Here is a 72,089-nt window from a genome sequence, read left to right as displayed (position 1 = left end):
AGTTTTCCAACCAGTATCCTAAAGTTTGGGTCTTTTAATGTGCATGGATGTGGTACAGATGATAGTAAAAGGGAAGAGATAGGCAGTATGTTTGTGAGAAGAAAGATGGATGTGCTGGCTTTGAGTAAAACTAAAATGACAGGAAGGGGCGAGTGTGAGTTTGGGAGTGTAGCTGGGAGGTACTCAGGTGTCAAGAGTGGACAAGAGAGAGAAGGGGTGGCTATACTAGCAAGTGAAGAGATAAGTAAGCATGTTGTGGAGTGGAAGGAGGTTTCATCAAGGATGATGTGGATGAAGGTGAAGCTGGGAAGGTAGATGTAGGTTTTTGTAAGTGCGTATGGGCCTGGTAGTGAGAAGAGCATAGAGGAAAGAGGATTTTTGAGTCGATATAAATGAGTGCATAGAGGGATTAGGGAGAAATGTCAATGTAGTTTTATTGGAAAACATTAATGCTATGGTAGGAAATGAACCAATAGACACAGTGATTGGGAAGTATGGAGTTCCAGGTAAATATCATAGTGGAGAATTGATGGTGATGTGTCTTGAGAATTGATAATAGCAAATACAGTGTTTAGGAAGAAAGTCAAGCATAAGTACACATGGGAGAGGGTGGTGGATGGAAGGCTGGCAGATAGAGCATTAATGGACTATATAGTGGTGACCAGGAGTGTGGTAGGAAGAGTTAAGGATGTACATGTCCTGAGGGAAGAGAGTGGGGGAATATCAGATCATTTTCTGGTGGAAGGTAAATTGAGAGTGGAGAATAGGTGGAGAAAGAGGAAAAGGGCAGAAGGTAGGGAGGTACTTGGAGTGAACTGCTTAAATGAAAGAAAAGAAGGAGTATGAGAAGAAGCTGAGAGAGGAATGGGAGGGAGTAAAGGATAGAGTAGAACTAGGAGTGGAGGAGGAATGGGGATGGTTCAAGGAGGGAGTCATAAGGTGTGCAAAGATGGTGTGTGGAACAAGGAGGGCGGGAGGAAATAGAAGGAAGGGTAGTGAGAGGTGGGATGAGGAAGCAAAGAAGGGTGTAAAAGAGAAGAAACAGGCATTCATAGATTGGCTACAAATTAGGACGAGGGGATTGTATGAGAGGTATAAAGTAAAGAGAAGGGAAGTTAAGCATAAGAAAAGAAAGCAAAGAGGAGAGTAGATGTGAAATGGGGTAAGAGTAAGATAGAAAATTTTGAAAGCAATAAAAAGATGTTTGGGAAGGAAATTAAAAGAGGAAGAGGAGGCGAATCAAGTAGAGAAGAAAAGGTAAGAGGTGCAGATGGAGAGATGATAATGGAAGAGAAGGCAGTATGAGGAAGGTGGGCAGAGTATTTTAGGGAGTTGCTAAATGCGAAGAATAGGGAGGGAAGGGTAGTTGCGGTGGGAAGCGGTAAGAAAATGAGAGTGATGAGTGAGGAAAATGAAGGAGAAATAGGGAAGGATGAAGTGAAAGCAGCTGGTAAGATGATGAGAGCAGGTAAGGCACCTGGGTTGGATGGATGTTATACAGAATGTCTGAAGAAAGGAGGTACAGTTATAGTGGACTGGCTGGTGAGGTTATCTAATGTTTAAGAGAGGGTAGAGTGCCTGTATTGTTCCACTTTACAAGGGATATGGGGACAAGTGCGGGTGTAGTAGTTTCAGAGGGATCAGCTTGTTGAGTGTAATTGGGAAGGCTTATGGAAGGGTCTAGATTGAGAGGATTAGGAGAGGAACAGAGGGAGTAATTGGTGAGGAACAGTGTGGGTTTAGGACAGGTAGGGGTTGTGCAGATCAGATTTTTGTGGTAAGACATATATGTAAAAAAACAATAGGAAAAGGTAAGGATGTTTTTTGCGCTTTTATGGATCTGAAAAAAGTCTTACGACAGGGTGGACACAATGGCGGCGCCAGGGGGGAGCTTGGGGGGTGCTTTAGCCCCCCCAAAAAAAGTGGCTAGCCCCCCATTAGCCCCCCCCCAACTGAAATGAGCAAATTGAAAATTTAAAACACTCATTAAAATAATTTTATTAAGTGGAATTTTTAATTGCCAGGATTTGTCAGCCATCAGTGCTAGCCCAACCATTAACCCCCTCCTCTTCTGAAATGAGGATAATATATGTGTATTATCATAGTACTATTAGCCCCCCCAAAAATTTGCTCAGCCCCCCCTTAGCCTCCCCAACTAAAAATTCCTGGCGCCGCCGCTGGGTAGACAGGAAGGCCCTGTGGGAGGTACTGTAGATATATGGGATAGGAGGAAAGCTGTTAAGAGCAGTCATGAGTTTTTATGACAGTAGTAGAGCTTGTGTTAGGATTAGAAATGGAGTGATTGAATGGTTTGAGGTATAGGTGGGATTTCCTCAGGGATGTGTTATGTCACCCTGGCTGTTCAATCTTTACATGGATGGGGTGGTGCAAGAGGTGCATCCAAGGGTAGTGGGTCAGGGGTTGGAGATGGTTAAAGAAAATGGAGAAAAGTGGGAGATGAGCCATTTGTTGTTTGCTGACGACACTGTGCTTGTGGCAGGATCAGAGGAGGGATTGAGGAAGTTAGTGACAGAGTTTGAGAAGGTGTGTGAGAGAAGGAAGCTGAAATTAAATGTGGGCAAAAGTAAGGTGACGAGATGTACAAGGGGAGAGAGTGACAGCAGGCTCGAAGTGAGAATTAAGGGTGAGAGACTGGAAGAAGTGGATAGTTTAAGATACCTGGGTGCAAATGTGGAAGGAAAGGGAGGAGTGGGGGTGGAGGTAGAATGTACATTGAGAGAAGTGAGTAAATGCCTTGGTGGATTAAAAAGTATAATGAGAAATAGATGTCTGGGAATGGATGCTAAGAGGAGGTTATATGAAGGAGTGATTGTGCCAACAGCACTGTACAGAGCAGAAACATGGAACATAAGAGAGGAAGTGAGAAGGAGTTTGAATGTGTTTGAGATGAAATGTCTGAGAAGTATGATAGGGGTTACTAGGCTAGATAGAGTGAGAAATGAGGTGGTGAGGAGAACAGGGGTGGAAAGGAAGCTGGGAGGTAGGGTTGATGAAAGAGTATTAGGATGGTTTGGACACTTGGAAAGAATGAGTGAAGAAAGATTAGTAAAAGAAGTGTGGAAGGCAGAGGTGGAAGGAGTGAATATGAAAGGGCATCCTAGGATGAGAAGGATGGATGGGGTGAAAGGGGCATTACAAAAGAGAAGAATGTCTGTGGAGGAAGGATGGGAGAGGATAGAAGATAGGGGTGAATGGAGAAGGGTTGTGTGTGGATGATGCTGTGATGCATGAGGGGGAGTGGGTGGGGGATGGGGGGTGAGGAAGTATGTATGAGAAAAAATTTGACGCAGCCTGAAGGGATTTCTCCCCGTCTTCTCCTTTTCTGCATGAGGGGACGGAGAGAGGGGGTTGCCGAATTTATGAAGCAGCCTTGCTGTGGATGTGCTGTGTCTTGCGACACTGCTTCTGATCCAGGGCAGTGGACAGGATGCAGGGATGACCCGTCATCCAGGAGGTGCCAAGATGAGAGGGAGGGTGGAGGGGAGTGGAATATATAGGAAATGGAATGGGTGGGAGTGGTTTCTATGCATTTTTCTTTTTGGCTACCCTCCATGTAAGGGGGAAAAAGCCTTTGTTATATGTATGTATGTACCACCAGAAGCTTATAGATAAAAATACAAATTGTTGATTTTTTCATATCTCTGTGTGAGAAGTAAATTACTTGTAATCAATGTATCCTAACCTGTCTCTACCTACACTTAGGATATGTTGGATTCACCGCTCCCTTCCATCAAATACTAAAACGAGGCGAACAATTGGGATTATTCTTATTCAGTAAAAACATCCAGTACAAATGAGTTCTAAGTAACTTGTGTGAATCTATGTGCCTTGCAGCAATCTTACGCATAAATCAACAAAATATTTATGTTTTTAGGTTATGGGGTACTATACTATTTCGAGAACATTTTGATACAAAGTATATTACTTGCTAATATTTTAGAAGTATGATGAAAATATACAAATATATAGAGGCATTAACCAGAGTACAGCAAGTTTAGAGAACAAACAATTTGCACCAAAAAAGCTTAAAGGAAGAAGAAGAAAATGGATGGTTGAAAAAATGATGAAATTATGTAACATAGAAACTAGAAAAAACAGAGACTGGTAAAGTGAAAATTAACAGAGAATTAAGAAGTCACTTACTTCTCTCAATCTACATTCTACCTCCAATTCCACTCCTCCCTTTCCCACCACACTTGCACCCAAGTATGAGAATAATAATAATAAAATTAGATGATGAAGGATACAATGACACAGATAACTGGAAATGAGAAATATTGGTAATATTTTCACAGAGGTGTACACCCACTCAACTATCAATGATATCAGAAATCAATGTTCGTTTGATCTTTGTTAACCCTTTATTGGTCTCCATTTGTCAGGGAACACCTCCCCTCCCCTACACACAGCCTGTGTGTAGGGGAGGGGACGTGTTCGCTGACAAATGGAGACCTGTGGGTCAAATTTGGCTTTGACCATGGGTGCAACACAGCAATAGAAAATTGATTATTAATTTGTAAATTATAATGTATCTACGTAATATGCAATTTTGTGAGCGGAAATATAAAACAAAAAAAATGCTAAAACAGATTTCGTAAGTAATGAAGTTGTGTCGGAGGAATGGTATGCCATGTTTGTTATGATAGATGCCGATGTCAAAGAAATGAAAGGATGATAAATTCATATAACCTGTGTTTAATAAATCATTACCTGCAAATTAAATATCATCCGGCTCATCCTCGTCATCATGAGAGACATTGGCGGGCTTTTCAACCACTCTCTCAGCTTGCAGCTTGAAGGAATGCATGTATCTCTGCTCCATAACATTCCTTCAAGAAAATGTACCTGGCGAAGTACTGTCGGTAGATCCGAGGGCATCAACTGACAGCCGACAAGATGGCGTCCAGATCCTATGCTACCGACCTTGTTCATTAGCATTTTTGCTTGTAGCAAGGTATTTTTTATTTTCAGTTCTGCCCAAAAATTGCATATTACATTGATACATTTTAATTTACAAGAATCATAAATTTTCTATTGCTATATTGCACCCATGGTCAAAACGAAAAAAATACTGACCTGTGTCACAGGCCTGAAAATAAAACAAAAAATGTGTTTATCATCTTTGAGTGAAAAAAAAAAAATAATAATAATAATCCCTACATATATCTAGGTTAGGTTACACTCATCCCCTCCCCCCACCTCGGTTTCATCATCGACTAAAATAAGGCACACGGTGGGAATAGCTTGTTGTGTTATGGTTATTCGGGCACTTGAAATGAATTACAAATAAACTGTCATGAAAACTGGTTGGAACTAACATCAACCCAGACGATATCAACTCATGAACTGATAAAGAAAATACCCTGGTATTTATTTTAGAAGTGCACACCTACATGATATAGCAATTAAATAATAATTTTGTAAAATGTAATAATACATCAATAAATACATGTACCCGATTATTCAGCCTATATATTTTTTCTTTATCCTAGGAGTACGCTAACCAAAAGCAAAGTCGAAAAATGTTAAAGGGTGCACTCATGTGCACGCAAAGAAAAAAAAAAAGCCTCATTACCACACAATAAATATATGTACAAAATTGATGAGTGTCCATAATAACACTTACTTGTTACCTACACGACGGTTGTGCTTGCATTTCCTATGCCACTTGTTTGTATCGAATACTATGTAGACTTGTAGAGTGAATTTCTGAAATTGGATTTTTGTTTCGAGGAAGACGAAGTGGCAGCCCCGTAAGAAGATTGTAAACAAAAAGTGTACATAACAAACTCTGCACAATTAGCCATTTGTAATTCTCAAAATAATTTTTGTTAAATATTGTCGACAATTTTGCCTTATCTAAACATGTATAATGAGGAGAGGAAATATAACATTTTGCAAAATATACAAAATATACTTAGAAGTATTGATTTGTCAACTATATAATTTAATGAAGGCGATTTTTCAAGCGCACTGTGTATGTTACATACAACATGCATTCGTATAGCATAAATAGAGAGCTGAAAGAATGTTGTATTAATGTTTACTCTTCAGAGAAGAACATAATGTCACAACTTTGGCGTTGTGACACACTGCCTAGAGCTTTGACTCAGCTTTCCATTTTCCGTCGTCTTCAGCCCCGTCGGCTATTACATTTCCTTTGCAGGAAGTCTTAAGGCCTCCAGTAACTACTTCTTAGTATTTGTGTTCACCCTTCTCCCCAGCAAACGTTGTGAAAGATTAGCGCTAATTGGATGCAGTGACCCAAAATCGGAATCATCACTGGCATTATAATGTTAAAATTGAAATATCTCAACTTCTCATGTAATTTAACTAATTCACCACATTACATTTTGTATCCTTGTACTTTGTGATTATGATTGATACATTGTACTTATGTATTACCATTTGATCGTATTTCTCATTGTTTTGGTTGGAGGGTCCGCTGCGTTACCAACCAGCCCCCCGGACCTGAGCACTTGCCATTTCTCGTCTAGGCTAGTTAGGACCAAGGTAAAACGAATACTATAAGGTACGTTAGCGGGGGGGGGGGTGAGGGAGAGCCAGTAAGTTACACACACCAGTGTGTGGAGGGAAGCTCCATCTTCTGATTAAAGGGGTAGCTAAGGCAGACAAATAGCATAAAAAAATGGAAAACATTTTTATAACTTTTCTGGCGGTCATATCTCAGATACTGATAATTTGAGGATAAGAAAGTGATACTGAGTAATTTCAGTATTATGTGAACATCATAGTGTAATTTTAAAGCTTACCATACATACAGATGGTTTTCTTTAAAGTTTACATTTTCTTTCACCTCTCACTCTCCATCCCCCTCTGAATTTCCTATGACGTCACGGAGGAGGTGCGCGGAGGGGGGGGGGTGCTCAACGTACCTTATAGAATTCGTTTTACCTTGGTTAGGACCATGTGTCCTTTTCTCGTAACTAGTGCCTACCTCACAAGACTATTACAATTGCCTCAACTTCTGCCCAGACGCTGCGTCGCATTCCTTTAGCAATTTTCAACGATTGGAAAAGTGCCCGCCGAAAAACAGCGAACTGTGTCTCATGCTTGGTGCCGCTGGTATCACTTGGTGGCAGTAGGCACGCGGCACTCACTCCCATGGAAGACGTCCTCTTACGACCTCACCACCTCGTCAGTGAACAAATACCCACGAACATGAACCATTTATTCCCGTCGTTGGTCATCGCCAATCGTGTTGCAGTGACTAGTGTTTCGTGTGTCCCAGAACTTACAGAAAGAAGAAAACGTGCTTCGTGACGTCCCCCGATATCAGAATCTACGAGTTCAGTCGGGGATCATTGCCAACCCCATTCCAGTGAGCCAATGCGTTGAACTTACGTATTCAGGAAAATTGACTTGTAGAGTGTGACGAAGCAAGGAGAGATTGACGAAATCATGGAAATGAAATCGTTGGGTTCGATTCCCCTCCCCCACACGCGTTCGGTGCTGTCGACTAAGGACAGACTTTGTTCCCGCCGCCCCTATGTGACGCATGGCTCAACGAATATCGAGAGCATCATGTTCAACTGAGGGCATCCACTCATTTGAAGACATCACCAGTCAGTGCAGCACAATCATAGGAGAGAACGAAGGAATAATTAGAGGCATCTTATTGTTTTAGCTAGGTCTTAGAGCGCGTAGGGCTAGCCAGGTAGGAAGTCTCGAACCAAATACGTATGTTGTATCTTGCCCAGTTAGTTGATAAGTCAATCACTGTGAAACAATTTTCATGGTACATTTATTAAAGATGAATATCAATTGCATGTTACTGACTGTGGATACATCCTAAATCATAATAAAATCAGTGTAGTAGGTTGTGTTTAATTAGCCCTAGGAGTGTAAATTACACGAGTTTGCTCCCCTCCCTTAGAGAAGCATTTCTCTGCTCCTTTGAAATTGCACGCTCGGCTTGAAGGGAACGTGCGTGGTCCCGGCCGGGATCTCAAGTTTCCTGGACTTTGGCTCCCATCTACAGCTACCACCCTTCACCAATTTCCCAGTGTATGAGAATTCTCATGCCCCTCAACTATCCCGTCCCCCTTCCACTGTCCAGGGATTTCGGGACACATAATGGCAGTCTATTTTTTGTATTTTACCCTTTTACTTGCCATCTAACGTGGTGGATAGGCTTGAGAATCTTAATGACTACAAAAGTGATGTCGATGGAGAGGAACTCTCTGCAGAGTCGCCCATATCGAACAGGTTTTATAAGAAAGATGAGACAAAGGACCCACTGCTAACTGGAACGTCCCTGATGACAGACAGGGAAATTCCTCATAGATACGTCGGGAGTACCGTCATAATGACGGTGTGGACAACTGGGCACCCTATAGACATTGTTATAGCCAACCGTGAATCAAATCACTTTCAAATCGCCCGCCTACTACTCACGGCCTCGAACAGGACTCGTAGCCATCATACGTATTCCCAACGTTCAAGTTCGAACCTTGCCATGAAACTATTGGCCCCGCCTTCCTCGGGTACATAAGGTGAAACCGGCTGTCCGCCCCCGCACACGGACTCCCACTCACACAACCCCAGGCCTCACTTACTTCTCGCTGTATATTGGTGCCTTGCTGTTCTGTTCGCAGGTATAGTATTAATCAATCTTGGACTTATATACCATTACTTTTGTATATTTAGTATTGTTGTGCCCCTTTGTTATTTCTCTTGTATGTATTTATGTTAAATGTCCCTGTGTACTTTGAGTGTATGATCGTAAATGTTAAACAGTAAAGCTTTATTTTTATTTGTTAATATGGTTTATTTAATTTTCGTGCAGACTTCTATCTTACCTCCATCCTTACTTACATTCAGCCTCAAATAGAGCTTTCCTCGGAACGTACTTTTATCTACCTAAATTATCTATACGTTCCACTTTATTGTTGTGGGCTTGCTTCCCAACTGCAACTCGACTTACTCCTAGACTCGACTTAAGTTCCACTCTTTACATTAACTCAAGTCAAACCAAGCAAACAACCCATGGCAACATATAAGACTCCACCGAATATAATGAATAAGGTGACACCAGAGAAATATCTCACCAGAAACCAGTTGGCAGTGGGGGGGGGGGTGACATTACTTAATATACTTAATATATGCTGCTCGTAGGATGTTTAAAAATTTGGAAACGTTTTCTTGATTTTCTTCGCTACTTCTACACTTTTTAGTATTAGGTACACTAGAGGACTCCCACTGGGATCCCCAATCCACTCATCAAGCCAACTCTGCTCCGACGTCACTACTTAATTCATCCAATGAATTTGACCGTTACAAATAAGTGGCTCCCTTTAAGGCGTGACTTTTCTCCCAATGCACCAATATTTTTTTTTTCCTCCACCCTTCTCCAATCATACTGTTACACTGTTTCAAGCAATACTGGTTACGCAAACAATCTTGGTCACGAAGCGGAATGGTTTAGTGTTTACATTTCGTTACATAAGCGCCAATATCGATACCCTAGCTATGTTTACAAACTTAGACGGTGAGAAAATCAACTTAGCGCTCCTAGAGGTCGGACGTCTCTCCACTCCAGCTCTCCCGACAAACGCCCAGGAATCTTCGCCGGGCGGTGGTGGTGAGGAGATATATCTCCTTTGCTGCTGCAGGTCTGGCACAGGCCGACCTCTTCGTTGACGTCGGCAGGCGGGTTTACACCAAGACAAATACACATATTTCCCAAATCACGTAATTCTCTGTTTTCAGAGTAGTGCTTGGAAGAAAAGAGGCACACGCACACTTACTCGCTGGCTTAGCAGAGGCCCAACCCAACTCTTAATCAGAGCCCTCATCTAATCGCAGGCTGGTCGACGGAGAGGATGGGGACGCCTCTGTCCAACCGGCCCGCAGCCTAATGCTGGCCTCTTCGCTGACGTTGGCGAGCGAGTTTACACTTCTGACATTTACACACAATTCCCAATCACGTAATCCTCTGCTTTCAGAGTTGTGGTTGGAAGGAGAGAGATAATACAACACCCGCCCGCCTGCCCCCCCCCCCCTCGCACCGCCACTGACTCAACTCTACAGAATCTCAAACCCAACCTGGGGAAAAGCAGGGAACTCAGGCCTTACCTGGGGCTTATCAGGAACGCGCTCTACACGCGGGAAGTGAACTCTACTCACTTCCCGTAAGATACATACACACACCTCTCACGAAAATAGCCACGACACACGCACAAACATCTACACTTTTTCTTCGACTAAAATTCGCTTCCTTTCTAACTTTCTCTTCTACTACATCTCATTTCAGTTTACCTCCCACTAAAGATTTTTCTGTTTTTCCACCTTTCTCTACTTCTACGCCTCCTACCATTTTCTAAACTTTTGGTGATCCTAATCCCGGCGTCGGCGCCGCCGTCCGAGTTCCCTGTCCACTTCTCCCGAGCCACGACCACCAACCCCTAATCGCTAGCTTAATCGCCCGGTGGCATTAGCCCTCTTTTATACACTACTATCTTTTCATTTTCTTACAGACATTCTTCCCCCCCCCCACAAAAAAAAAAAAAAAACGATCCCGCGCAAGCGGGTGGTCTTTTCTTGCAAGTCGCGACGGTGAGCGAGATTATGCCACCCCACAACTCCGTCGCAGCAATTGTTTTCAAAACATTTAACTCGTAAAATGAATTTCTCGCCACCTACCTACTTTTCTACAGCTTCATCTACCAGTCTCTTACATTGGACATTAAATATCTTTGAAGAAAATGAAGATATACACTTACAACGTAAGCACCCTCTCATAAGACCACGGCCTGGAGATTTTAATGGAAGAACTAGGCAGCAGCAAGTGGGACATCGTGGGACTTGAGCACTGAAGTTATGCTGAATATCTTGGCTTCTAGTGCTTCAGTACTGTCAGAATAATTCAAGAGTGTGACTGAGGAATAGGAAACAGATCTCTGACGATTCTTACATTTCTTTCATCTCCATAGCACTTGCATAGTACCTTGGGACAATCCTATTCACATAAGCTCTGGAAACAACTTTTCAGGACTTCCCAGCACTTAAGTATTCTTTCAATAACACATAATGCCTTGGATCACGCCTGAATACAGCTCAGGAAATAGCTTTTTAGGACTTCGCACCCCTGAAGTATTCAGTCAATAGCTGGCAAAAGAGCCATCTAGTCACAACATGACAGAACAGACTGCAGCTATCAACCTCCAAAGGTTCACAGAATTCCTTCAACTGTGCTGCTCTTTTAGCTCAGGTGCTGAAATAGCCATACACTGAGGTCCATATTCTCAGCATCAATTTCCATTTAGATATAGAGAATCTTGTTGCATTGTCCAAAATATGAGCCAGGCAGTCTGTAGCAAAAATCTTTTATTGAGCCACACACTTGCATTGTCAGCAGTGTATAAAGACATTTTATTCAGATCCAGATCTGACGCCTCTAGTTTAGATAGTACCCTTAGATGATTCATTGTTATTGGTGTAAAAGTCACGTTACACATGGTGAGCTGTATTCTCAAAATCAAAATATCTCAGAAGTTTTGGAAATCACTTTGTTGCAAGCATCAGTTGCTATTGAAAAGGGAAAAGCACATTATTTGATGTACTCCACATGTGCTTGTATAGAATGAAGTATTATAATATTTTCATGCTGTTTTAGTTTTCTCACATGTTACACCTTTTATCATTGAGTCACCGTATATTTCTTTGTCAACTTTTACTACACAATATGGAGTTACATATAACTACAGTGTCCTGTTCAACTGAATTTTTTCCTGTGCCATCAATATCCACATCAAAACAGCATAGTGTGTAAAATGCATGCAGATCCTCACTTCTACTTGTTAAATAAGGATGACAAACTTTCATCACTTATATCTGTGTTCAGTTATAAAAGAAGTGTATTCATATTTTGTTTATAGAATTTACAATTTTTGTTATTACATTGCAGAAAATATTATATACATTTTAAATGTATAACTGTATGCATCATAGAGTTTAGTTTTTTGTTATTACCCAAAAATGTAATGTGTGGCGCTATCATTCAGTGGGAAAAAATACAAACATCACCCAGCAGCAGGTTGCGTTCATTACCACCTTTATTAAAGCCTATATTAACCCATCAGGATGACTTCAGCTGCAACAGGTTATGGGCCCAGGCACAGGCTAGTGTTTGATGGAGATGGGGATAAATACGAGGTGTGGGAAGCGAAATTTCAAGGTTACCTGACTACCAAGAAACTAGACGGGGTCTTGACGAAGACATCACCGAGTGCAGACGAGAATAAGGAAGTATATGCCGAGCTGATTCAACTGCTGGATGATAGAAGTATAGCCCTTATTCATCGAGATGCAGTTGACAAAGGCAAGGAAGCGTTAGATATTTTAAGAAATTATTATCTGGGTGCAAGTAAACCGAGGGTGATTTCTCTGTACAAGAAGTTGACGACACTCGGATTAGCTGGTGATGAGGAGTTGATCGATTACATTATACGTGCAGAGGCAGCGGTAGCAGCACTCAAGAAAGCACGAGAAGATATAAGTGAGAGCATGCTTATTGCTATGGTGCTCAGTGGACTCCCTACAGCATATGACACTCATGAGCTATGAAGAATCAGGAAAGTTGAAAAGCTCACGCGAAGAAGAGAACGTGATGAATGCAAACAGTGACAGAGGCAGGCATGTGATAAAATGCTTTGAGTGTGGCAGGCCAGGCCACAAGGCCTATCAATGTCCCAGGTGAACTAGTGGTGACCAGAAGAAACCTAGCAAGTGGTGCAGTCTGTGCAGATCTGATACCCACAACACACACCAGTGCAGAAGGACGAATGCAACCACAGCACACAGTGAACGGTGAGGGAGATGGAGCAACTGGAGGAGACAGCAGCAACGGAGACGGCACTCACAGCTTCGTATTCCAGACCAGCACTCAATCAACTAGATCTAAGGCAGGTACCAGCACATTGCTGGTAGACAGTGGTGCATCACTATACATTATGACTGATAAATCTAGGCTTATTAAGTTCAACAAAAACTTTGACAAGCAAGTGATGCAACTAGCAGATGGTAGCAAGCAAATTAGGACTGTGTTAGGCAGAGGTGATGCCAGTGTAGTGCTCAGTGATATTACTGGGAAGCCAAAAGAAATGATTATGAAAGATGCTTTATATATCCCATTGTAAGAGGCCGGTAGTGTACGAATGGAAATGAGCTAGGGCAGTAGAATAATTCAGACTCGACGCCTGCTCGAGGGCAATGTTATGTCTAGGTGAGGGCGACGTTTTGTCTATGTAAACACACCGACGGTGGTGACTGTTTTTATAATCGCTTATGTAATCACAACATTGTAAGCGCAGGTTACCTTCGTTTGACTAATGCTGAGATCAACAATATCGCTAGTGGCATTGTGATAGCTTTCCGGATTGGTGCAAGGTGGAGAAGGAGGAAAAAACTATTGGTGCATGAATTCAAAGTCACGCCCATAAGGAGTGACAGTTACTTGAGAAGTCACCGAAGATTGGTTTAGAAAAATTAGTGACGTCAGACGAAGGTAGCTCAGCGTACGATACGGGATCTCGGGGGAGAAGAGATAGAGAAGATATAGAGAGAAGATATAGGGAGAAGATATAGAGAGGGTGTGGAGAGAGGATCAGGAGACGATGTAGAGACGAGAGAAAAGAGATCCCGAGTGTATTCAAAAGGTGAAATTACAGTGAAAGAAGAAAGAAAATTCACCACCCTTTTATTAACCCAAAAGGACGAGAGGAATAGGCATGGGGCCTAGAAAATAGTGAGACTACAGGAAAAAGAAGGCATTGGGCCTACTACTTAAGAGGAACTTGAATATTAGTGAACCTCACGTAACGAGAGGCAAGGTGCCTCGAGACGAGTGATATTACAAGTCAAATTTAAGTGACAGTGGTGACAAGGGGTGGTGAAAGTGGTGCTCAGCGGTGCGACGAACTGGGTGTTAAACACCTCCGAAGAGAAGTGGCGCCTGAAGTCTACGGGAACAAGACAACCAAAATCAAGAGTGTATTACGACTACGAGAGAAATCTACAACTTCAAGTAACTGCTACGTTGGGAACAAGCATTCTTCAAGATTCTTCAAGGAGATCATCATCTACAAGGCGGTCTTCAAGGCAGAGTGTGTGATGGAGGAGGAACAACGTCGTTGAGGAATGACAAGACAGTAGAAGGACGTCAAACCAGACATTGACATCACGAAGCGACATCGCAAGCAGCCAGGCTAAAGCAAGGTATTAATAATAAGTATGAGTACCCCTCAGAATTCTAACGTGTTGAGACACGAAATTCACACATCAAATACAAATATTCCAAAATTCACAGGAGAGTCTAACACATATGGTGTAAACAAGTTCTTAAACCTCATTGACACACTTATAGTTAGTAAAAACATAACAAATGAGAATCGTAAGATTGAGATTCTCAAGGAGAATATAGATCCAGAGCATGGAAGGGCGAGGTTTGTCATTAACTTCCAGCAAATGGAATCAATTAATCAATATGATGATTATAAGAAAGCATTTCTCAAGCATTTCATGTCCAAATGTGATCAGGATCCTATTAGATCATTGGTAAAAATGATTAAGGAAGTTAGGACAAGTGAAACTGACACAGAGTACTTAGCTAGATTAGATAGATGGTCAAAAGACATGAATTCTATCTTGAAAGATTCAGACTGGATAGAAAGATCTAGTGAGAAGATGGAAATCTCACAGGTAATCAAATTGATTACATTTAGCTTATTGGCAAAGAATTCTGATGACTTAACAGCAGAAAGGCTGTACAAAGATTTAGAATCAAATATCTGTTTAGGAGAAGTAGATTATCTTCTTCAAGGATACAGTGAGACCAGAACAATAAACCCATATGTAATGCCTATAAATCAACAAAGCCAATATAGGAACTCTAGAGAGTTTAAGAAAACAGAAGTAGGACATAGGCGGCATGCTAGAAGTCCATCTAGGGATAGGGATACCAGAATCCTATGTTTTAATTGTAATGCATGGGGACACAAGGCACAAGAATGTTTTTATGGGATTATTTGCAGAAATTGCAAATATGAAGGTCACAATGAGTATCAATGTAGGAACCCTCCATTCTGTATTTACCATAATAAAATCGGACACAGAACTCATGAGTGCCGAAATTTTCGGGTACCCCCAGGGCTAAGAGGAAAACCCCCAGACACAGAATAAACCATTTCAGACCTCCCCATATATATACCGATAGGCGGTATTGTGTTAAATATGGGAATGCAAGGGAGATGAAAGAAACTGACAAACTGATAATAACTGTTGGTAAAACTTCTGTAGGACCTCTCATTGCGGGTAAAGTGTTCAATAAGCCTATTCAAATTTTTATTGATACAGGGTCTGTAGTTGATGTAATTACTAGTAAAGTTTTAAACCAGTTGAACCCAGGAGTGAAAATGTTGGAACCAATCCGTTACACATTGCAAGGTGTAACTGGAAATCAGTTAAAAACATTAGGCAAGATTGAGCTAGAAGTTGCCTTGTATACAAATGAACAATTGTACATCCCAGTGATAGTGGTAGAAGAGTCTGTTTTTCCAGGAGATTTATTGATAGGATTTGCAACTATGAGAAAAGAAAACATGGTAATTTGTCCTGCTGACTTAGGAATTTTTGTGAAGTCACAGTTAATCCCATTCTTAAATCAACCAGACTTAAGACCAGTGACAGGAATCAATGAATCCTTAGATAACATTTCTATCCTAGATAGCGAGGCCGAGCGGTCCAACCCTACAGAAAGTAAAACAATTTGTGAACCCAACTCAGAAGTTCAGGAAATCCCAGAGATTATTAAATTATCAACCACAGATGCCTTGAGAATTGCAGATTGCGGATTGACAAGGTCGACATTGTTACATCCCATGTCAATCAATAAGGTTGAAGTGTGTTTGAAAGGAATCAATGTAGACTCTGAAGTAATTACAGTCCCAGAATCAGTTAAAATTAAAGGATTGAAGTGGGACTCAGGGATTTATAAGACAAATAAGAACAGAGTAGAAGTATTAGTAATCAATACTATGAATAAAGAGATAGTTTTAAAGAAAGGTACACAAATAGGATGTATTCAGGTGTGTACTAAACCTATTAAGATTTTAAATGAGAATAGTGAGGAGATAGAATTACCAACTTCATCAATTTGTTCAGTACAAGAAGGCATAGACTTAAGAAATAGATATAAAGAATTATTACAATCAACTAATTGCCCTGAGTTGGATGAAGCTTTATTTGCTTTGCTTATGAAACATAAAAAAGCAATTGCTTTGCCGGGGGACGCCTTAGGCAAAACAACTGTTTTAAAACATCACATTAAGTTAAAACCAGGAACACAACCTATCTACATACCAGCCTACAGAGTTCCTCACTCTAAATTAGCTGTAGTAGATAAACTCATCACTGAAATGTTATCACAGGATATTATTGAACATAGTAAAAGTGAGTGGAATTTTCCGTTGATCCTAGTACCAAAGTCTGATGGGACTATGCGACCAGTTATTGATTACAGGGAACTGAATAAGCACACCATTCGTGACAGGTTACCATTACCCATTATCGGTGACATTTTGAGAAGTTTGGGAACTGAGAATAGATATTTTAGTACTATAGATATCAAATCAGCTTTTTGGCAAATAGAATTGCATGAAGATTCAAGAGAGTTCACAGCATTTTCTACTACAACAGGACATTATGAGTTCAAGAGAATGCCATTTGGGTTATGTAATAGTCCATTAACTTACATGAGATTAATGAATACTATTCTAGATGGATTGTTAGGAAACACTGCCAGTGTATTTCTAGATGACATTTTAATAGTTTCTCAGACTGCAGTGGAGCACTTTAAGAAATTAGATTTGATATTCTCAAGACTAGGAGAAGCTGGGTTAAAAGTAAAACTTGAAAAATGTAAGTTCTTGCAAGACAGTGTCATTTACTTAGGACATAAGATAGACAGACACGGACTGAGTACAGTAAATTCAAAGGTGGACGCTGTCAAGAATTTTCCAGTTCCGACCAATGTAGACAAGGTTAGGAGCTTTTTGGGATTAACAGGATATTATAGAAAATTCATTCAAAGTTATGCTGACATTGCTAATCCACTAAGTTCTTTGTTGAGAAAGGACTCAAAGTTCATATGGGGACCTGCGCAACAGCAAGCTTTTGACAAGTTGAAAGATAAACTCACAAGTTCACCTATTTTAATTTTCCCCGACTATGAAAAAGAATTTATTCTTTGTACTGATGCGTCTGACATAGGGTTAGGAGGCATACTAATGCAAGAGAGAAATGGAACTTTAAAACCCATAGCTTACACATCCAGACTTTGTAATAGTGCGGAGAGAAACTATTCTATAACTGAAAGAGAAACTTTAGCAGTAATTTATTCTTTAGAAAGTTTTAGGGATATGATACTAGGGTATCCCATCAGAGTTTGGACTGATCACACAGCTATTCAGAACTTATTTAAGCATAAGAATCTTAGAGGCAGACTTGCTAGATGGTTTGCGATACTTCAGTGCTATGATGTTCAATTTAATTATATTCCGGGTAGAAGGAATGTAGCAGATCCACTTTCTAGAAACATTAGTCAACCAATGACTGGGACTGGGTTGATTAATTTTGTTTGTAGTATAGAAGAATTAGTAACTTTAGATGAAGAAATGCTAATAAGAGAACAGAGAGATGATGAGACATGTGATTCAATAATCAAGCACTTGATGAACCCAAGAGGAGATCCTCCAAAGCTACCAAAGGGGTATAAGATAGAGGAATTTCATTTGATTAATGGAATTTTGTATAGGAAAACATTTGTAAATGGGAAAGATATTTCTAGAGGTCAAGTAAATCAGTTGGTTATACCACAAACTCTGGTAAATGAGATATTGAAGTTACTTCATGATAGTGATTGTAGTTCACATCCTGGAAAGGATAAAACTTATAGACAGGCACAACTTAAGTACTTTTGGTCAGGTATGAAGAAAACTATATATGATTATATAGAAAAATGTGTAAAATGTGTAAAGGTGAAAGGAAATACACCAAAACCTGCTCCTATACTCACCTATCCCATTCCACAGAAACCTTGGGAAAGAGTTCACATGGATACTTTGGAATTACCACTAACCGAGAACGGCTTTAAATACCTATTTGTTGCTATTGATTATTTTTCAAGATTTTGTATATTACAACCCATAATCAATAAGAAAGCTGAAACTATTGCTTCCGTAATCTATGATCAGATAATCTGTAATTTTACTACACCTAACATCCTAGTTTCAGATAATGGGACTGAATTTAATAACAAAATCTTGGAAAATCTATGTAATGTGTTCCACATCAAGAAAGTCAATATACTCGTTAACCATCCCCAAAGTAATGGAGTAGTAGAAAGGTTAAACAAAAAGATAATTATATGTCTTAGAACCCTAATAAGTCCTCATAGTGTAACTTGGGATACTTGGATTCCTTGTGTTAAGTGTACTCTGAACAATCAAATTAATGTAGCAACTGGGGATACACCTCATTTTATAATTTTTGGGGAGGACAAAACTCTGCCATATGAAATGTTGACTGCAGAGCAAAAACCCATATATAATATGGATGATTATATATCCAATAGGATAAATACTCTTCAAAGTATTCACCAAAGAGTTAGGAAACATATGCAGGCGTATTCACAAGAGATGAGGGAACAACAACACAAAATAGCTCGTAAACTAGAATTGAAAATTGGGGAATTAGTAATGGTCAAAGCAACCTCACCCAATAATAAACTTTCACTAAGGTACACTGGTCCATATAGGGTAATTGATTCTGCAGGTGGAAACAAGTTTAAACTTAAACATTTAGAATCAAGAGAAGAATTGGTAGGACATTTAGATGACATAAGGAAAATTAGCTTGCAGATCTATGAAGATGATTATAGTAATACTTTGTGCATAAATATTGATAACCCTGGAGAATATGGAGAATATTATAATGATATTTTTCAAGAGTTGAATATTAATCTTGATGTATTTTACAGATAGTATTGACCATTTATATGTATTTGGGATGGGAGACCTAAACAACTGCAACTTGGTGTCAAGCAGATACATGGAATCCTAAAACCTAGGATCTGCTGTGGTCAGACTTGGAACCTTAAGGACCTAAGGACCTCTCATCTGAGTACACACATGAGTATTGTGATAATTTTAAAGTAATAAGACTGTCTTTGAAAATGAAGTGTGTTGAAAAAAAAAACCTGAATGTTGAAGAAGAGACACTCAAACTCTAGATTAGTGTGTTTTGCAAATTAATTGCTATTATCTTTGAAAAGATGATAAACCATTCAGAATTTAAAGTTAGTGCTCATAGTGAATTTTATAATCAATTATATCTTTTCTGTAGACAATCTAAGAGAAAGCATGATCTCTTTTGTGTTTCGAGAGGCTTCGCATGAACTCTCTGGTTAGGAATATGTCTGTTATGAACAATTGTCATTACCAACGAATTTTGGTAGACCAGATCCCTCATTGTAACATACAAGGATCTCATTACCTGTTTTTCCCTAACAAGACAAAGGTATCAATAAATTGTCCCGGGTTGAGTCCTAAATTGGATTTGGTTGAAGGTCTTGTCTCTATTCAAGATAACTGCGAATTGCATGCAGACACTATTTCCACCATTTCTAATACCCTTAATACAATGCATTTAACCGAGGACACCTACATTTCAACATTCAACTTCACATTGCCTGAAAACTCCCCTCCCTTGAAAATTAAGAGAAGACCATTGTCAAGATCTCCCTCAAATGATTTACCTATGCTACCACTCCTTATCATACCCTTACTTTCAGTGTTAGTGGCAGCACTGATTGCCTTTGTTGTATTCCGGAGATTGGCTCTGTCAAAGCAAATCAACCATGTAACCGCTTAATTCAATACCTTATATATATATTGAGATGCATGTTATTCACATTTATAGGTATTATGTTTATGTATTATTCCCAATTTATTGCATGAATGATGTATTTTGGAGGATAGATTAACAATTACGCAAGGGGTAGATTAGCTTATTCTAGAAATATATTAGTAAGCCCTGTAAGAGGGAAATAAGAAATTGGTCGGGACGACCAAGGGTAGCTGCCGAGCCCTGTAAGAGGCCGGTAGTGTACGAATGGAAATGAGCTAGGGCAGTAGAATAATTCAGACTCGACGCCTGCTCGAGGGCAATGTTATGTCTAGGTGAGGGCGACGTTTTGTCTATGTAAACACACCGACGGTGGTGACTGTTTTTATAATCGCTTATGTAATCACAACATTGTAAGCGCAGGTTACCTTCGTTTGACTAATGCTGAGATAAACAATATCGCTAGTGGCATTGTGATAGCTTTCCGGATTGGTGCAAGGTGGAGGAGGAGGAAAAAACTATTGGTGCATGAATTCAAAGTCACGCCCATAAGGAGTGACAGTTACTTGAGAAGTCACCGAAGATTGGTTTAGAAAAATTAGTGACGTCAGACGAAGGTAGCTCAGCGTACGATACGGGATCTCGGGGGAGAAGAGATAGAGAAGATATAGAGAGAAGATATAGGGAGAAGATATAGAGAGGGTGTAGAGAGAGAGGATCAGGAGACGATGTAGAGACGAGAGAAAAGAGATCCCGAGTGTATTCAAAAGGTGAAATTACAGTGAAAGAAGAAAGAAAATTCACCACCCTTTTATTAACCCAAAAGGACGAGAGGAATAGGCATGGGGCCTAGAAAATAGTGAGACTACAGGAAAAAGAAGGCATTGGGCCTACTACTTAAGAGGAACTTGAATATTAGTGAACCTCACGTAACGAGAGGCAAGGGGCCTCGAGACGAGTGATATTACAAGTCAAATTTAAGTGACAGTGGTGACAAGGGGTGGTGAAACCCATCATACAAGTTTGATATATTCTCTCTTCCAGCTGCCACAAGAAAAGGTGTATGTGTAAACTTTGAACCAAACCATGCAGAGCTCATGACATCAGATGGCTCTATACTCAACATGGAACGGCAGGGTAATCTGTATTTTATGAACAATGTTGGAAATAACCAGAAACACAGTAACCGCACAGCCAAAGAGTGGCATAAGGTACTTGGTCACTGTAATATGAAGGATGTTTGGAAGCTTGAGGGGGTAGTAGATGGTATGCACATTTCAGGTGACAGAGGGGATGCAAATTGTGAAACCCGCATTTTAGGCAAGATGAGCAAGTTTAGAAATAAGGAATCAGATGCAAGGGCTATAAAGAGTTTAGAACTAGTACATAGTAACATAACTGGCCCAATGAATGTAGTTGGTAGAGGTGGATTCAAATATGCTATAACATTTGTTGATGATTATTCTGGTACCTTTATGGTCTATTCATTGAAAGACAAGAGAGATGCATTATCAGCCACAGAAAGGTATTTGGCTGATACTGCTCCTTTGGGCTCAATCAAACATATGAGAACTGACAATGGTGGTGAGTATATATCCAAATAGTTTAGGTCTTTGATGGTGAAACATTAGATAAAGCAGGAGTGAGCACACAGCCCCTTATTCCCCACGTCAAAATGGCACAGCAGAACATTCATGGAGAACTCTGTGTGAAATGGCAAGATGTTTGTTACTGGAGGCTAATTTACCCAAGATGGTGTGGCCATATGCATTGAAAGCCTCTGCATACATAAGGAACTGGTGTTATAATTCAAGGATAGGGAAGACACCTGTAGAAGCAATGTCTGGGAGAAAACCTAACCTAAGTAACATGCACATATTTGGCACAATATGCTATGCATAGATTCAGAATTGTAAGAAGTTGTAAAAAGGGGGTATTTGTGGTGTATGATGGGCAGAGCCCTGCTTATCTTGTGTATTTTCCTGACCAAGAGGAAGTAAGGAGAGTAAGATGTGTAAGATTTATGGATAGACATGTAGTAGAAATACCAAAGTCTATGAAAGTGATAGTGATGATGAAGTGACATGTCATCCCACATCACAAGTTCATCAGCCAGCAGTGAAGGACTCTGAACAGACAAGGAATGAGAGCAAAACTAACGAGCCAAACATTGAAAGGAAAAATCCTCCAAGAGTGAGGAACCCACCAAGGTATCTAAACGACTATGTCGTAGAGAAAGATGATGATGATTATGATTTAGCAGGGTACACCATCTATTATTGTCATAAGGTATGCGAGGTCCCAGGGACTTATGTAGAGGCTATGCAGTCCCCAGAGTCACACTTATGGCAAAAAGCAATGGAAGAGGAAATTGATGCCCTAACAGAAAATGACACTTTTGACCTGGTAATATTACCTGAAGGTAAATCAGTTGTAGAGGGTAAGTGGGTTTTTAATGTGAAAAATGACCCAGATAACGGTGACAGATACAAAGCCAGGTTCAAGATATAGACTATCATGAAACATTTTCACCAACAGCCAGGCTTACTTCACTGAGAATGTTATTGCAATTAGCTGTACAAAGTGATTATTTAGTCCATCAGATGGATGTCAGCACTGCATATCTAAATGCAGATATTGACTGTGAGGTCTACCTTGAGCAACCAGAAGGATTTGTAAAAACTGATGAATATGGTAATAAGCTAGTTTGTAAACTAAGGAAGTCTCTGTATGGCTTAAAACAGAGTGGCAGAAATTGGTACAATTTATTACATGGCAGTCTAACTGAGGAGGGATTTGTACAATCGCAAGCAGACCATTGTGTATATCAGAGGACAGATGAAAGAAACATCTACTGTATGGATTCTGTTTTGGGTTGATGATATAGTCATAGCTGCTAGTGATAATAAGGTGCTAAATTCTGTCAAGATGAGTATGAATAAGAGATTCAAAATGAAAGACTTGGGCAAACTGTCATGGTTCCTTGGCATTGACTTTGTATTTAACAACCGTTGTATAATGATGAATCAGAAGAGGTATTGTGAGAAAGTTCTAGAACGATTCAACATATCAGACTGCAAACCGAAGTGTATCCCATGTGATCCTGGTATCTGTAAAACAATAGACTGTGAATCCTGCGTACTAGATAATCCTAAGCTCTATAGGAGAATAGTGGGTGGGTAGTCTAATTTATATCATGACTGCAACCAGACCTGACTTATTATGTTTTATGGTTACCAATTTATCACAGTACATGTCAAACCCAACTATAAATCATCTTGGTTTAGCTATGGGTTGAAATTTGGTCAATCAGAAGCAGGATTGAAATTGACAGGTTACTGTGATTCTGACTGGGGATCTGCTGAGGACCACCGTAGTATTACTGGTTATTGTTTCAAAATGAGTACTCATGGTCCACTTACATCCTGGAAGTGCAAGAAACAGAGAGTAGTTACTCTTTCCACTTGTGAGGCAAAATATGTAGATCAGTCATGCTGTACAGGAATGTAATGTTTTAGCTCAGCTCTATGCAGATGTTACAGGATATCAGAGACACTATAATCCTGTTTGTAGATAACCAGGGTGCAATAGCCTTAGCTAAAAACCCAGTGTATCATCAAAGATCAAAGCATATAGACATCAGATATCATTTTATCAGAGGTCAGATCGAAAATGGATCTGTCAAACTAGTGTATGTACCCTCAGATGAAAATGTTGCAGATATATTTACTAAACCTCTCTCCAAGGGTACTTTGTGTAAGTTTAGCACAATCAGAGGGTGACTTCAGTTTGAGGGGGGGTGTTAAGGATGACAAACTTTCATCACTTATATCTGTGTGCAGTTATAAAAGAAGTGTATTCATATTTTGTTTATAGAATTTACAATTTTTATTACATTGCAGAAAATATTATATACATTTTAAATGTATAACTGTATGCATCGTAGACTTCAGTTTTTTTGTTAATACCCAAAAATGTCGTGTGTGGCACTGTCATTCGGAGGGAAAAAATACAAACATCACACAGCAGCAGGTTGTGTTCATCACCACCTTTATTAAAGGCTGTATTAACCCATCAGGATGACTTCTGCTGCAACACTACTTTTAGTAATATATCCAAATTCTTTGCCACATTTATGGTTGTATGTAGTCTTTTTTTCAGCCTCTCTTTAAGGGTCTAACATAACACCGCTTAAATAAAGCAAGAAATAAAGTCAACCCTTTTGGCAGATTGACAGTCTTTGAGACTCAGAGTCAGAGTCAAACAGGAGGCGGCTCCCACGAATGGGGAAGAGCGCAGAGAGTGCTGGCCCCTGATGAGGTAGAGCGATGCTGACAATCAAGCAGCAGTGGGTGGCTCCCTGAGGATGAACGGGAGAGTTGGTCCCTAATGGGGGCAGAGCGTTACTGAGAGAAATGGGCGATACCTGAGGCGGAAACTGGTCCTGTGCGGTGAGCAATGGGGACGAGTATAGACTTGTATGTCTCTTTTCCTCCGAGCACAAATCTAAAAACAAAGAATTGCGCGACTTGCGAAATGTGTCAAGTGTACACCACTGTAAAAAGCAGAAAGTACATTGTTTAGATCTGTCTAAAAGGTTATTCCACTTGCCAACATCAATGAAGTCTTGCATGTGCTGGAGCGGTCAGCAGTTGGGGCTAGGAGCAACATCTAATCTCTGCTGAGCCTGAGTTGTTATTGTTACTACTATTATTGTTATTACTATCATTATCATATCATTATTGTTATCATTATAATTATCTATACACAAGAGGACTCCATCATAAAATAATGATAATAAACTAGCCTGCTAAGTGATAAGTCAAACATGTCTATATATACATATCTTTATTTGTGAAACATACATATCAACAATTATAAACAAAACTATTTTCCAGCGTAAAAAGAAGGTAAATATAGAAAAATGCACAATCACCGTGCTCCTGGTCATCCAAATAAACAGCAAACCCATCTATAACCTCCATGAGGTACCTCTTCAATGAACTTAATTACAATAAAGACACCAATTAGGTATTCTCGCTAGCATGCTACTTGGTTCTAGAGACAAATTCGGTTACGATCTTTTGTTTTTCAAGTTTCCAAATATCAAAATGCTTTTGTGTCAGAGTAACAAGCTAAGTGACGAACATGGAGAAGTTAAGCCTATACTATACGAATGTTTGACACATTGTTGAGGTGTTCTTACGGAAATCTAGAATGTTGTAACCGAAATATTTTCGAGTTAGATGAAATGGCAAAACCGCCATCTTTAAGGATTACCTCGCTTCCTTCCAGTATGGGTCAACGCGCGACAAATAAGGTTAATTTCCACTGTGCGTACCCACATGTTGTTTGAGATGATTCTTTTGTGAGAAAGCTGCATCGCACAGATCACACTTGAAAGGTTTTTCTCCAGTGTGGGTCATCATGTGAGATTTGAGATGACCCTTTTGTGAGAAAGCTTTATCACAAAGGTCACACTTGAAGGGCTTCTCTCCAGAGTGGGTCATCATGTGAGGTTTGAGACTATTCTTTAGTGAGAAAGCTTTATCACGAAGGTCACACTTGAAAGGCTTCTCTCCCGTGTGGGTCTTGATGTGATATTTGAGGATACTCTTTCCCGAGAAAGCTGCATCGCAAAGGTCACACTTGAAAGGCTTTTCTCCAGTGTGGGTCATCATGTGATATTTGAGATCACCCTTTTGTGAGAAAGCTTTATCACAAAGGTCACACTTGAAGGGCTTCTCTCCAGAGTGGGTCACTACGTGTCGTTTGAGAGTACCCATCTGTGAGAAAGATTTATCACAAAGGTCACACTTGAAGGGCTTCTCTCCCGTGTGGGTCATGATGTGATATTTGAGGATACCCTTTTGTGAGAAAGCTGCATCGCACAGGTCACACTTGAAAGGCTTTTCTCCAGTGTGGGTCATCATGTGATATTTGAGATCACCCTTTCTTGAGAAAGCTGCATCGCACAGGTCACACTTGAAAGGCTTCTCTCCAGTGTGGGTCATCATGTGATATTTGAGGTTACTCTTTTGTGAGAAAGCTGCATCGCACAGGTCACATTGGAAAGCTTTCTCTCCTGTGTGGGTCATCACGTGAACCTTAAGAGCTCTCTTAAGTGAGAAAGCTGCACCGCAAAGGTCACACTTGAAAGGCTTCTCTCCAGTGTGGGTCCTTATGTGGTATTTGAGACTACCCTTTCTTGAGAAAGCTGCATCGCACAGGTCACATTGGAAAGGTTTCTCTCCTGTGTGGGTCATCATGTGATATTTGAGGTTCTTTCGTGAGAAAGCTGCACCGCACAGGTCGCACTGGAAAGGCTTCTCTCCAGTGTGGGTCATCATGTGATTCTTAAGAGTACTCTTAAGTGAGAAAGCTGCATTGCAAAGGTCACACTTGAAGGACTTCTCTCCAGAGTGGGTCACTACGTGTTGTTTGAGACTATTCTTTAGTGAGAAAGCTTTATCACAAAGGTCACACTTGAAGGGCTTCTCTCCAGAGTGGGTCACTACGTGTCCTTTGAGAGTACTCATCTGTGAGAAAGCTTTATCACAAAGGTCACACTTGAAAGGCTTCTCTCCCGTGTGGGTCATGATGTGATATTTGAGGGTACTCTTTCCCGAGAAAGCTGCATCGCAAAGGTCACACTTGAAAGGCTTCTCTCCAGTGTGGGTCATCATGTGATATTTGAGATCACTTTTTCTTGAGAAAGCTGCATCACACAGGTCACACTTGAAAGGCTTCTCTCCAGTGTGGGTCATCATGTGATTTTTGAGAACACCCTTTCTTGAGAAAGCTGCATCGCACAGGTCACATTGGAAAGCTTTCTCTCCTGTGTGGGTCATCACGTGAACCTTAAGAGCTCTCTTAAGTGAGAAAGCTGCATCGCAAAGGTCACACTTGAAGGGCTTCTCTCCAGAGTGGGTCACTACGTGTTGTTTGAGATTACCCATCTGTGAAAAAGCTTTGTCACAAAGGTCACACTTGAAAGGCTTCTCTCCAGTGTGGGTCATCATGTGAGGTTTGAGGTTACTCTTTTGTGAGAAAGCTGCATCGCACAGGTCACACTTGAAAGGCTTTTCTCCAGTGTGGGTCATCATGTGAGATTTGAGACTACTCGTTCCTGAGAAAGCTGCATCGCAAAGGTCACATTGGAAAGGTTTCTCTCCTGTGTGGGTCATCATGTGAGATTTGAGAGTACTCTTTCCTGAGAAAGCTGTATCGCAAAGGTCACACTTGAAGGGCTTCTCTCCAGAGTGGGTCACTATGTGTCGTTTGAGAGTACCCATCTGTGAGAAAGCTTTATCACAAAGGTCACACTTGAAGGGCTTCTCTCCAGAGTGGGTCACTACATGTCCTTTGAGAGTACTCATCTGTGAGAAAGCTTTATCACAAAGGTCACACTTGAAGGGCTTCTCTCCAGAGTGGGTCATGATGTGATATTTGAGGTTCTTCTTTTGTGAGAAAGCTGCATCGCACAGGTCACACTTGAAGGGCTTCTCTCCAGTGTGGGTCATCATGTGAGATTTGAGATCACCCTTTTGTGAGAAAGCTTTGTCACAAAGGTCACACTTGAAGGCCTTCTCTCCAGAGTGGGTCACTACGTGCCGTTTGAGATGACCCATCTGTGAGAAAGCTTTATCACAAAGGTCACACTTGAAGGGCTTCTCTCCAGAGTGGGTCACAACGTGTCGTTTGAGATGACCCATACATGAGAAAGCTTTATCACAAAGGTCACACTTGAAAGGGTTCTCCCCTGTGTGGGACATCATGTGGTATCTGAGAGAATGTTTTGTGGAAAAAGCTGCATCGCACAGGTCACACTTGAAAGGCTTCTCTCCTGGGTGGGCCCTGATGTGACATTTGAGATCACCCTTCTTTTGTGAGAAAGTTGCTTCACAAATGTCACATTAGAAAGGCTTCTCTCCTCTGTCTGTCATGGTGTGATATTTGAAATTACACTTTTTTGAGAAAGCTGCATCACACTGGTCACATTGGACAGGCTATTCTCCATTGTGGGTCATTGTGTGAGATTTGAGACTACATTTTTGTATGAAAGCTGCAATGCAGGGGTCACACTTGAAAGGCTTTTCTCTAGCGTGGGTCATCATGTGTTGATTGAGATCATACCTTTTTGCGAAAGCTGCATCACACAGGTCACATTTGAAAGTTTTGTCTTCTCCAGTGTGGGACGTCACTTGTTATTCAAGAACACTAATTCATGAGAAATCTGCATCAGGCAAGATACTGGAAAAGTTTCTCTCCAGTGTGAATCATATCATGATATCAAAGACAACTCATGAGACAGGTAAGTCACAGACGCCACACGGGATTCTCTTTGTTACATGACAAATTGAAGGAATCTTTGGATAGCCTTTTCCAATGAAATGATGATATTTACCCTCGACCTGAAAGAAAATATATGATAAGTTTGACATCTAACTTTTTAAGGAACACAAGCATATACAAATACAGTGTGGCATTAACCAAAATACAGTAGGGGAAGGGAAGAAACAACTCGTATCATAGAAGAAATTTAAAGGAATAAGAAAGAAATAGAAGGTTGAGCAAATAACACTGATGTTGTTGAATAAATACTACAAAGAGATAGAGGACACTAGAAAGGTATTGGTGTACAATGTGTGATACAATAACATAGAAATAAGTAATCTATGTCAATTTTTCATTTAGGATCACTACACACACACACACACACAACAACAACAACAACGAAGGATGTCATAAATCAACATTTGAGATTCATGAGAATCTGCTATTCATTTTTACAGCAATCTTTTTTTTTTCAGTGAACCCCCAATCCCCTAACATCAGGGTTGGAGGGGCAAAGTAGCATGCAGTTGATACTTTAGGGTCTATATGGGCCACCCCTACGGACCAGAGCCACACATCATTTTGTCTGTCTGTGATACAGGAAAACTCTGTTCATAGGGAAATGATGACACTTTTATACTACGACTGTCCCTACGTTACGCTGCCCCCCCCCCCCCAACACCTTGTTACTGTCCTGTACAATTTTTCTGAATATCCATTTCCTTTTTTCGCCTACCCTCTGGTAGAGGAAGAGAATGCTACCACCAAGTCTTTCCACTCGAATCATAAAAGGCAACAAAAAACGAGACGGGGGATAGGATTAGGAGTCCTACTACCTGTAGCCCCAATAGGGGTCATTCCTAAAAAAAGTAAAGGCATACGAGGGTCTGGGAGTTTTCCAACCAGTATCCTAAAGTTTGGGTCTTTTAATGTGCATGGATGTGGTACAGATGATAGTAAAAGGGAAGAGATAGGCAGTATGTTTGTGAGAAGAAAGATGGATGTGCTGGCTTTGAGTAAAACTAAAATGACAGGAAGGGGCGAGTGTGAGTTTGGGAGTGTAGCTGGGAGGTACTCAGGTGTCAAGAGTGGACAAGAGAGAGAAGGGGTGGCTATACTAGCAAGTGAAGAGATAAGTAAGCATGTTGTGGAGTGGAAGGAGGTTTCATCAAGGATGATGTGGATGAAGGTGAAGCTGGGAAGGTAGATGTAGGTTTTTGTAAGTGCATATGGGCCTGGTAGTGAGAAGAGCATAGAGGAAAGAGGATTTTTGGGTAGATATAAATGAGTGCATAGAGGGATTAGGGAGAAATGTCAATATAGTTTTATTGGAAAACATTAATGCTATGGTAGGAAATGAACCAATAGACAGAGTGATTGGGAAGTATGGAGTTCCAGGTAAATATCATAGTGGAGAATTGATGGTGATGTGTCTTGAGAATTGATAATAGCAAATACAGTGTTTAGGAAGAAAGTCAAGCATAAGTACACATGGGAGAGGGTGGTGGATGGAAGGCTGGCAGATAGAGCATTAATGGACTATATAGTGGTGACCAGGAGTGTGGTAGGAAGAGTTAAGGATGTACATGTCCTGAGGGAAGAGAGTGGGGGAATATCAGATCATTTTCTGGTGGAAGGTAAATTGAGAGTGGAGAATAGGTGGAGAAAGAGGAAAAGGGCAGAAGGTAGGGAGGTACTTGGAGTGAACTGCTTAAATGAAAGAAAAGAAGGAGTATGAGAAGAAGCTGAGAGAGGAATGGGAGGGAGTAAAGGATAGAGTAGAACTAGGAGTGGAAGAGGAATGGGGATGGTTCAAGGAGGGAGTCATAAGGTGTGCAAAGATGGTGTGTGGAACAAGGAGGGTGGGAGGAAATAGAAGGAAGGGTAGTGAGTGGTGGGATGAGGAAGCAAAGAAGGGTGTAAAAGAGAAGAAACAGGCATTCATAGATTGGCTACAAATTAGGACGAGGGGATTGTATGAGAGGTATAAAGTAAAGAGAAGGGAAGTTAAGCATAAGAAAAGAAAGCAAAGAGGAGAGTAGATGTGAAATGGGGTAAGAGTAAGATAGAAAATTTTGAAAGCAATAAAAAGATGTTTGGGAAGGAAATTAAAAGAGGAAGAGGAGGCGAATCAAGTAGAGAAGAAAAGGTAAGAGGTGCAGATGGAGAGATGATAATGGAAGAGAAGGCAGTATGAGGAAGGTGGGCAGAGTATTTTAGGGAGTTGCTAAATGCGAAGAATAGGGAGGGAAGGGTAGTTGCGGTGGGAAGCGGTAAGAAAATGAGAGTGATGAGTGAGGAAAATGAAGGAGAAATAGGGAAGGATGAAGTGAAAGCAGCTGTTAAGATGATGAGAGCAGGTAAGGCACCTGGGTTGGATGGATGTTATACAGAATGTCTGAAGAAAGGAGGTACAGTTATAGTGGACTGGCTGGTGAGGTTATCTAATGTTTAAGAGAGGGTAGAGTGCCTGTATTGTTCCACTTTACAAGGGATATGGGGACAAGTGCGGGTGTAGTAGTTTCAGAGGGATCAGCTTGTTGAGTGTAATTGGGAAGGCTTATGGAAGGGTCTTGATTGAGAGGATTAGGAGAGGAACAGAGGGAGTAATTGGTGAGGAACAGTGTGGGTTTAGGACAGGTAGGGGTTGTGCAGATCAGATTTTTGTGGTAAGACATATATGTAAGAAAACAATAGGAAAAGGTAAGGATGTTTTTTGCGCTTTTATGGATCTGAAAAAAGTCTTACGACAGGGTAGACACAATGGCGGCGCCAGGGGGGAGCTTGGGGGGTGCTTTAGCCCCCCCAAAAAAGTGGCTAGCCCCCCATTAGCCCCCCCAACTGAAATGAGCAAATTGAAAATTTAAAACGCTCATTGAAATAATTTTATTAAGTGGAATTTTTAATTGCCAGGATTTGTCAGCCATCAGTGCTAGCCCAACCATTAACCCCCTCCTCTTCTGAAATGAGGATAATATATGAGTATTATCATAGTACTATTAGCCCCCCCAAAAATTTGCTCAGCCCCCCCTTAGTCTCCAAAACTAAAAATTCCTGGCGCCGCCGCTGGGTAGACAGGAAGGCCCTGTGGGAGGTACTGTAGATATATGGGATAGGAGGAAAGCTGTTAAGAGCAGTCAAGAGTTTTTATGACAGTAGTAGAGCTTGTGTTAGGATTAGAAATGGAGCGATTGAATGGTTTGAGGTATAGGTGGGATTTCCTCAGGGATGTGTTATGTCACCCTGGCTGTTCAATCTTTACATGGATGGGGTGGTGCAAGAGGTGCATGCAAGGGTAGTGGGTCAGGGGTTGGAGATGGTTAAAGAAAATGGAGAAAAGTGGGAGATGAGCCATTTGTTGTTTGCTGACGACACTGTGCTTGTGGCAGGATCAGAGGAGGGATTGAGGAAGTTAGTGACACAGTTTGAGAAGGTGTGTGAGAGAAGGAAGCTGAAATTAAATGTGGGCAAAAGTAAGGTGACGAGATGTACAAGGGGAGGGAGTGACAGCAGGCTGGAAGTGAGAATTAAGGGTGAGAGACTGGAAGAAGTGGATAGTTTAAGATACCTGGGTGCAAATGTGGAAGGAAAGGGAGGAGTGGGGGTGGAGGTAGAATGTACATTGAGAGAAGTGAGTAAATGCCTTGGTGGATTAAAAAGTATAATGAGAAATAGATGTCTGGGAATGGATGCTAAGAGGAGGTTATATGAAGGAGTGATTGTGCCAACAGCACTGTACAGAGCAGAAACATGGAACATAAGAGAGGAAGTGAGAAGGAGTTTGAATGTGTTTGAGATGAAATGTCTGAGAAGTATGATAGGGGTTACTAGGCTAGATAGAGTGAGAAATGAGGTGGTGAGGAGAACAGGGGTGGAAAGGAAGCTGGGAGGTAGGGTTGATGAAAGAGTATTAGGATGGTTTGGACACTTGGAAAGAATGAGTGAAGAAAGATTAGTAAAAGAAGTGTGGAAGGCAGAGGTGGAAGGAGTGAATATGAAAGGGCATCCTAGGATGAGAAGGATGGATGGGGTGAAAGGGGCATTACAAAAGAGAAGAATGTCTGTGGAGGAAGGATGGGAGAGGATAGAAGATAGGGGTGAATGGAGAAGGGTTGTGTGTGGATGATGCTGTGATGCATGAGGGGGAGTGGGTGGGGGATGGGGGGTGAGGAAGTATGTATGAGAAAAAATTTGACGCAGCCCGAAGGGATTTCTCCCCGTCTTCTCCTTTTCTGCATGAGGGGACGGAGAGAGGGGCTTGCCGAATTTATGAAGCAGCCTTGCTGTGGATGTGCTGTGTCTTGCGACACTGCTTCTGATCCAGGGCAATGGACAGGATGCAGGGATGACCCGTCATCCAGGAGGTGCCAAGATGAGAGGGAGGGTGGAGGGGAGTGGAATATATAGGAAATGGAATGGGTGGGAGTGGTTTCTATGCATTTTTCTTTTTGGCTACCCTCCATGTAAGGGGGAAAAAGCCTTTGTTATATGTATGTATGTACCACCAGAAGCTTATAGATAAAAATACAAATTGTTGATTTTTTCATATCTCTGTGTGAGAAGTAAATTACTTGTAATCAATGTATCCTAACCTGTCTCTACCTACACTTAGGATATGTTGGATTCACCGCTCCCTTCCATCAAATACTAAAACGAGGCGAACAATTGGGATTATTCTTATTCAGTAAAAACATCCAGTACAAATGAGTTCTAAGTAACTTGTGTGAATCTATGTGCCTTGCAGCAATCTTACGCATAAATCAACAAAATATTTATGTTTTTAGGTTATGGGGTACTATACTATTTCGAGAACATTTTGATACAAAGTATATTACTTGCTAATATTTTAGAAGTATGATGAAAATATACAAATATATAGAGGCATTAACCAGAGTACAGCAAGTTTAGAGAACAAACAATTTGCACCAAAAAAGCTTAAAGGAAGAAGAAGAAAATGGATGGTTGAAAAAATGAGGAAATTATGTAACATAGAAACTAGAAAAAACAGAGACTGGTAAAGTGAAAATTAACAGAGAATTAAGAAGTCACTTACTTCTCTCAATCTACATTCTACCTCCAATTCCACTCCTCCCTTTCCCGCCACACTTGCACCCAAGTATGAGGATAATAATAATAAAATTAGATGATGAAGGATACAATGACACAGATAACTGGAAATGAGAAATATTGGTAATATTTTCACAGAGGTGTACACCCACTCAACTATCAATGATATCAGAAATCAATGTTCGTTTGATCTTTGTTAACCCTTTATTGGTCTCCATTTGTCAGGGAACACCTCCCCTCCCCTACACACAGCCTGTGTGTAGGGGAGGGGACGTGTTCGCTGATAAATGGAGACCTGTGGGTCAAATTTGGCTTTGACCATGGGTGCAACACAGCAATAGAAAATTGATTATTAATTTTGTAAATTATAATGTATCTACGTAATATGCAATTTTGTGAGCGGAAATAAAAAACAAAAAAGATGCTAAAACAGATTTCGTAAGTAATGAAGTTGTGTCAGAGGAATGGTACGCCATGTTTGTTATGATAGATGCCGATGTCAAAGAAATGAAAGGATGATAAATTCATATAACCTGTATTTAATAAATCATTACCTGCAAATTAAATATCATCCAGCTCATCCTCGTCATCATGGAGACATTGGCGGGCTTTTCAACCACTCTCTCAGCTTGCAGCTTGAAGGAATGCATGTATCTCTGCTCCATAACATTCCTTCAAGAAAATGTACCTGGCGAAGTACTGTCGGTAGATCCGAGGGCATCAACTGACAGACGACAAGATGGCGTCCAGATCCTATACTACCGACCTTGTTCATTAGCATTTTTGCTTGTAGCAAGGTATTTTTTATTTTCAGTTCTGCCCAAAAATTGCATATTACATTGATAAATTTTAATTTACAAAAATCATAAATTTTCTATTGCTATATTGCACCCATGGTCAAAACGAAAAAAATACTGACCTGTGTCACAGGCCTGAAAATAAAACAAAAAATATGTTTATCATCTTTGAATGAAAAAAAAATAATAATAATAATAATAATCCCTACATATATCTAGGTTAGGTTACTCTCACCCCCCCCCCACCTCGGTTTCATCATCGACTAAAATAAGGCACACGGTGGGAATAGCTTGTTGTGTTATGGTTATTCGGGCACTTGAAATGAATTACAAATAAACTGTCATGAAAACTGGTTGGAACGACATCAATTCATGAACTGATAAAGAAAATACCCTGGTATTTATTTTAGAGGTGCACACCTACATGATATAGCAATGAAATAATAACTTTGTAAATTATAATAATACATCAATAAATACATGTACCCGTTTATTCAGCCTATATATTTTTTCTTTGTCCTAGGACTACACTAACCAAACGCAAAGTCGAAAAATGTTAAAGGGTGCACTCATGTGCACGCAAAAAAAAAAAAAAAAAAAAAAAGCCTCATTACCACAAAATAAATATATGTACAAAATTGACGAGTGTCCATAATAACACTTACTTGTTACCTACACGACGGTTGTGCTTGCATTTCCTATGCCACTTGTTTGTATCGAATTAATACTAAGTAGACTTGTAGAGTGAATTTCTGAAATTGGATTTTTGTTCCGAGGAAGACGAAGCGGCAGCCCCCTTAGAAGATTGTAAACAAAAAGTGTACTAACAAGCTCTGCACAATTAACCATTTGTAATTCTCAAAATAATTGTTGTTAAATATTGTCGACAATTTTGGCCTTATTTAAACATGTATAATGAGGAGAGGAAATATAATATTTTGCAAAATATACAAAATATACTTAGAAGTATTGATTTGTCAACTATATAATTTAATGAAGGCGATTTTTCAAGCGCACTGTGTATGTTACATACCACATGCATTCGTATAGCATAAATAGAGAGCTGAAAGAATGTTGTATTAATGTTTACTCTTGAGAGAACAACCTAATGTCACAACTTTGGCGTTGTGACACACTGCCTAGTGCTTCCCATTTTCCGTCGTCTTCAGCCCCGTCGGCCATTACTTTTCCTTTGCTGGAAGTCTTAAGGCCTCCACTAACTATTTCTTAGTATTTGTGTTCACCCTTCTCCCCAGCAAACGTTGTGAAAGATTAGCCCTAATTGGATGCAGTGACTCAAAATCGGAATCATCACTGGCATTATAATGTTAAAATTGAAATATCTCAACTTCTCACGTAATTTAACTAATTCACCACATTACATTTTGTATCCTTGTACTTTGTGATTATGATTGATACATTGTACTTATGTACTACCATTTGATCGTATTTCTCATTGTTTTGGTTGGAGGGTCCGCTGCGTTACCAACCAGCCCCCCGGACCTGAGCACTTGCCATTTCTCGTCTAGGCTAGTTAGGACCAAGGTAAAACGAATACTATAAGGTACGTTAGCGGGGGGGGGGGGGGTTGTGAGGGAGAGCCAGTAAGTTACACACACCAGTGTGTGGAGGGAAGCTCCATCTTCTGATTAAAGGGGTAGCTAAGGCAGACAAATAGCATAAAAAAATGGAAAACATTTTTATAACTTTTCTGGCGGTCATATCTCAGATACTGATAATTTGAGGATAAGAAAGTGATACTGAGTAATTTCAGTATTATGTGAACATCACAGTGTAATTTTAAAGCTTACCATACATACAGATGGTTTTCTTTAAAGTTTACATTTTCTTTCACCTCTCACTCTCCCCCTCTCTGAATTTCCTATGACGTCACGGAGGAGGTGCGCGGAGGGGGGGGGGTGCTCAGCGTACCTTATAGAATTCGTTTTACCTTGGTTAGGACCATGTGTCCTTTTCTCGTAACTAGTGCCTACCTCACAAGACTATTACAATTGCCTCAACTTCTGCTCAGACGCTGCGTCGCATTCCTTTAGCAATTTTCAACGATTGGAAAAGTGCCCGCCGAAAAACAGCGAACTGTGTCTCATGCTTGGTGCCGCTGGTATCAGTTGGTGGCAGTAGGCACGCGGCACTCACTCCCATGGAAGACGTCCTCTTACGACCTCACCACCTCGTCAGTGAACAAATACCCACGAACATGAACCATTTATTCCCGTCGTTGGTCATCGCCAATCGTGTTGCAGTGACTAGTGTTTCGTGTGTCCCAGAACTTACAGAAAGAAGAAAACGTGCTTCGTGACGTCCCCCGATATCAGAATCTACGAGTTCAGTCGGGGATCATTGCCAACCCCATTCCAGTGAGCCAATGCGTTGAACTTACGTATTCAGGAAAATTGACTTGTAGAGTGTGACGAAGCAAGGAGAGATTGACGAAATCATGGAAATGAAATCGTTGGGTTCGATTCCCCTCCCCCACACGCGTTCGGTGCTGTCGACTAAGGACAGACTTGGTTCCCGCCGCCCCTATGTGACGCATGGCTCAACGAATATCGAGAGCATCCTGTTCAACTGAGGGCATCCACTCATTTGAAGACATCACCAGTCAGTGCAGCACAATCACAGGAGAGAACGAAGGAATAATTAGAGGCATCTTATTGTTTTAGCTAGGTCTTAGAGCGCGTAGGGCTAGCCAGGTAGGAAGTCTCGAACCAAATACGTATGTTGTATCTTGCCCAGTTAGTTGATAAGTCAATCACTGTGAAACAATGTTCATGGTACATTTATTAAAGATGAATATCAATTGCATGTTACTGACTGTGGATACATCCTAAATCATAATAAAATCAGTGTAGTAGGTTGTCTTTAATTAGCCCTAGGAGTGTAAATTACACGAGTTTGCTCCCCCCCCCCCCCTTAGAGAAGCATTTCTCTGCTCCTTTGAAATTGCACGCTCGGCTTGAAGGGAACGTGCGTGGTCCCGGCCGGGATCTCAAGTTTCCTGGACTTTGGCTCCCATCTACAGCTACCACCCTTCACCAATTTCCCAGTGTACGAGAATTCTCATGCCCCTCAACTATCCCCTCCTCCTTCCACTGTCCAGGGATTTCGGGACACATAATGGCAGTCTATTTTTTGCATTTTACCCCTTTACTTGCCATCTAACGTGGTGGATAGGCTTCAGAATCGAAATGACTACAAAAGTTATGTCGATAGAGAGGAAATCTCTGCAGAGTCGCCCATATCGAACAGGTTTTACAAGAAAGATGAGACAAAGAGTAACACACACGTGGGTCGCAGGACCCACTGCTAACTGGAACGTCCCTGATGACAGACAGGGAAATTCCTCATAGATACGTCGGGGTACCGTCATAATGACGGCGTGGACAACTGGGCACCCTATAGACATTGTTATAGCCAACCGTGAATCAAATCACTTTCAAATCGCCCGCCTACTACTCACGGCCTCGAACAGGACTCGTAGCCATCATACGTATTCCCAACGTTCAAGTTCGAACCTTGCCATGAAACTATTGGCCCCGCCTTCCTCGGGTATATAAGGTGAAACCGGCTGTCCGCCCCCGCACACGGACTCCCACTCACACAACCCCAGGCCTCACTTACTTCTCGCTGTATATTGGTGCCTTGCTGTTCTGTTCGCAGGTATAGTATTAATCAATCTTGGACTTTTATACCATTACTTTTGTATATTTAGTATTGTTGTGCCCCTTTGCTATTTCTCTTGTATGTATTTATGTTAAATGTCCCTGTGTACTTTGAGTGTATGATCGTAAATGTTAAACAGTAAAGCTTTATTTTTATTTGTAAATATGGCTTATTTAATTTTCGTGCAGACTTCCATCTTACCTCCATCCTTACTTACATTCAGCCTCAAATAGAGCTTTCCTCGGAACGTACTTTTATCTACCTAAATTATCTATACGTTCCACTTTATTGTTGTGGGCTTGCTTCCCAACTGCAACTCGACTTACTCCTAGACTCGACTTATGTTCCACTCTTTACATTAACTCAGGTCAAACCAAGCAAACAACCCATGGCAACATATAAGACTCCACCGAATATAATGAATAAGGTGACACCAGAGAAATATCTCACCAGAAACCAGTTGGCAGGGGGGGGGGGTGACATTACTGCCGAAATCCCTTCGTAGAAATCATGAAATACACAACCAAAGGAAAACCGGGCGGTCCTGTTGGATCTTCGTCTCCTAAAGGTCCAACCGCATTGCTTTGCGTTCTCACGGGCAGTGTGCCACCGAGTGTCAGTAAACACTGTCCAAATCTTGGATGTCGACCCCATCACTTACAGTTCACTTCTCTCCGTAATTATTGGTTTAATTCTGTTAACCGTTCCTTTGAATAATTTTGTATTCTTTCTTCCCTTCAATTTCTTTTCATCATTGTCTTAATGTAAGTTAGTCACTTATTCGTAGGCCCCATGCCTAAGTTCATCCTTCTTAGTCAAGTTCTACTTAATATATGCTGCTCGTAGGATGTTTAAAAATTTGGAAACGTTTTCTTGATTTTCTTCGCTACTTCTACACTTTTTAGTATTAGGTACACTAGAGGACTCCCACTGGGATCCCCAATCCACTCATCAAGCCAACTCTGCTCCGACGTCACTACTTAATTCATCCAATAAATTTGACCGTTACAAATAAGTGGTTCCCTTTAGGGCGTGACTTTTCTCCCAATGCACCAATATATTTTTTTTTCCTCCACCCTTCTCCAATCATACTGTTACAATGTTTCAAGCAATACTGGTTACGCAAACAATCTTGGTCACGAAGCGGAATGGTTTAGTATTTACATTTCGTTACATAAGCGCCAATATCGATACCCTAGCTATGTTTACAAACTTAGACGGTGAGAAAATCAACTTAGCGCTCCTAGAGGTCGGACGTCTCTCCACTCCAGCTCTCCCGACAAACGCCCAGGAATCTTCGCCGGGCGGTGGTGGTGAGGAGATATATCTCCTTTGCTGCTGCCGATCTTCGTTGACGTCGGCAGGCGGGTTTACACCAAGACAAATACACATATTTTCCAAATCACGTAATTCTCTGTTTTCAGAGTAGTGCTTGGAAGAAAAGAGGCACACGCACACTTACTCGCTGGCTTAGCAGAGGCCCAACCCAACTCTTAATCAGAGCCCTCATCTAATCGCAGGCTGGTCGACGGAGAGGATGGGGACGCCTCTGTCCAACCGGCCCGCAACCTAATGCTGGCCTCTTCGCTGACGCTGGCGAGCGAGTTTACACTTCTGACATTTACACACAATTCCCAATCACGTAATCCTCTGCTTTCAGAGTTGTGGTTGGAAGGAGAGAGATAATACAACACCCGCCCGCCTGCCCCCCCCCCCTCGCACCGCCACTGACTCAACTCTACAGAATCTCAAACTCAACCTGGGGAAAAGCAGGGAACTCAGGCCTTACCTGGGGCTTATCAGGAACGCGCTCTACACGCGGGAAGTGAACTCTACTCACTTCCCGTAAGATACATACACACACCTCTCACGAAAATAGCCACGACACACGCACAAACATCTACACTTTTTCTTCGACTAAAATTCGCTTCCTTTCTAACTTTCTCTTCTACTACATCTCATTTCAGTTTACCTCCCACTAAAGATTTTTCCGTTTTTCCACCTTTCTCTACTTCTACGCCTCCTACCATTTTCTAAACTTTTGGTGATCCTAATCCCGGCGTCGGCGCCGCCGTCCGAGTTCCCTGTCCACTTCTCCCGAGCCACGACCACCAACCCCTAATCGCTAGCTTAATCGCCCGGTGGCATTAGCCCTCTTTTATACACTACTATCTTTTCATTTTCTTACAGACATTCTTCCCCCCCCCCCAAAAAAAAAAAAAAACGATCCCGCGCAAGCGGGTGGTCTTTTCTTGCAAGTCGCGACGGTGAGCGAGATTATGCCACCCCACAACTCCGTCGCAGCAATTGTTTTCAAAACATTTAACTCGTAAAATGAATTTCTCGCCACCTACCTACTTTTATACAGCTTCATCTACCAGTCTCTTACATTGGACATTAAATATCTTTGAAGAAAATGAAGATATACACTTACAACGTAAGCACCCTCTCATAAGACCACGGCCTGGAGATTTTAATGGAAGAACTAGGCAGCAGCAAGTGGAACATCGTGGGACTTGAGCACTGAAGTTATGCTGAATATCTTGGCTTCTAGTGCTTCAGTACTGTCAGAATAATTCAAGAGTGTGACTGAGGAATAGGAAACAGATCTCTGACGATTCTTACATTTCTTTCATCTCCATAGCACTTGCATAGTACCTTGGGACAATCCTATTCACATAAGCTCTGGAAACAACTTTTCAGGACTTCCCAGCACTTAAGTATTCTTTCAATAACACATAATGCCTTGGATCACGCCTGAATACAGCTCAGGAAATAGCTTTTTAGGACTTCGCACCCCTGAAGTATTCAGTCAATAGCTGGCAAAAGAGCCATCTAGTCACAACATGACAAAACAGACTGCAGCTATCAACCTCCATAGGTTCACAGAATTCCTTCAACTGTGCTGCTCTTTTAGCTCAGGTGCTGAAATAGCCATACACTGAGGTCCATATTCTCAGCATCAATTTCCATTTAGATATAGAGAATCTTGTTGCATTGTCCAAAATATGAGCCAGGCAGTCTGTAGCAAAAATCTTCTATTGAGCCACACACTTGCATTGTCAGCAGTGTATAAAGACATTTTATTCAGATCCAGATCTGACGCCTCTAGTTTAGATAGTACCCTTAGATGATTCATTGTTATTGGTGTAAAAGTCACGTTACACATGGTGAGCTGTATTCTCAAAATCAAAATATCTCAGAAGTTTTGGAAATCACTTTTTTGCAAGCATCAGTTGCTATTGAAAAGGGAAAAGTACATTATTTGATGTATTCCACATGTGCTTGTATAGAATGAAGTATTATAATATTTTCATGCTGTTTTAGTTTTCTCACATGTTACACCTTTTATCATTGAGTCACCGTATATTTCTTTGTCAACTTTTACTACACAATATGGAGTTACATGTAACTACAGTGTCCTGTTCAACTAAATTTTTTCCTGTGCCATCAATATCCACATCAGAACAGCATAGTGTGTAAAATGCATGCAGATCCTCACTTCTACTTGTTAAGGATGACAAACTTTCATCACTTATATCTGTGTTCAGTTATAAAAGAAGTGTATTCATATTTTGTTTATAGAATTTACCATTTTTGTTATTACATTGCAGAAAATATTATATACATTTTAAATGTATAACTGTATGCATCATAGAGTTTAGTTTTTTGTTATTACCCAAAAATGTCAGGTGTGGCGCTATCATTCAGTGGGAAAAAATACAAACATCACCCAGCAGCAGGTTGCGTTCATTACCACCTTTATTAAAGCCTATATTAACCCATCAGGATGACTTCAGCTGCAACAGGTTATGGATCCAGGCACAGGCTAGTGTTTGATGGAGATGGGGATAAATACGAGGTGTGGGAAGCGAAATTTCAAGGTTACCCGACTACCAAGAAACTAGACGGGGTCTTGACGAAGACATCACCGAGTGCAGACGAGAATAAGGAAGTATATGCCGAGCTGATTCAACTGCTGGATGATAGAAGTATAGCCCTTATTCATCGAGATGCAGTTGACAAAGGCAAGGAAGCGTTAGATATCTAAGAAATTATTATCTAGGTGCAAGTAAACCGAGGGTGATTTCTCTGTACAAGAAGTTGACGACACTCAGATTAACTGGTGATGAGGAGTTGATCGATTACATTATACGTGCAGAGGCAGCGGTAGCAGCACTCAAGAAAGCACGAGAAGATATAAGTGAGAGCATACTTATTGCTATGGTGCTCAGTGGACTCCCTACAGCATATGACACTCATGAGCTATGAAGAATCAGGAAAGTTGAAAAGCTCACGCGAAGAAGAGAACGTGATGAATGCAAACAGTGACAGAGGCAGGCATGTGATAAAATGCTTTGAGTGTGGCAGGCCAGGCCACAAGGCCTATCAATGTCCCAGGTGAACTAGTGGTGACCAGAAGAAACCTAGCAAGTGGTGCAGTCTGTGCAGATCTGATACCCACAACACACACCAGTGCAGAAGGACGAATGCAACCACAGCACACACAGTGAACGGTGAGGGAGATGGAGCAACTGGAGGAGACAGCAGCTACGGAGACGGCACTCACAGCTTCGTATTCCAGACCAGCACTCAATCAACTAGATCTAAGGCAGGTACCAGCACATTGCTGGTAGACAGTGGTGCATCACTGTACATTATGACTGATAAATCTAGGCTTATTAAGTTCAACAAAAACTTTGACAAGCAAGTGATGCAACTAGCAGATGGTAGCAAGCAAATTAGGACTGTTTGGCAGAGGTGATGCTAGTGTAGTGCTTAGTGATATTACTGGGAAGCCAAAAGAAATGATTATGAAAGATGCTTTATATATCCCATCATACAAGTTTGATATATTCTCTTTTCCAGCTGCCACAAGAAAAGGTGTATGTGTAAACTTTGAACCAAACCATGCAGAGCTCATGACATCAGATGGCTCTATACTCAACATGGAACGGCAGGGTAATCTGTATTTTATGAACAATGTTGGAAATAACCAGAAACACAGTAACCGCACAGCCAAAGAGTGGCATAAGGTACTTGGTCACTGTAATATGAAGGATGTTCGGAAGCTTGAGGGGGTAGTAGATGGTATGCACATTTCAGGTGACAGAGGGGATGCAAATTGTGAAACCTGCATTTTAGGCAAGATGAGCAAGTTTAGAAATAAGGAACCAGATGCAAGGGCTATAAAGAGTTTAGGACTAGTACATAGTAACATAACTGGCCCAATGAATGTAGTTGGTAGAGGTGGATTCAAATATGCTATAACATTTGTTGATGATTATTCTGGTACCTTTATGGTCTATTCATTGAAAGACAAGAGAGATGCATTATCAGCCACAGAAAGGTATTTGGCTGATACTGCTCCTTTGGGCTCAATCAAACATATGAGAACTGACAATGGTGGTGAGTATATATCCAAATAGTTTAGGTCTTTGATGGTGAAACATTAGATAAAGCAGGAGTGAGCACACAGCCCCTTATTCCCCACGTCAAAATGGCACAGCAGAACATTCATGGAGAACTCTGTGTGAAATGGCAAGATGTTTGTTACTGGAGGCTAATTTACCCAAGATGGTGTGGCCATATGCATTGAAAGCCTCTGCATACATAAGGAACTGGTGTTATAATTCAAGGATAGGGAAGACACCTGTAGAAGCAATGTCTGGGAGAAAACCTAACCTAAGTAACATGCACATATTTGGCACAATATGCTATGCATAGATTCAGAATTGTAAGAAGTTGTAAAAAGGGGGTATTTGTGGTGTATGATGGGCAGAGCCCTGCTTATCTTGTGTATTTTCCTGACCAAGAGGAAGTAAGGGAGTAAGATGTGTAAGATTTATGGATAGACATGTAGTAGAAATACCAAAGTCTATGAAAGTGATAGTGATGATGAAGTGACATGTCATCCCACATCACAAGTTCATCAGCCAGCAGTGAAGGACTCTGAACAGACAAGGAATGAGAGCAAAACTAACGAGCCAAACATTGAAAGGAAAAATCCTCCAAGAGTGAGGAACCCACCTAGGTATCTAAACGACTATGTCGTAGAGAAAGATGATGATGATTATGATTTAGCAGGGTACACCATCTATTATTGTCATAAGGTATGCGAGGTCCCAGGGACTTATTTAGAGGCTATGCAGTCCCCAGAGTCACACTTATGGCAAAAAGCAATGGAAGAGGAAATTGATGCCCTAACAGAAAATGACACTTTTGACCTGGTAATATTACCTGAAGGTAAATCAGTTGTGGGGGGCAAGTGGGTTTTTAATGTGAAAAATGACCCAGATAACGGTGACAGATACAAAGCCAGGTTCAAGATATAGACTATCATGAAACATTTTCACCAACAGCCAGGCTTACTTCACTGAGAATGTTATTGCAATTAGCTGTACAAAGTGATTATTTAGTCCATCAGATGGATGTCAGCACTGCATATCTAAATGCAGATACTGACTGTGAGGTCTACCTTGAGCAACCAGAAGGATTTGTAAAAACTGATGAATATGGCAATAAGCTACTTTGTAAACTAAGGAAGTCTCTGTATGGCTTAAAACAGAGTGGCAGAAATTGGTACAATTTATTACATGGCAGTCTAACTGAGGAGGGATTTGTACAATCGCAAGCAGACCATTGTGTATATTAGAGGACAGATGAAAGAAACATCTACTGTATGGATTCTGTTTTGGGTTGATGATATAGTCATAGCTGCTAGTGATAATAAGGTGCTAAATTCTGTCAAGATGAGTATGAATAAGAGATTCAAAATGAAAGACTTGGGCAAACTGTCATGGTTCCTTGGCATTGACTTTGTATTTAACAACCGTTGTATAATGATGAATCAGAAGAGGTATTGTGAGAAAGTTCTAGAACGATTCAACATGTCAGACTGCAAACCGAAGTGTATCCCATGTGATCCTGGTATCTGTAAAACAATAGACTGTGAATCCTGCGTACTAGATAATCCTAAGCTCTATAGGAGAATAGTGGGTGGGTCGTCTTGTTTATATCATGACTGCAACCAGACCTGACTTATTATGTTTTATGGTTACCAATTTATCACAGTACATGTCAAACCCAACTATAAATCATCTTGGTTTAGCTAAACATGTTTTAAGGTATGTTAAAGGAACACTTGACTATGGGTTGAAATTTGGTCAATCAGAAGCAGGATTGAAATTGACAGGTTACTGTGATTCTGACTGGGGATCTGCTGAGGACCACCGTAGTATTACTGGTTATTGTTTCAAAATGAGTACTCATGGTCCACTTACATCCTGGAAGTGCAAGAAACAGAGAGTAGTTACTCTTTCCACTTGTGAGGCAAAATATGTAGATCAGTCATGCTGTACAGGAATGTAATGTTTTAGCTCAGCTCTATGCAGATGTTACAGGATATCAGAGACACTATAATCCTGTTTGTAGATAACCAGGGTGCAATAGCCTTAGCTAAAAACCCAGTGTATCATCAAAGATCAAAGCATATAGACATCAGATATCATTTTATCAGAGGTCAGATCGAAAATGGATCTGTCAAACTAGTGTATGTACCCTCAGATGAAAATGTTGCAGATGTGTTTACTAAACCTCTCTCCAAGGGTACTTTGTGTAAGTTTAGCACAATCAGAGGGTGACTTCAGTTTAAGGGGGGGTGTTAAGGATGACAAACTTTCATCCCTTATATCCATGTTCAGTTATAAAAGAAGTGTATACATATTTTGATTATAGAATTTACAATTTTTGTTAATATAGTGCAGAAAATATTATATACATTTTAAATGTATAACTGTATGCACCGTAGACTTCAGTTTTTTGTTAATACCCAAAAATGTCATGTGTGGCGCTGTCATTCGGAGGGAAAAATACAAACATCATCCAAGAGCAGGTTGTGTTCAACACCACCTTTATTAAAGCCTATAACCCATCAGGATGACTTCAGCTGCAACACTACTTTTAGTAATAAATCCAAATTCTTTGCCACATTTATGGTTGTATGTAGTCTTCTTTTCAGCCTCTCTTTAAGGGTCTAACATAACACCGCTTAAATAAAGTCAACCCTTTTGGCAGATTGACAGTCTTTGAGACTCAGAGTCAGAGTCAAACAGGAGGCGGCTCCCACGAATGGGGAAGAGAGCAGAGAGTGCTGGCCCCTGACGGGGTAGAGCGATGCTGACAATCAAGCAGCGGCGGGTGGCTCCTCCCTTAAGATGAAGGGGAGAGTTGGTTCCTAATTGGGGCAGAGCATTACTGACAGAAATGGGCGATACCTGCGGCGGAAACTGGTCCTGTGCAGTGAGCAATGGGGACGAGTATAGACTTGTATGTCTCTTTTCCTCCGAGCACAAATCTAAAAACAGAGAATTGCGCGCCTTGCGAAATGTGTCAAGTGTACACCACTGTAAAAAGCAGAAAGTACATTGTTTAGATCAGTCTAAAAGGTTATTCCACTTGCCAACATCAATGAAGTCTTGCATGTGCTGGACCGGTCAGCAGTTGGGGCTAGGAGCAACATCTAATCTCTGCTGAGCCTGAGTTGTTATTGTTACTACTATTATTGTTATTACTATCATTATCATATCATTATTGTTATCATTATAATTATCTATACACAAGAGGACTCCATCATAAAATAATGATAATAAACTAGCCTGCTAAGTGATAAGTCAAACATGTCTATATATACATATCTTTATTTGTGAAACATACATATCAACAATTATAAACAAAACTATTTTCCAGCGTAAAAAGAAGGCAAGCATATAAAATGCACAATCACCGTGCTCCTGGTCATTCAATTAAACAGCAAACCCATCTATAACCTCCATGAGGTACCTCTTCCATGAACTTGATTACAACAAAGACACCAATTAGGTATTCTCGCTAGCATGCTACTTGGTTCAAGTAGAGACGAATTCGGTTACGATCTTTTGTTTTTTAAGTTTCTAAATCTCAAAATGCTTTTGTGTCAGAGTAACAAGCTAAATGACGAACAAAGAAGTTAAGCCTATACAGTACTATACGAATGTTTGACACATTGTTGAGGTGTTCTTACGGAAATCTAGAATATTGTAACCGAAATATTTTCTAGTTAGATGAAATAGCAAAACCACCATCTTTAAGGATTACCTCGCTTCCTTCCAGTATGGGTCAACGTGCGACAAATAAGGTTAATTTCTACTGTGGCTACCCATATGTTGTTTGAGATTATTCTTTCGTGAGAAAGCTGCATCACAAAGGTCACACTTGAAAGGCTCTTCTCCAGTATGGGTCATCACGTGACGTTTGAGACCACTCTTTTGTGAGAAAGCTGCATCGCAAAGGTCACATTTGAAAGGCTTCTCTCCAGTGTGGGTCATCATGTGACGTTGGAGATCAGTCTTCCCTGAGAAAGCCGTATCGCACAGGTCACACTTGAAAGGCTTTTCTCCAGTGTGGGTCATCATGTGAGATTTGAGATTACCCTTTCGTGAGAAAGCTGTATCGCACATTTCACATTGGAAAGGTTTTTCTCCAGTGTGGGTCATCACATGATATTTGAGAGCAGCCTTTGTTGGGTGAGCTGCATCACAAAGGTCACACTTGAAGGGCTTCTCTCCAGTGTGAGTCATCACGTGACATTTGAGAGCACTTTTTGTTGAAAGAGCTGCATCACAAAGGTCACACTTGAAGGGCTTTTCTCCAGTGTGGTTCATTATGTGAGATTTGAGGATACCCTTTCGTGAGAAAGCTGCATTGCACTGGTCACACTTGAAAGGTTTCTCTCCTGTGTGGGTCATCACGTGAAGCTTAAGAGAACTCTTAACTGAGAAAGCTGCATGGCAAAGGTCACACTTGAAGGGCTTCTCTCCAGAGTGGGTCACTACGTGTTGTTTGAGACTATTCTTTAGTGAGAAAGCTGCATGGCAAAGGTCACACTTGAAAGGCTTCTCTCCCGTGTGGGTCACAACGTGTTGTTTGAGGTTATGCTTTAGTGAGAAAGCTTTATCACAAAGGTCACACTTGAAGGGCTTCTCTCCAGAGTGGGTCATTACGTGTTGTTTGAGATGACCCTTTAGTGAGAAAGCTTTATCACAAAGGTCACACTTGAAAGGCTTCTCTCCCGTGTGGGTCATGATGTGATATTTGAGGATACTCTTTCCCAAGAAAGCTGCATCGCAAAGGTCACACTTGAAAGGCTTTTCTCCAGTGTGGGTCATCATGTGATATTTGAGATCACTTTTTCTTGAGAAAGCTGCATCGCACAGGTCACACTTGAAAGGCTTCTCTCCAGTGTGGGTCATCATGTGAGATTTGAGAACACCCCTCTTCTTCTACTTTTAGCCAGAGATATAGAGAGCAATCCTGGGCCCACCACAAAATACACATACCCAACATGCTCTAAACCCATTACTTCGGGCAGACAGACAAAGGGCTCGGTTCAGTTCAGTATGTGTAAAAACTGGGCCCACCTCACCTGTACAACACTTGCTGACACAAACCAATACACAAACACTTGGACATGTTCTACCTGCTCTCCAGTAACCCCACTCCCACCTCCCCAACCACAGCCAGCACCCTTACCCACTCCTAATTTCCCTTTGCCCTTATCCCCAATCATTACTCCACTTCCTTTGTCCCCAATCTCTCTTTTCCCCCCTCTAACCCAGACCCTATACCTTCCCCGTTAACACCCCAACTCAACCCCAAACAGCAAGATACAACACACACAGAACACACAACATCAACATATTACAACACAACATTGACAGTATTAACATGAAAAAACATGAACTCGAATACTTTCTTAAACAACACAACATACACATTGCAATTATACAAGAAACAAAAATAAGACACTCACACAAAACACCATCATTTCATAATTATATCACCATCAGACAAGACCGGACTGACGGCAATGGCAGTGGACTCATCACCCTGATCCACCATTCCATCTGTTTTGTGGACACAAGCGCCACAACCAAAATTCTCCTCCCTACCACAGATAACACTACAGAAATCCAATCCATTCGAATCTGCACAGGCAACAAATCAACACTGACAATAGTTAACATGTACATTCCCCCCCAATCATCCCCCACACTTCCAAACACCTTCAGGCCTCAATTTAGCCAACTAGCCTCAATCCCCAACCTGATCATGGGTGATGACTTCAACGCTTAGTCGTCTGCCTGGTATGTCGACAACCCTGACACAGACAGAGGGCTTGATATACAGACTCAGTTTGACTCATTGACTATCATGAACAACACACATAATTATAATCATACACATATCGCACACCAAGCCCTCTACACTCCCTCCTCTCCTGATATCACCTTTTGCTCCCCCTGCCTAACCCCAACAACATCATGGAGAGTGGTCGGACCCCTTGGTTCTGACCACCTTCCAATCATCATCACCACCAAAACAAGATGCACCCCAGTTGGCCACAGACACACATACACCAATCACAAGAGAGCTAACTGGGAAGCTTCTACTGAGGAGACAGAACAACATTTTGAAACACTTAACGGCACACCAATCACAAACATAAACAATGCTGTGCACACTGTTAATACAATCATACAAAACGCAGACAAGAGATACATCCCTAGAGGCAATAGAAAATCACACAACCCCAACTTCACACCAGAAATCCAAGGCCTCATCAGACAATGAGACACGCTTAAACACAATACCCCCACACCTATCCCTCCAAACATAGCAGACCAAATACAAACACTAAACAGTGATTGCCAATAAAATATATGAGCAAAAAACACAAAATTGGCAAAACTTTATCAATACACTTGATCACAAAACAAACACCAGCAAATTGTACAAAACACTCAACAGCATTACACTATCCAACAGTAACACAACGCACTCTCATGCAGCAATAATCACAACAACAGACAATCTACCCTCAAACAGACAACAAGCAAAACACACTCATAAATCATTTTCCACAGACAAGCCATCTCACTTCTCACCCTGACGACCGACGCACTATTCGATGTAAGAAAGACTTTCCCACAGACTCAGACTATACACCCTTCATAGACAGTCAGACAAAACACATAATACATAATCTCAAGCACTCATCTGCCTGTGGCCCTGATAACATAAGTAACATCCACCTAAAACATATTGGACCACAAGGTATACATGTACTCACAAACATTGCAAACTACAAGCTATTCACACAACACTATACCCAACATCTGGAAGCATGGTAAAATAATCACCATTCCAAAACCGAACAAAGACCCAACAATCCCAACATCGCACCGCCCAATCACACTTCCCTGCACCCCCTCTAAAGTCATTGAACGCCTAATACTTCAACTTGTCACACCACATATTCCCCTTGCTGACTCACAACACGGTTTTAGGCCACTACACTCCACAAACACTCTTCTGATAAACCTCGCACAAACAATTTTAGATGGCATCAATTCAGATAGACCACACCACAGAACACTTCTTATAACATTAGACATTAGTAAAGCTTTTGATGCTATCCCCCGCCACAACCTAACAAATAAAATATATAACACAGACATGCACAATAACACCAAAAGATGGCTGGCCAATTATCTGGTAGGTAGGAATGCTTATGTGTCATATAATGGCCAATCATCGCACATCAGAAACATTAAGAATGGAGTACCACAGGGCTCTGTTCTATCCCCCCACACTCTTTAATCTATACATGCATGACTTACCCACACCAGACACCTCAGAAATACAAATCTCTTCCTACGCAGATGACATAACAATCACATGCACACATCGTAACTCAGACAAAGCTGCAGAAATAATCCAGCCATACCTTGATACACTCAACACATGGTTCATCACAAACAGACTCAAAATAGCTCCAGCCAAATCTACAGCAACACGTCTCACCAACTGGACAAAAGAACATAAGTACATACCTCATCTCTACATCAACAACACTCTAATACCACACACAAACACACCAAAAATTCTTGGTGTAACATAAGATACATCCATGTCTTTCAAACAACACATTACAAACATAAAAAACAAATGCACACCTAGACTTAACGCACTTAAGTCAATCACTGGAACAACATTTGGACAAAACAAAGAAACTAATACAACATTATACAAACAATGTATACGCTCAGTAATGAATTATGCAAGTCCTGCATGGGCTCCTAATCTCAGTGAGACACACCACAACACCCTTCAAATCATACAAAACAAAGCCCTAAAGACAATTACAGGCTGCACAAATACAACACCTACAGACCATTTACACCATGAAACAAAAGTCCTCAAAGTCAAGGACCACCACTACATGAGAGGAACACAAACACTTGCCGCAGCCACCACAAACACATCACACCCGCTACACTACATAGCAGAACACCCACACACACCAAGAAACATCAAAACAACACCCAAAGACCATCACACACAGATACTCTCTTCTCTTCCTCCACAACCACCAAATACCAGCCTCCGGAAACATATTCATAATCATATCACTCACCGCTCCATTAACACACTGAGAGACAACACACTGCTGCATGCCAGACCCCCTGATATCCACCCTTCTGAATCCTCTTTCCCACAAAAGGACAGAGTCCACCTGGCCAGACTGCGGTGCGGCCACCACCCAGCACTTCTAAGCTACCAGAGGAGGCTGGATGACCGCATTGTGAACAGCTGCCCAGGATGTAACACTTCACCCCATACCATACAACGCATAATGGAAGACTGCATTATACACAATCATGCACGCAAACAACACAACATACACTTTATAAAGGATTTGTGGGAAAACCCAATTTCGGCTGTGGCATTCCTTGGGGACAGTCTAGGGAATGACAACAACAACAACAATGAAGGATGTCATAAATAAACATTTGAGATTCATGAGAATCTGCTATTAATTTTTACAGCAATCATCAGGGTTGGAGGGGTATTGGGTGCATGTTATTGTGGCAAAGTAGCATGCAGTTGATACTTTAGGGTCTATATGGGCTACCTCTATGGACCAGAGCCACACATCATTCTGTCTATCTGTGATAGAGGAAAACTTTGTTCATAAGGAAATGATGACACTTTTATACTAGGACTGTCCCTCAGTTATGCTGCCCCCCCCCCACCCCTTGTTACTGTCCTGTACCATTTTTCTAAATATTCATTTCCTTTTTTTTTGCCTACCCTGGGGTGGGGGAAGAGAATGCTACCACCAAGTCTTTCCACTTGAGTCGTAAAAGGCGACAAAAAATGGGACGGGGGATAGGATTAGGAGTCCTACTACCTGTAACCCCAATAGGGGACATTCCTAAAAAAAAGTAAAGGTATAAGAGCGTCTGATAGTTTTCCAACCAATACCCTAAGGTTTGGGTCTTTTAATGTGCGTGGATTTAGTACAGATGAGAGTAAAAGAGAAGAGATAGGCTGTATGTTTGTGAGAAGATGGATGTGCTGGCTTTGAGTGAAACTAAAATGAAAGGGAGGGGTGAGTGTGAGTTTGGGAGTGTACCTGGGAGGTACTCAGGTGTGAAGAGTGGACGAGAGAGAGAAGGGTGGCTATACTAGTTAGTGAAGAGATAAGAAAGCGTGTTGTGGAGTGGAAAGAGGTTTCATCAAGGTTGATGTGGATGAAGGTGAAGCTGGGAAGGTAGATGTAGGTTTTTGTAAGTGCGTATGGGAGACCTTAATGCTACGGTATGAAATGAACCAATAGACAAGAGTGATTGGGAAGTATGGAGTTCCAGGTAAAAATCGTAGTGGAGAATTGATGGTGGACATGTGTCTTGAAAGAGAGTTGATGATAGCAAATACAGTGTTTAGGAAGAAAGTCAAGCATAAGTACACATGGGAGAGGATGGTGGATGGAAGGGTGGCAGACAGAGCATTAATGGACTATATAGAGGTGACCAGGAGTGTGGTAGAAAGAGTTAAGGATGTTCATGTCCTGAGGGGAGAGAGTGGGGGTATATCAGATCATTTTCTGGTGGAAGGTAAATTGAGAGTGGAGAATAGGTGGAGAAAGAGGAAAAGGGCGGAAGGTAGGGAGGTACTTAGAGTGAACTGCTTAAATGAGGAAGAAAAGAAGGAGTATAAGAAGAAGCTGAGAGAGGAATGGGAGGGAGTAAAGGATAGAGTAGAACTAGGAGTGGAGGAGGAATGGGGATGGTTCAAGGAGGGAGTCATAAGGTGTGCAAAGATGGTGTGTGGAACAAGGAAGGCAGGAGGAAATAGAAGGAAGGGTAGTGAGTGGTGGGATGAGGAAGCAAAGAAGGGTGTAGAAGAGAAGAAATAGGCATTCATAGATTGGCTACAAATAAGAACGAGGGAATCGTATGAGAGGTACAAAGTAAAGAGAAGGGAAGTTAAGTATAAGATAAAGAAAGCAAAGAGGAGAGATGTGAAATGGGGTAAGAGTATGACAGAAAATTTTGAAAGTAATAAAAAGATGTTTTGGAAGGAAATTAAAAGAGGAAGAGGAGGCAAATCAAGTAGAGAAAAGGTAAAAGGTGCAGATGGAGAGATGATAATGGAAGAGAAGGCAGTGAGAGGAAGGTGGGCAGAGTATCTTAGGGAGTTGCTAAATGTGAAGGATAGGGAGGGAAGGGTAGTTGCAGTGGGAAGCGCTAAGAAAATGAGAGTGATGAGTGAGGAAAATAGGGAAGGATGAAGTGAAAGCAGCTGTTAAAATGATGATAGCAGGTAAGGCACCTGGGTTGGATGGATGCCATGCAGAATGTCTGAATGAGGTACACTTATGGTGGACTGGCTGGTGAGGTTATTTAATGTTTGTTTAAGAGAGGGTAGAGTGCTGGAGGCCTGGAGGAGAGCCTGTATAGTTCTGCTTTACAAGGGAAAGGGGGACAAGTGTGAGTGTAGTAGTTTCAGAGGGGTCAGCTTGTTGAGTGTAGTTAGGAAGTCTTATGGGAGGGTCTTCATTGGGAGGATTAGGAGAGGAACAGAGGGATTAATTGGACAGGAACAGTGTAGGTTTAGGACAGGTAGGGGATGTGTAGATCAGATTTTTGTGGTAAGACATATATGTAGGAAAGCTATAGGAAAAGGTAAGGATGTTTTTTTGGGCCTCTATGGATCTGGAAAAGGCTTACAACGGGGTACAGGAAGGCACTATGGGAGGTACTGCAGATATATGGGATAGGAGGAAAGCTGTTAAGAGCAGTCAAGAGTTTTCATGAGAGTAGTAGAGCTTGTGTTAGGATTAGAAATTGAGAGAGTGAATGGTTTTGAGGTATAGGTGGGACTTTGTCAGGGATGTGTTATGTGGCCCTGGCTGTTCAATCTTTACATAGATGGGGTAATGCGAGAGGCGAATGCAAGGGTAGTGGGTCAGGGGTTGGAGTTGATTAAAGAAAATGGAGAAAAGTGGGAGGTGAGCCAGTTGTTGTTTGCTGACGACACTGCATTTGTAGTAGGATCAGAGGAGGGATTGAGGAAGTTAGTGACAGAGTTTGAGAAGGTGTGTGAAAGAACGAAGCTGAAGATAAATGTGGGCAAAAGTAAGGTGATGAGATGTACAATGGGAGAGAGTGACAGCAGGCTGGAAGTGAGCATTAAGGTGAGAGACTGGAAGTGAATAGTTTTAGATACTTGGGTGTGAATGAGGCAGGAAAGGGAAGAGTGGGGGTGGAGGTAGAATGTAGATTGAGAGAAGCAAGTAAATACCTTGGTGGATAAAAAGTGTAATGAGAAATAGACATCTGGGAATGGATGCTAAGAGGAGATTGTATGAAGGAGTGATTGTGTCGACAGCACTGTACAGGGCAGAAACATGGAACATGAGAGAGGAAGAGAGAAGGAGTTTGAATGTGTCTGAGAAGTATGATAGGGTTTACTAGGCTAGAGTGAGAAATGAGGTGAGGAGGAGAACAGGGGTGGAAAGGGAGCTGGGAGAGAGGTTTGATGAAAGAGTATTAGGGTGGTTTGGACACATTGAAAGAATGAGTGAAGAAAGAGGTGTGGAAGGCGGAGGTGGAAGGCGTGAATATGTGGGGGCGTCCTAGGATGAGATGGATGGATGGGGTAAAAGGGGCGTTACGAAAGAGAGGAATGTCTGTGGAGGAAGGACGGGAGAGGACAGAAGATAGGGGTGAATGGAGAAGGGTTGTGTATGGATGATGCTATGATGCATGTGGAGGAGTGGGCGGGGGATGGGGTGTGAGGGAGAAGAATTTTGACGCAGCCCTGTCTTCTCCTTTTCTGCATGAGGGGATGGAGAGGGGGGATGCTGAATTAATGAAGCGGTCTTGCTGTGGATGTGCTGTATCTTGCGACACTCACTGCTTCTAACCCAGGGCAATGGACAGGATGCAGGGATGATCCGTCATCTAGGAGGTGCCAAGATGAGAGAGGGGGAGGAGGGTGGAGGGGAGTGGAATATGTAGGAAATGGAATGGGTGGTAGTGGTTTCTATGCTTTTTTCTTTTTGGCTACCCCCCATGTAAGGAAAAAATAGCCTTTGGTATATGTATGATGTACCACCAGAAGCTTATAGATAAAAATACAAATTGTTGATTTTTTCATACCTCTGTGTGAGAAGTAAATTACTTGTAATCAATGTATCCTAACCTGTCTCTACCTACACTTAGGATATGTTGGATTCACCGCTCCCTTCCATCAAATACTACAATGAGGCGAACAATTGGGATTATTCTTATTCAGAATTAAGAAGTCACTTACTTCTTTCAATCTACATTCTACCTCCGTTTACCGGTCAAAACGTCCCCAGGTCACAACGTCCTTGGGTCAAAATGCCCCCTGGTCAATACCAGTCGGTAATTCGTGAGACCGCTAATGAGATATTACACGCCTGATCTCAAACGGTACAGAGTATGTACATGACTTTGTATGTGTACACAACATTGAAGACACTTGGTCATTCATTCACGGTTGTAGTCTCCTTAATTATAGATTAGATATGGTTGATCAATTATTTTCATTGTGAACAGACAAGTACGTTGCAGAACGGGGACGTTTTGGTACTTGACCCGGGGACATTTTGGTACTACCACACTGAGAATGTTTTAACCCGGGGGCATTTGGACTCCACTCCTCCCTGCCACACTCACACCCAAGTTTGATGATAACGATGATAAAATTAGATGATGAAGGATACAATAACAATAATAATAAGAGAGAAATCTTGGTCATATTTTTCCAGAGGTCTACACCCGCCCAACGATCAATGATGTCAGATATCAACATTTGTGTGATCCTTGCTAACCTTTTACTGACTCATTTGTCTGGGAACACTTCCCCTTCCCTACACACAGGCCTGAAAATAAAACAAAAAATATGTCTATCATCCTTGAGTGAAAAGAAAAAAAAAAATAAATAATAATAATAATAATAATAATCCCAACATATACCTAGGTTAGGTTACACTCACCCCTCGCACCCCACCTCAGCATCATCAACAACTAAAATAAGGCACACGGTGGGAATAGCTTGTTGAGTTATTGTTATTCGGGCCCTTAATTAAAATGAACTACTAATAAATTGCCGTGAAAACTGGTTGGAACTAATATAAACCCAGACAACATCAACTAATGAACCTGGTATTTTTTTTTTAGAAGTGCACACCTACGTGATATAGCATTAAAAAATAAATATTAATTTTGTAAATTATGATACATCAATACATATTCTTTATCCTACGACTACACTAACCAAAAGCATAGTCGAAAAAAAAAATTAAAGGGTGCACTCATGTCCATGCAAAAGCAATCATTGTTTTTGCGTGGACATGAGTGTACCCTTTAACTTTAAATGAGGCATTGTTACAATGCCTCATTACCACACAATAATAATAACATGTACAAGATTGACGAGTGTCTATAATAACTCTTACTTGTTACCTACACGACGGTTGTGCTTGCAGTTCGTATGCCATTGTTTGTATCCAATTAATACTTTGTAACTTGTAGACAGGGCTGCCAGAATTCCGTGTTTTGACTATCCGTGCTTTGCTCTGATTGGTCAAGTTGTCACAGTTGTGAGCTATGGCGTCATGCCATTTTCTTTGTCAATTTGCATGGGTAACTAAAGGAAATGTTGGATATCTTAAATGCAGAGGAATTAATATTATTGTTTACGGTGTTGTTTATAATTATATATTTGATAGTTTCGTGGATATACAATAGAAGTAGTTCAATATCTCATAACGCATTTTATTGAGTACATTGTAATTCTACCCCAAAATTAACCACACAAGTTTATAACAAAAGGAATTGACCATACAAGTTTATAACAATGGGAAATAATCACACAATTTTGTAACAACAGGCCTATGGTAACAACATCTTAAAGTACAAAATTATAACATAATTATTTTACAATTTCTAACAGAGAGTCTGATGGTTTGTACTTATAACAGCCACCCATCATATTTACTTCCTCTGAAATATACATCAGTGAAGATTGACTGACATGAGAGGGAGTTTCCGGTTTTCGTTTTTACATTATTCAGCTTGGAAAATAATCACTCAGCATCAGCATTAGAGGTTGGTAAGGAGAGAATATATAGAGCTAATGTGGCAATGTTCCCAATTTGTTTTTATCGTCACAGTGGACATATGACTTTAATTTCAAATAAAAACTCACAATATCAGATCTCGTGTTTCTGATCTCATCAGGGATTTAACACAATCAAGACTCCTCCATTCATTGTCAATCACTTGAGGGTCACAACTAGATAGCCTCGGGACCAATGTAATAATGTTTCCAAAAGAGGGAACGGCAGATCTGGATTTAGGATCTAAGAATTTATCTGGAGCAATGAAGGAGGCCGTGTACCAAAGTTTGTTACGCAAATCAAATAAATTTTTTTTTTTTTATTTGAACACAGAGAGTTATGAGAAACTGCTGGCATCTAGTACGCACATTACACCGAAGTTGGGGATTATTGACTATATCTTTGTTAGAAGTGAACAGGTTACCAACCGCATGACCTAAGTATATTTGGTGTAATGGACGATGGAGCGACGTATCAGTGGGATCTACGTCTGCGAGGTCTTTATTTCGAAAGGCATCGGTGCAATAATATCCTAAAAGCATTAAAAGAAGCCCTGATACTTGTTCATGCAAGAGATGAATAGTTGGAGCTTTTCTCTGAAATAATAAATTTACTTCATTAACGTGTGGCAAGACCGTATTTAAGAAATGATAATAGCACAATACAGATGGGTCATTCAAATTTGAGACTATGTGTTGTACAGAGAGCAGCCTTCAGTTTCTTTATACTGTATTGAAAATATATTGTTAATGATGTCCACTGTTCTAATATTCTTTTAATTGCATCATGGTATGACAGCCATCGTGTCTGACACGGATGAAGCATCTTATGAGGTTTAACCCATTCAACTCCGATGCCAAGATGTCTTGTCATTTGGTCAAATAAAACAAAAAATCATAATAAAACAACAAAATGTTTGATGATCAAACAGCACCAGTAAAATATGACGACGTCAGTCCTCCTCCTCCTCGAGGAGGAGGAGGAGGACTGACGACGTCATATTTTTCTGGTGCTGTTTGATCATCAAACATTTTGTTGTTTTATTATGATTTTTTGTTTTATTTGACCAAATGACAAGACATCTTGTCATCAGAGTTGAATGGGTTAAGGTTACAAAACTCTTGAAATTGCTTGAAATCACTTCACCTTTTTACGCTATGTGAGAAAAAAGAGTAAATATTTCGCAAAAGATCTTAACAGTGTCGTGGCAGTGTCTTGGCCGCCTCAGAAGAGCACAGATGAAGAGAATGGCATATACATTTCATGATGGTAATACCTGGAATATTTATAATTATGCGACAACACAACGAATTATTGATAACCATGATATTTGATGCACCGCCTGCCGCGATTCCAATCCAATTAATGAGGGGTATTTGAAGAACAGTTAATGTATTGGTTATCACTTCATACAAATTTTTACCAGTGGACCCTTCCAGGTTATCAACATACGTATCAACAATGTCCAGCATTCTGGTTTGTATTGTATTTGTTTCATAATCCATAAAACGTACCAATATTGCACATGATTTTTGTGTACTTATATCCGTGGTCTCATCAATTACAAGGGAAAATTTGTTCGATCTTAGTTTATTTACAGTGTCTCCTTTCATGTTACGTCCTATGGATTTGACGATATCTGCAAACTTTGACCTTTTTAAAGAAAGAGCCTGCGCTATCTTAGAGTCTGGAAATATAGTTTTTAATAGGGGTATCATATGGTCTACCAACATAAATGCCAGGTTATGTTCGGCAACGAAACAGGCCAACATTATCATAGCAAATGCCACTCCGTTGTTAGCATAGTCGGGAGGGGGGAGTTGTCCCTCATCTTAGGTGTGCACCTCATCCTGATTTTTCAGCATGTTTGAGACGTGATATTTTGTTCCCTTGTGCCTTTTAATTAATGGATGTCACTTCAGGTCCCAGAGTCCTTTTGCATATGGTACACTGTGCTTTAGAGTCATCTCCCTCCACTCGTGACAACCAGGGTTGATAGTTAGCATCCGACAGCCAAGCCTTACGAAACCTCTTTGTAGGCGCCATATAATTATGTAGTACAAAAAACTCTGGAAATGCGTGAATCGAGCTAAATAACTCATTAACAAATCTTCTGGAACCCTAAAGTTCATAATAAATGAATATATACTTTAGAAATAAATACACTTCAGCTAGAGTAGCGAGGTCCTAGTATGAAATAAATTTTGACTGTATACACACACACACACACATATATATATATATATATATATATATATATATATATATATATATATATATATATATATATATATAGATGCACTGCCTTTGTAATCCTAATAGAAATCAGAGTAAAGAAAATCACGAACCATTCTAATCTAATTTAAAACTGATTATGTTACAAGGACCATTGCAAATTAGGCCTAAGTGTACCAGATATTTATGCTTTAACCCATAACCATAATTCTATCTATATACAAAAGGCTTTTTCCCCCTTAACAGGGAGGTAGCCAAGCCAAAAGGCATAAACCCACTCCCACCCATCATCCCTTCCACCCTCACATCTTAGCTCCTCGTGGATGACGGGTCATCCCTGCATTCTGCCCACAGCCCTGGGTCAGAAACAATGCAGTAGGACACAGCACCTCCATAGCAAGCCTGCTTTACTTAATTGGCGACCCCCCCTCTCCGTCCCCTCACATAGAAAATGGAGGACGGAGAGAAGTCCCTTCTGGCTGTGTCAAAGTATCATTCACACTTTCCCACTCCCCCCCCCAACCCATCCCTGTCTTTTCATCACAGTACCATCTATACACAGCCCTTCTCCACTCATCCTTATCTTCTGCCACCTCCCTTCCCTGCTCCACAGACATTCCCCTCTTGCTCAACACCCCTGTCACCCCATCCATCCATCTCATCCTCGGTTGTCCTCTCAAATTCACTCCCTCCATCTCTGCCTTTCATACCCCTTTCACCAGTCTTCCTTCATCCATTCTTTCCATGTGTCCAAACCATCCTAATAGTCTTTCATCAGCCTCTCAGCCAACTCCTTTTCCACCCCAGCTCTCCTTCTCACTTCCTCGTTTCTCACTCTATCCAGCCTTGTAACCCTCACCATACTTCTCAGACATTTCATCTCAAACACATTTAAACTCTTCCTCTCTTAAATTCCATGTCTCTGCCCCACACAGCACTGTCGGCACAATCACCCTTCATACAATCTCCTCTTTGCATTAATTCCCAAATGTCTATTTCTCATTACTTTTTTAAATCCCCCAAGGCATTTATTTGCTTCTCTCAATCTACAACTTACCTCTACCTCTACTCCTCCCTTTGCAGCCACATATGACCCCAAGGACCTAAAACTATCCACTTCCTCCACATTCTCCCCTTTAAGACTTACTTCCGACTCTCCACCATCCTCTCCTCTTGTACACCTCATCACCTTATTTTTACCCACATTCACCTTCAACTTTCTCCTATCACACACCCTCCCAAACTCAGACACTAACTCTCCCAATGCCTCCTCTGACCCTGCCACAAGTGCAGTGTCATCAGCAAACAGCAACTGACTTACCTCACACTTTTCTCCATTTTCCGCAACCAACTCCAGTCCCCTGCCCATTACTCTTGCATAGAGTACATTTTTTGGATCTGTCTAAAAGGTTATTCCACTTGCCAGTGTCAATGAAGAAGTCTCGCATGTGCCTGACCGGTCAGCAGTTGGGGCTAGGAGCAACATCTAATCTCTGCTGAGCCTGAGTTGTTATTGTTACTACTATTATTGTTATTACTATCATTATCATATCATTATTGTTATCATTATTATTATCTATACACAAGAGGACTCCATAAAATTATGATAATAAACTAGCCTGCTAAGTGATAAGTCAAACATGTCTATATATACATATCTTTATTTGTGAAACATACATATCAACAATTATAAACAAAACTATTTTCCAGCGTAAAAAGAAGGCAAGCATATAAAATGCACAATCACCGTGCTCCTGGTCATTCAATTAAACAGCAAACCCATCTATAACCTCCATGAGGTACCTCTTCCATGAACTTAATTACAACAAAGACACCAATTAGGTATTCTCGCTAGCATGCTACTTGGTTCAAGTAGAGACGAATTCGGTCACGATCTTTTGTTTTTTAAGTTTCCAAATATCAAAATACTTTTGTGTCAGAGTAACAAGCTAAAGGACGAACAAAGAGAAGTTAAGCATAGAATACGAATGTTAGACACATTGTTGAGGTGTTCTTACGGAAATCTAGAATATTGTAACCGAAATATTTTCTAGTCAGATGAAATAGCAAAACCACCATCTTTAAGGATTACCTCGCTTCCTTCCAGTATGGGTCAACGTGCGACAAATAAGGTTAATTTCTACTGTGGCTACCCATATGTTGTTTGAGATTATTCTTTCTTGAGAAACTTGCAACGCACAGGTCACACTTAAAGGGCTTCTCACCAGTGTGGGTCATGATGTGACGTTTGAGAGCACTCTTTTGGGAGAAAGCTGCATCGCACAGGTCACACTCGAAAGGCTTCTCTCCAGTGTGGGTCATCACGTGACGTTGGAGAGCAGTCTTCCCTGAGAAAGCCGTATCGCACAGGTCACACTTGAAAGGCGTCTCTCCTGTGTGGGTCATCACGTGATATTTGAGAGCACGCTTTGTTGAGAAAGCTGCAACGCACAGGTCACATTTGAAAGCTTTCTCTCTAGTGTGGGTCATCACCTGATATTTGAGAGCACTCTTTGTTGGGTGAGCTGCATTGCAAAAGTCACACTTGAAGGGCTTCTCTCCAGTGTGGGTCATCATGTGATATTTGAGAGAACATTTTGTGGAAAAAGCTTCATCACAAAGGTCACACTTGAAGGGCTTTTCTCCAGTGTGGGTCATTATGTGAGATTTGAGGGTACCCTTTCGTGAGAAAGCTGCATTGCACTGGTCACACTTGAAAGGTTTCTCTCCTGTGTGGGTCATCACGTGAAGCTTAAGAGACCTCTTAACTGAAAAAGCTGCATGGCAAAGGTCACACTTGAAGGGCTTCTCTCCAGAGTGGGTCACTACATGCTCTTTGAGATGACCCTTTCGTGAGAAAGCTTTGTCACAAAGGTCACACTTGAAAGGCTTCTCTCCCGTGTGGGTCATGATGTGATATTTGAGATCACCCTTTTGTGAGAAAGCTTTATCACAAAGGTCACACTTGAAGGGCTTCTCTCCAGAGTGGGTCACTACGTGTCGTTTGAGAGTACCAATCTGTGAGAAAGCTTTATCACAAAGGTCACACTTGAAAGGCTTCTCTCCCGTGTGGGTCATGATGTGATATTTGAGGATACTCTTTCCCAAGAAAGCTGCATCGCAAAGGTCACACTTGAAAGGCTTTTCTCCAGTGTGGGTCATCATGTGATATTTGAGATCACTTTTTCTTGAGAAAGCTGCATCGCACAGGTCACACTTGAAAGGCTTCTCTCCAGTGTGGGTCATCATGTGAGATTTGAGAACACCCTTTCTTGAGAAAGCTGCATCGCACAGGTCACATTGGAAAGCTTTCTCTCCTGTGTGGGTCATCACGTGAACCTTAAGAGCTCTCTTAAGTGAGAAAGCTGCATCGCAAAGGTCACACTTGAAGGGCTTCTCTCCAGAGTGGGTCACTACGTGTTGTTTGAGATGACCCTTTTGTGAGAAAGCTTTGTCACAAAGGTCACACTTGAAAGGCTTCTCTCCAGTGTGGGTCATCATGTGAGGTTTGAGGTTACTCTTTTGTGAGAAAGCTGCATCGCACAGGTCACACTTGAAAGGCTTTTCTCCAGTGTGGGTCATCATGTGAGATTTGAGACTACTCGTTCCTGAGAAAGCTGCATCGCAAAGGTCACATTGGAAAGGTTTCTCTCCTGTGTGGGTCATCATGTGAGATTTGAGAGTACTCTTTCCTGAGAAAGCTGTATCGCAAAGGTCACACTTGAAGGGCTTCTCTCCAGAGTGGGTCACTATGTGTCGTTTGAGAGTACCCATCTGTGAGAAAGCTTTATCACAAAGGTCACACTTGAAGGGCTTCTCTCCAGAGTGGGTCACTACGTGTCCTTTGAGAGTACTCATCTGTGAGAAAGCTTTATCACAAAGGTCACACTTGAAGGGCTTCTCTCCAGAGTGGGTCATGATGTGATATTTGAGGTTCTTCTTTTGTGAGAAAGCTGCATCGCACAGGTCACACTTGAAGGGCTTCTCTCCAGAGTGGGTCATCATGTGAGATTTGAGATCACCCTTTTGTGAGAAAGCTTTGTCACAAAGGTCACACTTGAAGGGCTTCTCTCCAGAGTGGGTCACTACGTGTCGTTTGAGATGACCCATCTGTGAGAAAGCTTTGTCACAAAGGTCACACTTGAAGGGCTTCTCTCCAGAGTGGGTCACTATGTGTCGTTTGAGAGTATCCATCTGTGAGAAAGCTTTATCACAAAGGTCACACTTGAAGGGCTTCTCTCCAGAGTGGGTCACAACGTGTCGTTTGAGATGACCCATACATGAGAAAGCTTTATCACAAAGGTCACACTTGAAAGGGTTCTCCCCTGTGTGGGACATCATGTGGTATCTGAGAGAACGTTTTGTGGAAAAAGCTGCATCGCACAGGTCACACTTGAAAGGCTTCTCTCCTGGGTGGGCCCTGATGTGACATTTGAGATCACCCTTCTTTTGTGAGAAAGTTGCTTCACAAATGTCACATTAGAAAGGCTTCTCTCCTCTGTCTGTCATGGTGTGATATTTGAAATTACACTTTTTTGAGAAAGCTGCATCACACTGGTCACATTGGACAGGCTATTCTCCATTGTGGGTCATTGTGTGAGATTTGAGACTACATTTTTGTATGAAAGCTGCAATGCAGGGGTCACACTTGAAAGGCTTTTCTCTAGCGTGGGTCATCATGTGTTGATTGAGATCATACCTTTGTGCGAAAGCTGCATCACACAGGTCACATTTGAAAGTTTTGTCTTCTCCAGTGTGGGACGTCACTTGTTATTCAAGAACACTAATTCATGAGAAATCTGCATCAGGCAAGATACTGGAAAAGTTTCTCTCCAGTGTGAATCATATCATGATATTAAAGACAACTCATGAGACAGGTAAGTCACAGACGCCACACAGGATTCTCTTTGTTATATGACAAATTGAAGGAATCTTTGGATACCCTTTTCCAATGAAATGATGATATTTACCCTCGACCTGAAAGAAAATATATGATAAGTTTGACATCTAACTTTTTAAGGAACACAAGCATATACAAATACAGTGTGGCATTAACCAAAATACAGTAGGGGAAGGGAAGAAACAACTTGTATCATAGAAGAAATTTAAAGGAATAAGAAAGAAATAGAAGGTTGAGCAAATAACACTGATGTTGTTGAATAAATACTACAAAGAGATAGAGGACACTAGAAAGGTATTGGTGTACAATGTGTGATACAATAACATAGAAATAAGTAATCTATGTCAATTTTTCATTTAGGATCACTACACACACACACACACAACAACAACAACAACAACAACAACAACGAAGGATGTCATAAATCAACATTTGAGATTCATGAGAATCTGCTATTCATTTTTACAGCAATCTTTTTTTTTCAGTGAACCCCCAATCCCCTAACATCAGGGTTGGAGGGGCAAAGTAGCATGCAGTTGATACTTTAGGGTCTATATGGGCCACCCCTACGGACCAGAGCCACACATCATTCTGTCTGTCTGTGATACAGGAAAACTCTGTTCATAGGGAAATGATGACACTTTTATACTACGACTGTCCCTCCGTTACGCTGCCCCCCCCCCCAACACCTTGTTACTGTCCTGTACAATTTTTCTGAATATCCATTTCCTTTTTTCGCCTACCCTCTGGTGGAGGAAGAGAATGCTACCACCAAGTCTTTCCACTCGAATCATAAAAGGCAACAAAAAATGGGACGGGGGATAGGATTAGGAGTCCTACTACCTGTAGCCCCAATAGGGGTCATTCCTAAAAAAAGTAAAGGCATACGAGGGTCTGGGAGTTTTCCAACCAGTATCCTAAAGTTTGGGTCTTTTAATGTGCATGGATGTGGTACAGATGATAGTAAAAGGGAAGAGATAGGCAGTATGTTTGTGAGAAGAAAGATGGATGTGCTGGCTTTGAGTAAAACTAAAATGACAGGAAGGGGCGAGTGTGAGTTTGGGAGTGTAGCTGGGAGGTACTCAGGTGTCAAGAGTGGACAAGAGAGAGAAGGGGTGGCTATACTAGCAAGTGAAGAGATAAGTAAGCATGTTGTGGAGTGGAAGGAGGTTTCATCAAGGATGATGTGGATGAAGGTGAAGCTGGGAAGGTAGATGTAGGTTTTTGTAAGTGCGTATGGGCCTGGTAGTGAGAAGAGCATAGAGGAAAGAGGCTTTTTGGGTAGATATAAATGAGTGCATAGAGGGATTAGGGAGAAATGTCAATGTAGTTGTATTGGAAAACATTAATGCTACGGTAGGAAATGAACCAATAGACAGAGTGATTGGGAAGTATGGAGTTCCAGGTAAATATCATAGTGGAGAATTGATGGTGATGTGTCTTGAGAATTGATAATAGCAAATACAGTGTTTAGGAAGAAAGTCAAGCATAAGTACACATGGGAGAGGGTGGTGGATGGAAGGCTGGCAGATAGAGCATTAATGGACTATATAGTGGTGACCAGGAGTGTGGTAGGAAGAGTTAAGGATGTACATGTCCTGAGGGAAGAGAGTGGGGGAATATCAGATCATTTTCTGGTGGAAGGTAAATTGAGAGTGGAGAATAGGTGGAGAAAGAGGAAAAGGGCAGAAGGTAGGGAGGTACTTGGAGTGAACTGCTTAAATGAAAGAAAAGAAGGAGTATGAGAAGAAGCTGAGAGAGGAATGGGAGGGAGTAAAGGATAGAGTAGAACTAGGAGTGGAGGAGGAATGGGGATGGTTCAAGGAGGGAGTCATAAGGTGTGCAAAGATGGTGTGTGGAACAAGGAGGGCGGGAGGAAACAGAAGGAAGGGTAGTGAGTGGTGGGATGAGGAAGCAAAGAAGGGTGTAAAAGAGAAGAAACAGGCATTCATAGATTGGCTACAAATTAGGACGAGGGGATTGTATGAGAGGTATAAAGTAAAGAGAAGGGAAGTTAAGCATAAGAAAAGAAAGCAAAGAGGAGAGTAGATGTGAAATGGGGTAAGAGTAAGATAGAAAATTTTGAAAGCAATAAAAAGATGTTTGGGAAGGAAATTAAAAGAGGAAGAGGAGGCGAATCAAGTAGAGAAGAAAAGGTAAGAGGTGCAGATGGAGAGATGATAATGGAAGAGAAGGCAGTATGAGGAAGGTGGGCAGAGTATTTTAGGGAGTTGCTAAATGCGAAGAATAGGGAGGGAAGGGTAGTTGCGGTGGGAAGCGGTAAGAAAATGAGAGTGATGAGTGAGGAAAATGGAGAAGGAATAGGGAGGGATGAAGTGAGAGCAGCTGTTAAGATGATGAGAGCAGGTAAGGCACCTGGGTTGGATGGATGTTATACAGAATGTCTGAAGATTGGAGGTACAGTGATGGTGGACTGGCTGGTGAGGTTATTTAATGTTTGAGAGAGGGTAGAGTGCCTGTATTGTTCCAATTTACAAGGGATATGGGGACAATCGTGGTTGTAGTTGTTTTAGAGGGATTAATTTGTTGAGTGTAATTGGGAAGGCTTATGGAAGGGTTTTGATTGAGGGATGTAGTAGAAGAACAAAGGGAGTAATTGGTTATGAGCAGTTTGGGTTTAGGAAAGGTAGGGGTTGTGCAGATCAGATTTTTGTGGTAAGACATATATGTAAGAAAACAATAGGAAAAGGTAAGGATGTTTTTTGCGCTTTTATGGATCTGAAAAAAGTCTTACGACAGGGTAGACACAATGGCGGCGCCAGGGGGGAGCTTGGGGGGTGCTTTAGCCCCCCCAAAGAAATGGCTAGCCCCCCCCCAACTGAAATGAGCAAATTGAAAATTTAAAACACTCATTGAAATAATTTTATTAAGTGGAATTTTTAATTGCCAGGATTTGTCAGCCATCAGTGCTAGCCCAACCATTAACCCCCTCCTCTTCTGAAATGAGGATAATATATGTGTATTATCATAGTACTATTAGCCCCCCCAAAAATTTGCTCAGCCCCCCCTTAGCCTCCCCAACTAAAAATTCCTGGCGCCGCCGCTGGGTAGACAGGAAGGCCCTGTGGGAGGTACTGTAGATATATGGGATAGGAGGAAAGCTGTTAAGAGCAGTCAAGAGTTTTTATGACAGTAGTAGAGCTTGTGTTAGGATTAGAAATGGAGCGATTGAATGGTTTGAGGTATAGGTGGGATTTCCTCAGGGATGTGTTATGTCACCCTGGCTGTTCAATCTTTACATGGATGGGGTGGTGCAAGAAGTGCATGCAAGGGTAGTGGGTCAGGGGTTGGAGATGGTTAAAGAAAATGGAGAAAAGTGGGAGATGAGCCATTTGTTGTTTGCTGACGACACTGTGCTTGTGGCAGGATCAGAGGAGGGATTGAGGAAGTTAGTGACAGAGTTTGAGAAGGTGTGTGAGAGAAGGAAGCTGAAATTAAATGTGGGAAAAAGTAAGGTGACGAGATGTACAAGGGGAGAGAGTGACAGCACGCTGGAAGTGAGAATTAAGGGTGAGAGACTGGAAGAAGTGGATAGTTTAAGATACCTGGGTGCAAATGTGGAAGGAAAGGGAGGAGTGGGGGTGGAGGTAGAATGTAGATTGAGAGAAGTGAGTAAATGCCTTGGTGGATTAAAAAGTATAATGAGAAATAGATGTCTGGGAATGGATGCTAAGAGGAGGTTATATGAAGGAGTGATTGTGCCAACAGCACTGTACAGAGCAGAAACATGGAACATAAGAGAGGAAGTGAGAAGGAGTTTGAATGTGTTTGAGATGAAATGTCTGAGAAGTATGATAGGGGTTACTAGGCTAGATAGAGTGAGAAATGAGGTGGTGAGGAGAACAGGGGTGGAAAGGAAGCTGGGAGGTAGGGTCAATGAAAGAGTATTAGGATGGTTTGGACACTTGGAAAGAATGAGTGAAGAAAGATTAGTAAAAGAAGTGTGGAAGGCAGAGGTGGAAGGAGTGAATATGAAAGGGCATCCTAGGATGAGAAGGATGGATGGGGTGAAAGGGGCATTACAAAAGAGAAGAATGTCTGTGGAGGAAGGATGGGAGAGGATAGAAGATAGGGGTGAATGGAGAAGGGTTGTGTGTGGATGATGCTGTGATGCATGAGGGGGAGTGGGTGGGGGATGGGGGGTGAGGAAGTATGTATGAGAAATAATTTGACGCAGCCCGAAAGGATTTCTCCCCGTCTTCTCCTTTCCTGCATGAGGGGATGGAGAGGGGGGGTTGCCGAATTTATGAAGCAGCCTTGCTGTGGATGTGCTGTGTCTTGCGACACTGCTTCTGACCCAGGGCGGTGGACAGGATGCAGGGATGACCCGTCATCCAGGAGGCGCCAAGAAAAGAAGGAGGGTGGAGGGGAGTGGAATATATAGGAAATGGAATGGGTGGGAGTGGTTTCTATGCCTTTTTCTTTTTGGCTACCCTCCATGTAAGGGGGAAAAAGCCTTTGTTATATGTATGTATGTACCACCAGAAGCTTATAGATAAAAATACAAATTGTTGATTTTTTCATATCTCTGTGTGAGAAGTAAATTACTTGTAATCAATGTATCCTAACCTGTCTCTACCTACACTTAGGATATGTTGGATTCACCGCTCCCTTCCATCAAATACTAAAACGAGGCGAACAATTGGGATTATTCTTATTCAGTAGAAACATCCAGTACGAATGAGTTCTAAGTAACTTGTGTGAATCTACGTGCCTTGCAGCAATCTTACGCATAAATCAACAAAATATTTATGTTTTTAGGTTATGGGGTACTATACTATTTTGAGAACATTTTGATACAAAGTATATTACTTGCTAATATTTTAGAAGTATGATGAAAATATACATATATATAGATGCATTAACCAGAGTATAACAAGTTAAGAGAACAAACAATTTGCACCAAAGAAGCTTAAAAGGAAGAAAAAGAAAATGGATGATTGAAAAAATGATGAAATTATGTAACATAGAAACTAGAAAAAACAGAGACTGGTAAAGTGAAAATTAACAGAGAATTAAGAAGTCACTTACTTCTCTCAATCTACATTCTACCTCCAATTCCACTCCTGCCTTTCCCACCACACTTACACCCAAGTATGAGAATAATAATAATAAAATTAGATGATGAAGGATACAATGACACAGATAACTGGAAATGAGAAATATTGGTAATATTTTCACAGAGGTGTACACCCACTCAACTATCAATGATATCAGAAATCAATGTTCGTTTGATCTTTGTTAACCCTTTATTGGTCTCCATTTATCAGGGAACACCTCCCCTCCCCTACACACAGCCTGTGTGTAGGCGAGGGGACGTGTTCGCTGACAAATGGAGACCTGTGGGTCAAATTTGGCTTTGACCATGGGCGCAACACAGCAATAGAAAATTGATTGTAAATTTTGTAAATTATAATGTATCTACGTAATATGCAATTTTGTGAGCGGAAATAAAAAACAAAAAAGATTCTAAAACAGATTTCGTAAGTAATGAAGTTGTGTCGGAGGAATGGTACGCCATGTTTGTTATGATAGATGCCGATGTCAAAGAAATGAAAGGATTACAAAGGATTACAAAGGCGGAGCATGCCGACAGGAGACCTTTTGATCCATATCTAGGTCGGATGCTAAAAAAAAAAAAAAAAAAAAGGATGATAAATTCATATAACCTGTGTTTAATAAATCATTACCTGCAAATTAAATATCATCCGGCTCATCCTCGTCATCATGAGAGACATTGGCAGGCTTTTCAACCACTCTCTCAGCTTGCAGCTTGAAGGAATGCATGTATCTCTGCTCCATAACATTCCTTCAAGAAAATGTACCTGGCGAAGTACTGTCGGTAGATCCGAGGGCATCAACTGACAGACGACAAGATGGCGTCCAGATCCTATGCTACCGACTTTGTTCATTAGCATTTTTGCCTGTAGCAAGGTATTTTTTATTTTCAGTTCTGCCCAAAGATTGCATATTACATTGATACATTTTAATTTACAAAAATCATAAATTTTCTATTGCTATATTGCACCCATGGTCAAAACGAAAAAAAATACTGACCTGTGTCACAGGCCTGAAAATAAAACAAAAAATATGTTTATCATCTTTGAGTGAAAAAAAAAAAATAATAATAATAATAATACATACATACATACATATACCAAGGCTTTTTCCCCCTTCCAAGGGAGGTAGCCACAAAGGGAAAGGCATAAAAACACTCCCACCCATTTCATCCCTAAATACACTCCACACCCCTCCCACCCTTCCTCTCATCTGAGCACCTCCTGGATGACGGGTCATCCCTGCACCCTACCCACCGCCCTGAGTCAGAAGCAGTGTCGCAGGACACAGTACATCCAGAGCAAGGCCGCTTCATTTAATCGGCGACGGCCCCTCTCCGTCCCTCTTTGCTTTTAAGGAGAGGACGGGGAGAATTCCCTTCGGGCTGCGTCAAAATTTACTCACAATTACTACCCCCCCCCCCACCCCCCCCCCATTTCTCCTCATGCAGTCACAACATCATCCATATACACCCATTCTCCACTCACCTCTGTCGTCCGTCCTCTCCCTTCCTTCCTCAACAGACATTCCCCTCTTCCCCAAAGCCCCCTTCACCCCATCCATCCACCTTATCCTAGGACTTCCCCTCATGTTCACTCCCTCCACATCTGCCTTCCATACCTCTTTTACTAGTCTTTCTTCACTCATTCTAGGTTAGGTTACACTCACTCCCCCCCCCCCAACCTCGGTTTCATCATCGACTAAAATAAGGCACACGGTGGGAATAGCTTGTTGTGTTATGGTTATTCGGGCACTTGAAATGAATTACAAATAAACTGTCATGAAAACTGGTTGGAACGACATCAATTCATGAACTGATAAAGAAAATACCCTGGTATTTTTTTTAGAAGTGCACACCTACATGATATAGCAATTAAATAATAATTTTGTAAAATGTAATAATACATCAATAAATACATGTACCCGATTATTCAGCCTATATATTTTTTCTTTGTCCTAGGACTACATTAACCAAACGCAAAGTCGAAAAATGTTAAAGGGTGCACTCATGTGCACGCAAAAAAAAAAAAAAGCCTCATTACCACAAAATAAATACTGTATATGTACAAAATTGACGAGTGTCCATAATAACACTTACTTGTTACCTACACGACGGTTGTGCTTGTATTTCCTATGCCACTTGTTTGTATCGAATTAATACTAAGTAGACTTGTAGAGTGAATTTCTGAAATTGGATTTTTCTTCCGAGGAAGACGAAGCGGCAGCCCCCTTAGAAGATTGTAAACAAAAAGTGTACTACAAGCTCTGCACAATTAACCATTTGTAATTCTCAAAATAATTTTTGTTAAATATTGTCGACAATTTTGGCCTTATCTAAACATGTATAATGAGGAGAGGAAATATAACATTTTGCAAAATATACAAAATATACTTAGAAGTATTGATTTGTCAACTATATAATTTAATGAAGGCGATTTTTCAAGCGCACTGTGTATGTTATATACAACAAGCATTCGTATAGCATAAATAGAGAGCTGAAAGAATGTTG

The 72,089-nt window shown here is 41.1% G+C and overlaps 2 protein-coding genes and 1 long non-coding RNA gene across 7 annotated transcripts in view; all 3 read right to left on the bottom strand.

The window, feature by feature from the left end:
* Positions 1–6,538, bottom strand: part of LOC143031625 (uncharacterized) — a 7,565-nt gene extending 1,027 nt beyond the window's left edge. The window contains exons 1-2 of the long non-coding RNA XR_012967018.1: positions 5,648–6,538; positions 4,732–5,110 (exon numbers count right to left, since the gene is read on the bottom strand). This is a non-coding gene — a long non-coding RNA (uncharacterized LOC143031625). The remainder of the gene's footprint in view (positions 1–4,731; positions 5,111–5,647) is intronic.
* Positions 6,539–24,788: 18,250 nt separating this feature from the next.
* LOC143031624 (uncharacterized) lies at positions 24,789–56,813 on the bottom strand. Of its 5 annotated transcripts, none has more exons than XM_076195720.1 (3): positions 35,179–35,631; positions 34,811–34,941; positions 24,789–28,358 (listed from the first exon to the last, which is right to left on the bottom strand). In XM_076195720.1, exon 3 carries the CDS (start codon positions 27,720–27,722, stop codon positions 25,266–25,268), a length of 2,457 nt encoding a protein of 818 aa, XP_076051835.1. In that variant the 5' UTR covers positions 27,723–28,358; positions 34,811–34,941; positions 35,179–35,631; the 3' UTR covers positions 24,789–25,265. The 5 variants fall into 5 exon arrangements, with proteins under 5 accessions (XP_076051835.1, XP_076051837.1, XP_076051839.1 ...); XM_076195722.1 differs by having other exon boundaries at positions 34,822–34,941; XM_076195724.1 differs by lacking the exons at positions 34,811–34,941; positions 35,179–35,631 and adding an exon at positions 56,711–56,813.
* LOC143032061 (uncharacterized) lies at positions 45,890–70,481 on the bottom strand. Its single transcript, XM_076196527.1, has 5 exons — positions 70,213–70,481; positions 62,095–64,578; positions 61,755–61,860; positions 58,881–59,053; positions 45,890–46,234 (listed from the first exon to the last, which is right to left on the bottom strand). The coding sequence occupies exons 2-5, from the start codon at positions 63,940–63,942 to the stop codon at positions 45,890–45,892; spliced, it is 2,472 nt and encodes an 823-aa protein (XP_076052642.1). The 5' UTR covers positions 63,943–64,578; positions 70,213–70,481.
* Positions 70,482–72,089: the final 1,608 nt, after the last annotated feature.

Source organism: Oratosquilla oratoria, chromosome 12, assembly GCF_046742065.1.
Source record: "Oratosquilla oratoria isolate Oo_2021 chromosome 12, ASM4674206v1, whole genome shotgun sequence".
In the NCBI taxonomy this organism is placed as follows: domain Eukaryota; kingdom Metazoa; phylum Arthropoda; class Malacostraca; order Stomatopoda; family Squillidae; genus Oratosquilla; species Oratosquilla oratoria.
This window is presented reverse-complemented; position numbering and strand designations above follow the sequence as displayed.

Bases quoted from the DNA above. Each gene is read 5' to 3' on its own strand.
- LOC143031624 (XM_076195724.1), bottom strand. From the start codon at position 27,722: ATGATGTCCCACACAGGGGAGAACCCTTTCAAGTGTGACCTTTGTGAT.
- LOC143032061 (XM_076196527.1), bottom strand. From the start codon at position 63,942: ATGATGTCCCACACAGGGGAGAACCCTTTCAAGTGTGACCTTTGTGAT. The intron at 61,861-62,094 runs GTGATGACCCAC...TTCTCCCAAAAG, and splicing joins AGAGTGCTCTCAAATATCAG to AGTGCTCTCAAACGTCACAT. The intron at 59,054-61,754 runs GTAGCCACAGTA...CTATATTTCCAG, and splicing joins TAATCTCAAACAACATATGG to ACTCTAAGATAGCGCAGGCT.